General features: G+C 38.4%; 1 protein-coding gene across 1 annotated transcript; it reads left to right on the top strand.

The window, feature by feature from the left end:
* The first annotated feature begins 15,583 nt into the window (after positions 1–15,583).
* Positions 15,584–35,595, top strand: LOC127646840 (protein O-linked-mannose beta-1,2-N-acetylglucosaminyltransferase 1-like). Its single transcript, XM_052130748.1, has 22 exons — positions 15,584–15,728; positions 16,073–16,249; positions 16,401–16,503; positions 16,740–16,855; positions 19,277–19,342; positions 19,490–19,603; positions 19,685–19,802; positions 19,944–20,042; positions 20,276–20,403; positions 26,997–27,067; positions 27,303–27,378; positions 27,492–27,575; positions 27,904–27,945; positions 28,036–28,094; positions 28,318–28,390; positions 28,635–28,763; positions 29,229–29,354; positions 29,512–29,576; positions 29,692–29,736; positions 29,845–29,980; positions 30,395–30,504; positions 33,917–35,595. Exons 2-22 carry the CDS (start codon positions 16,130–16,132, stop codon positions 33,996–33,998), a joined length of 1,962 nt encoding a protein of 653 aa, XP_051986708.1. The 5' UTR covers positions 15,584–15,728; positions 16,073–16,129; the 3' UTR covers positions 33,999–35,595.
* The last annotated feature ends 21,770 nt before the right edge of the window (positions 35,596–57,365 follow it).

Below are 57,365 nucleotides of genomic sequence, written 5' to 3'. Positions count from 1 at the left end.
GTTTACGACAGCAACCATGACATTCCCCTTCTGTCACTCACTCGACGTTGTGTAGACTGAAGTGACACAAGGGGTCCATAGAAAAGCACCACGCACAGACCGTGTTACGTGACTGTCGAAACAGGTGCACAGCAGGCTTTTGCGTGCTAGAGGCACCTGTGCCGGCTGCACGTCACCCTCCCCAACACCCCCAACTCTTTTTTTGTTTGTTTTGTTTTTGCATACAAACCTTAGGTTTCCCGCACCCCTAAGGGGGGAAAAAAGGTGTTACATGCCTAGCATGGGAGCAAGCCCAGCAGCCGTGGCCTTTTCTCTCACTGTGTCTCTCACATAGAACGTAAAGCTTAAGTCGGGGAAGGCGGTCTTTCCCCGGGGGTAGCAGGAGATAGCATGTCAGGAGCAGGAGGATGTCCCGAGGCTAGTTAGAAGACTTGAAGCCCTTACCCTGCTCTGTGCACCCAGCAGGGGGCGGATTTAGAGACTGAGGAAGAGGCCTAAAGGGGCCTCTTCAGAAATCGTCAGCGCTGGCGTGCCAGGGCTGTAGGCGAGGCCGGAGTGAAGGTAGCTGTCCGGTCTGCAAATTTCCTATTCTTTCAGGAGGGAAAGACCCTGCGGAGGCCATGCGCTGCCCAGTTTTAGGGGGAGGTACTGCTTGGCAAATACACCACGAGGGTTGTGAAGCCGGACGTGGGATATGGCGCGGTGGTAGGTCCAGCCTAATGGTGGGGACTCTACAAGCATGGCGGCCAGGGCAGCGGGGCTGCCAGGGGGAAACATGGGTCCGCTGACAAGGGGGACCGTACCGCAGAAAATACATCACGGGGAGTAATCCATGAAGAGGGAACTATGCCCGTGGAGCCCGACCCCAGTACAGAGCATTGGAGACTCGTAGTGGGTCTGGCCGTGAATTGCTCTACTGAATTTGTGGGCCAGTGGGCTAGGGAAGAGAAACATCCAGGCAGCGACGCTCAGTGGCTGACCTGGGACAGAAGGCACACTGGATCAACTTGGTGAAGGGCGCAAGGTGCAAGCGGAACAACCGGTCGGTTGTGCCGCGTTACGTGTTCTACTGGCTTGTACCTGACATAACACGGGACGAGACCGACTCAACCCTCAGATTGTAAAACCTGGCAAAGGTATTGGGTGTTGCCCAGCCCCGCTGCTCTGCAGATGTCTGCTAGGGAGGTGCCATGGCTCAGTGCCAACGAGTACTTCTAGTAGAGTGTGCTCAAACCCGCAAGGGGGCGTGCATGGCCTGGGTGTGATAGGCTAAGGCAATAGCATCAACGACCCAGTGGGCTAACCTCTGTTTGGAGACGGCGTTCCCTTTCCACCGTCCGCCAAAGCAGACAAAGAGCTGCTCTGAACATCTAAAGCTCTGATTGCGGTCCAAATAGGTACGCAAAGCACGCACCGGACACAACAACGAAAGGGCTGGGTTTGCCTCATCCCAGGCAGCGCTTGGAGGTTCATGACCTGGTCCCTGAAAGGAACCTTGGAATAAGGAGCGACGCGGGGGGGGCGCTGAAGTGGCATTCACCTTCAGGAAGGAGAGCCGCGACCGCAATGTTGCCATGGTCATGTTATCGCAGTGAGAACATGAACCATCCACGAACGCCGCCTCAGTGTGATCGTTACCCAGGCACACGAGGCAGCATCTGTATCCGTCGTTCTTGGAGAGAAACCGACCGCATCCAGGAACAACACGGGCGGAAAGGCATCTTGAAAAAGATGCGTCCTGAAAAGGACGTTCAACGCCGCTGTGTATTGCTCTTTTGTGAGTGGAAAACTCAGACTCTTTTAGAGGAAATACAACTCTTTTAGGAAGAGACACTCTTTTAAACAGAAATCGCTGTCGAAGTGTGAACTGCACAGAGTGCAGAGAGAGAGACGCCAGCTGGAAATGCGCAGTGCGGATCCAACAGCAATGCTTCTCGCTGGTAGAGGTGAGTGGAACAGGAGTGAATCTCAGCTGCTTGCTGCACAACCATTCGGCTCCAAAGAAAAATTCTTTATACCTGTATGTCCGGGGAGGGGCATGCAAATTCTGTCTGTCAACTTGACATTGGCCTTTTCTCATGTTCAGAGGTACGATTCGGCATCCTAGGAAGACCCCTTGTGTCACTTCATTCGACACAACGTCGAGTGGGTGACAGAGGGGGAACAGTTGAAAAAGAAGGTGAATACTGCTGATGTGAATGTTTATTGTTATTGTTATTACAGCAATGTCCATAGCAATGAGTTTGAGTTTTCCTGACAGATTGGATTTGTTTCTGTTTTGGATTTCTTTTACGTTTTGCCTGGACCTAGTTAAAGAGACTTGGAGTTTCACTTAAAAAGCTATCTTGACTGTCTCTATCTGTCTCCTCCTTATACCTCAATAAATTCAATTTTTTTTTATGTTTTCCTCTAAAGAGGGACTGGAGCAAGACAAACTGGCAGCAAATAAGGATGTCTGTGTCAAGTGAGTTTACCATCTGCCACTCGTGTATAAAATGGAAGTTACTGTATTGACTTGTCCCTGTTAGAGGTCCTTTTCCTTTTAAAACAAAACATGCCAAGTAAACCAGACAAGTATGGCATAAACATGTCCATCTATGTCAGGTCCTTCAGTGCCTGGAACTTGTACATTAGAAACACAGCTGGTGGAGGGACAGAAAAAAAAATGAGGACATGCAGTTCTTGAGATGACAGCTCCAGGGACACAATATTACAAGAGACAACAACAAGAGATTTTTTTTCCAGGGACTATTTTTACTCCCAGTCCAGCCCTGCGGTGACATGTAATTGAATGGAATGCATTGAGGTTGGAAGTGGAAAATTAATTGCTATATGAATATTTGACCATTCACACATGTACACATGCATCTGTTCATGCTGTTTTTCTTCTGTGTTCCTATGTAAATATGTGCTACAATTATATAGTTGACCATTGCGCTACATATCGCTGTTTTTTTTGTTTTTTTTTGTGTCAAAAAGTTATTTTGTCAAGTCAAAAATAATTTACCATGTTTAAAACGTGTCTCGAGACACCAGTGTTCTGCTCTTTTTTTATTAAGTGCAAGAACATGTTAATTAGGCTAGATGTGTTTTGTTTCATTTTGTTACCCATCCTATCCTTTAAAAATTGTTCATAACATGAGCCTCTCACCATTATTAGCCACTGTGCTTACAAGCCGTGATGTGAAATTCCATAATGTGGGTGAAATTATGACAACAGTGAGAATCCTTTGGACAAAAAAGCTCAGAATGTTTGTTGACTTCATGTAGTAAAACAACTTGACAAAGGCAAAAAGTGTTGCAAAAATTATTTTGGTTCATGAAACAGCAACAAATTCACCCAAATCTGTGAGCATGTCATTTTATTGACTTTCCAATAGAGAGTGATATGTGAGACATAAAAGTACCATGGATATGTAAAAAAAAAATTCTGATAAATATACAGTTATTTGACCACTCACTGCCATGATTGACCACTCAGAATCAAGTAGTCCTGTAAGTAATAATATATGTTAATCCAATTACAGGCATTTACAAACCACTTAAATTATAAACAGTTCAAGGTTAAAAAAAACTGAATAAGGTCACATTTTTGCAAATACATTTCATTAAATCACAAGGTCAAATTTCAGTCATTGAATGCAAATAATCATAAACATGTTCAAATAAAGGGTGAACTGTAAAAAATAATAATACAAATAATCAGTTGACCAAAAAATGTGCTTCATATGTTAACATTTTATGCAATTCAATGTATTATGACTAAATTAAACTGTCAACAAATATCTCAGAATAGTGGCTATACTGGTGGTCTATTAAAATATAGAGGTTAGTTTGAGTTTCAGGTCTGAGGTAAAGCTTAAAGGTGCTTTAAGCGATATTAGCCATTTTACTTCCATGAGACTGAGCTGTTGAATTAGCCATGACCCTCTTTCCAAAACCATGCATTCAAAGATACCAAATTAGCTTTATTGAGGCCAACATTATCCAGAAACTTTGTTAAAAACAACAGCAGCAAAATAGTGCCTTCAACTGACAACTGCTATGAACAACATGACATAAAAATGGCATTATGCCTCAATATTACGCTGCAATTATAATACTACGAGTACACGCAAAATTATTGACAGGTCGAAAGTGTCGGAGTCTGTGGTCCGCGGACACATTTTTGTTCGCTGTTTACAAAGTCTAGAACTGTCACAGAGACCGGTGAGATATCTCATGACACTTATTTCAGTAATATCTTTCAGGGAGTAGAAACATTTTTTGCATATGTTTCCATGAAAGAATCACTTACAGCACCTTTAAGATCAAGCTGAAGATAAACACTCCTATATGCTATTAATACGTCAGCCTCTTACGTAATTTACCAGTCATATTTCCTGTTGCTCACTTTATGTAGCACGGTGGCTGTTTTCTGACACCATGAATATGTCATGAATTGTAACTGATATCATCTAAACTTTCAGAAGAATGCTCAGCTGCCAGGATGTTGGTGCTTGTCCAGAAGATTGGCCATTTCCATCCATGGAAGATCCCACTGGATTTTAGTCACATCCTGCTTGGTTTTAGGCATTTCCTGTTGGACACTTTCCATTCTAGATGTCCCAATTGGGCAGACATTCAATTTCTCCCTGAAAACCATGAGTAAACTTTGTAGCTGTTTGATACAGTGATTGATAACAGAAAAGTAGTTGATGGAATAACATGTTTAATAACATGCACTGCTGAACATTCAGTAAGCTATTGCATCAAATTATACAAATTAATTAAAATCTTTATACAGTCCCAGCTAGGGTTGCCAATTTTAGTTTTTATATATATTTTTTGTACTTTTTAAGTTTTTATTTTTGACTAGTTACCAAAAAAAAATGTTAAACAGTAGTCCCTACAACCAAAATTGTGAAAAGCAAACATCACACATAAAAGTTTGCTAGTAGTAGTTACCATCTCTTGATTTTCCTTGTCCTTCCACATTTCCAAGTGTATCGTCAGTGTAACATAGCAAAACGCCATGTTAGAGTTCTCACACAGCTCATGCAATGGTGTCTGCATTTTACAATGCCGTTTTAGTGCCATGTTAACATAAACAACAATCTAAGATTTCTTATTGCTGCTGCCTCTGTGGCATATTCCTATGAAAATAAACATGCATTTTTTCAAATAATTTCTAATTTATTCATGCAATTTTACTCATTTTCTAACGACTTTATTTTTTAAAACATCACAACTTTAATCTCATATTGCTTTGACTTAATCTCATAATATTAGCCTAAGACTTAAAGGAATAGTTCACCCAAAAATTTTAATATACTGAAAATTTACTTGCCAGAGCTTCAATCAATCATGATCATGTATATGCAATCACTGAAAAGTTAGTATTTTTCCCATCATGCATTTTCTTTGGGGTTTCTGAAGGTTGAAGCATCCAGGATACACACATCAAATTACCATTTTGAACAATACACTTATACAAATACAAATCTACAGCAAAGACAATAAAACTTTTGTACAATGCTCGTGATGCATGACCTTACCAACGAGCTTACGTCATCCCTCTCATGAGCGCATGTCACAGAGATGTACGGAAGCAAACATTTGTAGTTAAAAAGTATATTAGTAATGTTTTGTTTCTAAAAATAATTGTTTGGGTTCAGAAGAACTTTATTTGTCAAATGGATTCATGTGGATTATTTTGATGCACCCTAAATATGCATTTTGGACAGTCCAAAAAAATCAAGTACATTCACTTGTGTTGTTTAAAGGAGGAGGCCTGAAAAATCCTAAAAATCTTAAATTCTGTTTTGATGAAGAAAGAAAGGGTAAGTAAATTATCTGAAAATTTTCATTTTTGGGTGAGCTATTCCTTTAAACCTCTTAATGCTCAGAATGCTATGATTTCACTTAAGTAATTTTGACTTAATTCTCAAAATATAGAACTATAATCTTATACTATTTCAACTTTATTCTCGAAACATTAGGAAGACACATTCTTGTAAAAGGCCTATTATGAGATATTCACAAAACGTTACAACTTTGTTTTTGTAATGTTGTTACTTTATTCTCAAGATATTAACTTTTATTTTTAACATGGCACTAAAATGTCATCGTAGCAATTCACATTAACCTCTACTTTTCCATTCTATTCCTTAATTCTTAACATTGGTTCCCTTTACAAAAAGCTTCACTAGGATGCTGCGCTGAAAAGAGCTTAGGGAACAATCCTAGTTGTGACCGAGCTGTGAATATGTGTGTAACACGTCAATGAACATTGACCGGAATAAATAGCCTTGGCTGATGAAATCATTAGATGCACCTGTAGCCAGGCTATAAATTAATGCATCACCAGTGTCGTCAGATCCTCTTTTTTCAGAGCGATTCTGTGTGTGTGTGTGTGTGTGTGTGTGTGTGTGTGTGTGTGTGTGTTTCACAAGCCTGTCGAAACTTTCTTTCCTCTGCTAGGAGTTAGAATTTGGTTAGGCAGTGCGCAGTGAACCTTTTCTCCTTTCTCTGCTTTCCAGAAAATATGATATATATATATATATATTTATATATATACACACGATGCGTGTTCCCCTGTTCTTGCTCTGAGGACACGCATCAGTTTTGCTCTGTTTGTTTGGGGGAGGAGCACGCTGCTTCGCGCTCGCCTCGCTTGCTTCCGGGAGTCAGCACCCACGTTAGGTTCGTGGGGCTCTCGCATGGATTTGGCTGAGGAGCAAGAGACGGGTTTGTCCCTTTCTCTCGCTCTCTCCCCAAACCCAGCTGGTCCTTCCCATGATCTCGAAGCACGTTCCGGCGCCTCTTCGGTTCATGAGGGGACCTCAAATCTCTACCCGCCTCCGAGCTTTCCATCAGCGATAAAAAATCAGCGGAGGAATTGCTCGATGTAGTTACTCGTGCGGTGGCCAGACTCCAGTTGGACTGGCCACGCCAAAAAGAGTCCCCCAAACCCTCCAAGTTAGGGGATAGATTTTTATCTAGTAATCTGGGGAAGGGAACGCCTCATCAGTCCCTTCCCTTCTTTGAAAACCTCCATGAAGAGCTTTCTCGCTCATGGAGGAACCCCTATTCTTCCCGTGTTCAAGTACCCTTGACGTCATTATATTCGACCATCGTGGGTGCTGAGGCATTGGGATATTCAGTGATACAGCCGGACGCTCGCGGACTATCTCTCGCCGGGCTCTGCATCGTCACTCAAAAAGGCCTCTCTCCCCTCAAAGCCTTGTAGAACAACCTCCACTTTAGTGGGAAGGGCTTGGTGCTGCTCTGCACACTATGGCTGTATTACAGGTGTACCAGGCTGACCTGCTGGATGACCTGAGTGTGGGTGCCACGCTCGACGAGCGAGCTTTTTCTGAGCTTCGCCGAGTCACAGAGCTTTCTCTCCGCGCGACCAAGCAAACAGCCCGTGCTATTGGCCGGTCTATGTCTGCCTTGGTCACCGCGGAGAGGCACCTTTGGCTCAAACTTTCGGGCATCAAGGACAAAGTTTTCCTCCTTGATGCCCCGGTTTCGCCCACTGGCCTATTCAGAGACGCCATGACCATGGTTATCTCCAGGTTACAGGAGGCAAAAAGCCATGAGGAAGCCTTGGGGCAGTTCCTCCCTCGACGCACTCAGGGGGCGGGTCCTTTGGCTCAAAAGCAAAGTGTGGCGAGTGGTGCTCCTCCTCCCAGGGATTGGGGACAGTCTCGTCGCCCGCGGCAGCCCCCGAAGCAAGACCTCAGGACCATACTTTCTAAAAAGAGAAAACCCTGATGGTCTTGCGCCTAGATTTAGGGGTAGCTCCCCTCGGGACGGGGCGCATGCTCCACTTCACCCCTCCCGGTACCCCTCGCGAAGCCTCTCCATTCCCGCCACCTCTTGGTGTTTCCGGTGGCAGAGGCTCCCATCAACAGAGGTTCTTGGTGTTTTCGCTGCTCCCTGCATTTATTCAGGACACAGAACACTCCACACCCCCTCAACAGGAAGTGTTAAAAATGTAATACCCATCTCTTCTGCCAGATATATAGTTTTTTTGTGGGTCTTTAGGACAGTAGGAAAGGGGGACAGAATTTAATTCACTCGCCGCCTTCCGTGTTTCAACGCCGTGGTTCTCACTACCGTAAACCGGATTTGTTATATCTACTGTAAAAATCAAAAACAAAAAAAATACAAATCTCCTGGTTAAAGGGGCCATAGAACGTGTTCCCCTTCCAGAGAGAGAGTTAGGTTATTACACCAAGTACTTCCTGGTTCCCATGGAGGGTGAGGGGTGGCGTCTGGCTTAGATCTTATAGCTCGAACTGCCCAGTCTGGGTGTTCAAGTCCTAGATGCTGCCTATCAAGAAGATTGTGTCTCAAGCCCAACGTCTCGTTTGGCTGGTCACCATCAATGTTATGACGCACTTCTTTACTTTTTCATTTAGAAGTTCTGCCACAACACAGGAAGTTCCTGAGGTTCACTTTCGGCAGTGAAGTCTTCCAGTATCGGGTTCTTCCATTCGGCCTAGCCCTTTTTACCCGCACATTCAAAAATGCATGATGCAGCGCCGGCTCCTTTGCGACTCCAGGGTATCCGCATTCTGCATTACATAGAGGACTGGCTGACCTTTGCGTAGTTCCAGGAACTGGCAGTTCAGCACAGGGATATCATCTTAGCTCATCTGGTTTCTCTGGGGTTTAGGCTCAATTCCAAGAAAAGCATCCTCTCTCCCACTCAGAACACTGTTTATCGGGGCATCGTATGGAGTTCGGTAACAATGCGGGCACAACTGTCTCCCACTAGAATTGAGTCCATTCAGAACACCCTGAGCAAAGTCAGGCTAGGTCAAGGTGCACTGTTATCAGTATCAATGATTTCTAGGTCTCAGGGTGACTGTGTCCTCGGTGATCCCTCTGGACTTTCTGCTCATGAGACCATTTTTTTTGTGGCTCAAAGCCAGGGGATTTCTTCCAAGGGCCAAATCCCCTAGGCTAATAAGGGTTACGTGCCGCGGGCTTTGTTCCCTTTCTATGTGGTTTAGACCCCGGTTTTTTACCTTGGGTCCCACTCTAGGTGCGTCTTGTCGTCGCAGGCTGCTAACGACAGACGCCTCCCTGACAGGCTGGGTAGCGGCCTTAAGTGGTCGTCCAGCTTAAGGGGAATAGGAGGGTCGTCAGCTCTGTTGTCACAGTCACTGTCTCGAGTTGATGGCTGTATTTTTGGCCCTGAAATACTTCCTCCTGAGGCTGCCATGTCTTGGTGTGGGTGAGCAATACAGCGGTAGCCTCTTACATACAACATCAGGGAGATCCACGTTCTTGTCAGCTGTATTTCTGATGCTTTGGATTCTCCTTGGAGTCCAGGGCAGCTCCTGTTACTCAGGGCAGCTTATATCCCTGGATGCCCGTATGTGGGAGCAGATTTACTGTCCAGGCAAACAATACCAGTGGAATAAATCTGGGTGAGATTTTTCAGGGCAGAAGATAACCTCTTCGCCTCTATGCGCAATATTTCCTCGACTTCTCCCTGAGTCACCCAGCCCCCTTGGGTCTGGACGTAATGACACATACATGACCCGAAATGTGTCTGTATGCGTTTTTTCTTGATGTTGATGTTATATGTTGATACTTGGCCAAAGTTTGCCAGAAAGGGTCTTGCCTCCTACTGGTAGCGCCATGCTGGCCAAACAGGGTATGGTTCTCTGAACTAAATTCTCCCCTCAACGGCTCGCCTCGGACGATTCCGAACAGGAAGGACCTTCTTTTTCAGGCACAGGGGACTGTATTTCATCCCCGGCCCGAAGTGTGGAACCTTTTTCATGCTTGGCCCCTGTTGGGTACCAACTGAGGTACACAGGGCTTTCTCCTGAGGTTATCAAGGACAGTTTAAGTGCTAGGGCTCCCTCCACTTGGAACTGATCTGGGTAGATTTTACAGGTGGTCACCTCCTGGCAGACTATGTCACTTTGAGTGGTATTAAGGCTCACTCTACCAGAGGGCTCACCTCCTCTAAAGCCTTGGCTAGAGGTCTCCCTCTGCAGCAAGTGTGTGATGCGGCAGGTTATCCCCTCCGCACACATTCATTAAATTTTTATATTTTGTAGGTTTTCGCCACTCTGGGCTCTTATGTCCTTGAGTCGACATCTCAAACTCATGTCTGAGGCCTCTCACGCTCTTGTGAACACACTACACAACCGGAAGGGGTCCGGACAGCCACAGTGTGGCGGCGTGGGTATTCTCGTTCCCTAAGCGCTTTTCAGCACAGCATCCTAGTGAAGCTTTTTGTAAAGGGAATGTCTTGGGTTACGTATGTAACCCTTGTTCCCTGAAAAAAGCAGAACGAGATGCTGTGCTTCTTTGCCGCACTGGGATGCCCCAGGACTGCTCTTCAAAAAGAAGTATCTGACGACACACTGGTGACGCATCCATTTATAGCCTGGCTACAGGTGCATCTAATGATTTCATCAGCCGAGGTTATAAATTCCGGTCAATGTTCATTGACGTGTTACACACATATTCACAGCTCGGTCACAACTAGGATTGTTCCCTAAGCGCTTTTCAGCGCAGCATCTCGTTCCGCTTTTTTCAAGGTACAAGGTTTACATACGTAACCTGAGACGAATTAGTGAAACTGATTAAAATGCAATAAATACTGAAGCATTCTCAAAGTAAGGTGTAGGATGCACAAAACTAAATTGTGTACACATTTAAATATATAGAAATTCTAGGGGAGTGCAGCGAAGGCATTATCTGTATCTGTGTTTGTTTCTGTTGCTTTGGCTACTGTAAAGTGAACAATGGAAAGGAGGAGGCGAGAACCGAAAGCTTCAATGTAAATAATAGTTTAATGATAAACTTAAAAGACAACATAAACACACATGACGGACATGTCCGTAAACGATCTCTCTCTCCCGCACGATCCCCTGCAGTTGACCTTTATCCCTCTCAGGAGGCTTGATTAGCTTAATATGGGACCGGGTGTGCAGAATCAAGACCCGGCCCCGCCCCGCCCTCCGCCCTGCCACAGCTACATTTTCTGTATCTGTATTTGGATATAACTGAATGTGGGCATGGCTTAAACAGGAAGTGCTTTAAAACTAGTTGAAAGACAAATTTAAAATGTTAAACTAGGTGTGTTCAACTTCATGAAGTGCTGCAGACTTGAAGCAGTGCATGTCAGTTAAAAAACATTTCTGAATTGAGACTGTGCCACCGTGACCTTTGCCATCAAAATACCCGTGGAGTCAGAAGCGTGGCCGAACGCCGTGCTGTGTAGAGTGAAGCAGGGGAGATGTGTGGTGAATGATATCCACCTGTGCTTAACACCTGTCTTGTGTTTCAGTGAGGAGTGATTGGGGCTTTTAAGGAGAGGAGACAGTGGCAGTCAAGCGAGAGAGCCCAGCTGAGAAGCTGATGTGTGTTGGCCGCTGACATTTTTCAACTTGGATTTATTTATCTGAAGCTACACTGTTGTGCATTTAAGCGAACGGGATTTGTTATTAATAAAATGTGACATTCCTTAGTTGGAATCGCCGTCTCCCACTTCCTCATTTCTTGAACCTCATTACAGTACTGCTAAAGTGATTCGAGACCAGCCGTCTGGCTCAGCTGGTGCAGTTGCTTCAAAGTGGCTGAACAAGCTCTGAATGATTACACAGGTTATTCTCGACGTGTGTTTCAAGTATTTGTTCCATTCATTTCTTTCATAGACTTTAAATAACACCATTCATAAAATAATTCTAAGCCATGAACCAAACCAACAAGCTCTGAGGTGAATCACAACATTAAAACGTTGTTGTTTTGAAGCAAAAAGGTATTTGAAAATTGTAAGAAAAGACAAAGTCTGTATACTTACCGTCTTTCACGAGAGTATGAACTACAATCCCATGAAGCACTACGAATGATGTAATCTAATAAAAAACTATGGAAATATATAAAACTATTGATTTTAGGTTGTTGATTATAAATCTAGAAAATGTTCTGATGTATGCAAATATATATTTAGTTTGAGGGTGTAGTAAGGCTGACTTGATTACGTCATTCACAATGCATCATGGAAGTAGGCGCTTGCTGCTTGAGTTGTTTGGGGGGCTTTGTTGTCCGGACCGCTGATTGGTGGATCTGTCTGTGCTGGACCATGGGTATTGTATTGTAGTATTCCACTATTATCCACGATTTTTAAACAATGAAGTTGAAATAACACAGACTGGTGGCTTTAACAAAGGCCATTGAGGAACAGCTTCAGAGTTCATGATAGGTCTTTAAAGGTTTATAAGTTATCATTGAAAAACCATTTGTATATGGACAAAATTAACAGGATTTAATTATTCAGGTAAATCATTCAGAAGTGTATGAGTACGGGTATTGAATGATAAGTGAACCAAATTAAATCACAGGTATTATATCTGAATCTCATACCTTTTTGTGAGTCAACTCTGGAGTTCAGATACAAGTTTATATAACAAATATATTGAAATGGAAATACATACAGTAATTAACAATGAAATTCAGATTTTGTACCTCTAGCTGAAAGCCAGTTCTCTGAACTATACAAACTTGAAATGGTGAAAGCACATTTGTAAAACCCTCATCTGCTTTGGGTTAATTCTCAGTTGTCATTTTAGTGCCATTCAGTGACAGGACATTGACAGCATTTTTGTAGAGTAGAGTCTGGCTGAGCTTATACAACCAGGATTTGCGTTGCAGAGTTACTGTCTCTCCTTTCATCACTAGGTGAACTGGGCTCAAGAGGATCACCTCACCATCTGGGAAGAGAGAGAGGAACATGAAATAAAGCCCAGACAATTCTCCCGACTTTCCAACTAATGATAATAAACCCCTCCTAAAAAAGGCCAGCCTTGCCAACATGCAATATTTTATATTCAATAATACACTTCATAATATATAGATGTGCGTGTGATAAAAAATGTATAAGTGTGTGCTTAAATATATTTTAAAAGTCGCACTTATATGGGAATATGTAAGTTAAATAAATATACACAAATTTGAGGAAATATGTCCTGTACACTCCAAAAAAGTTTTAGACTATTTTCAAGATTTATCCATTTCAATTGAATAAAAAATTTATCTTTAATCTTTAACTAAATAAAATGTATAAATCTTAAAAATTACAAGTTTTATTAATTACATTTTCTTCAAGACTATTAAATTCAATTAGATGGAAATTTGTTATTCAATTTAAATGGATACATCTTAAAAATAGGCTAAAATATTTTTTTGAGTGTAATATATATCCATATGTATTAATTATATATATACAATTCTACAATTGTAGATTTTGTCCAAAAGTTTGAAATACTATGAGGAAAGCAAATATGTAAATAATTAGGGACCTTTTGTAGGCATATTGGGAATATATTTTTGAGACATTTAATTCTATATGTAAACCCATGCACTAACTAATGAAAGAGGAATGATTTGAGTGTTTCAATAAAGCTATTACATGTAAAAATGTAGTACAGTTTTTGTCTTGTTAGTGCTATATATATATTTTTATCAATATATAGCCATACCTGGTTCATGCATATCATGCATAATATTGAAAAATATAAGCACTACATTCTATATATGCATGTATTATTTAATATATCACATTATATTTTCCAATATATTGCCATATATTTTTGTTTCGTAAGGGTGGTCTCTGGTAATGCTGGTTAACCAAGGAAGTCAGCATTCACACAAACCAAACCGAACTCTAACATCAAACTAACTTGGGTCTGGAGCAAAAGCTTTAGTGTGGAAGCACCCTAAATGTACCAGTGTGATTTAAATCTATATTATCGGCACTTATATTCTTACAGCTCACAGTGATATTGATGACTTTGCTTCGCTAGTCACCAGTAGGACTCTCACACCAGTACAGCCCAATGTTGTTACTATCGATGCCAATAAAACAACATTCTTCAGGCCTTTTTGTAGATTCTGTACCATTTAACTGCAAACAGCCAGACTTCACTTCAGCTAATTGAAGCCTTTTCAGCATCCAGCCTGTTGAATTACCGTCATTAACTGAGCAATGAAGAGAGAACTGTTCACCCCTAAAGTGATTTCTGCTGTCAGGCCAGACCATCAGAGAAGCAGGGGGCACCTCTGGGTGAGAGGACAGAAGGTTGGAGGAGGGGGAGATGAAAAAATTAATTATTCGTGATTTAATACCATTGAGGTACATATCATATCATATCATAACATATCAGGAGAAATACAGAGGTAATAACATTTTAGTAAGATTTATTAATAAGATTAGCATGAAATGTTTTAATCAGCTGACGAGGTGGAGGTTCCATCCATCTTCCATGTCAGATAAATGAGCTCTCTTTGGTAGGACAGTTCTTTGACACTCTGGAGGATGTGGAATAACATTACCCAAAAGGCAAGAATGAGAAACAAACAGGATCTTCGAAGTACTGTTTCATACCTTTACTGGCTCCATGCGCAATAAATTATGAAAACAGCACTGAAAGTTTACATAATGCAAAAACAAAAAGTAATATGTTAAAACCATTCTGATAAAGAAAAAAATAATTCCCTTGAATAAACATTTGGAGTTACAATCCTCAACAACACATAATTTCAAAATTAGCCACTTACATGTTTTGCCTAAATGAGTATTGTGGAATTTGCTTAAGAAAGGGTTTTGCCTATCAGAAACATGAAGTGGCATAATAATAATAATGTAGACTAGTGGGTCATATTTTAGAGCTGATTCATGGTCTGTAAATAATTTTATGTTTAAATTAGTTTGAAATCTAAAAATACAGCAATACCATGGTCTCATATTTTCCTTTAGTGAAAGAGCTTTTCAAGAAAAAAGAATGACAGAGAGTCAGCAACATGACAACCAAGTCAGCAACAGCAACAACAACAAAAACGATGCATTTATTTACCCCCCACCCTTCCACTTCCTGATAAACTGATAAATTAGTTTGCATGCACTTTGTGGACTGGGAATTGAACTTTGCTTCTTTGCACAGTAACCAGTGGATATAAAAAGAAATGCATCTGTGTGTTTTTGGATTAAAATTACAACCTAAATCAACCAAAGAATTGAGATTAACTGAGAAATAATGAACAAACGAAAGTGAACATTAGGCCTAACTGGTGATTTAGTCCATAGATATTTGTCACACCATCATATAGTCATCACCTATTGAGAACTCAGTGAACCTATAAATTACCATTTCTGTGAATTTAGAATTTTGTAATTCCAATCTTGCAAAATGACATAATATAGCTGCTAAATGAGTGTTAAAGCCATGTTACTAACGACACTTCTAACTAGTGTAAAACTCCATGATTGTCCAAAGTCAACATAATTTACAGCATTTGTATCATGCTGACATATTCTTCAAAATGAGTAACCTTTTCAGATTTTCTAACTAGTTTCTAATAGCAAACAACATAAAAAAAACTGTAAGATTTATTACTTGCCCTCTGTATGAAACACAACTTAATAGTGTATGAAACAAAATAAAATGCCCTGTTTTTTTATTATTAGTTATTATTATGTATTTATTTATTTTAATCGTGTGTGTGAGTGTGTTGTACAAACCAATTCTACAAAAGAATGTGGGCCTTTTATTTTGAAAAGCGAACCAGAAGGGCCTCTCATGTTATCTAGCTTCAGAACACTTTACCTACATGTGGCCAAATGTTACTATACCCGTTTATAAACGAAATTACAGTTATATTTTCAGGCGCGTCTGGACGTCGCTTCCTAGGCGACATAACATGCTGCTAAGGTAAACAGTCCATAGCATCTGTTTCGCGTTACAGTCAACTCGAATGTCCGTGTCAACAGATATTGCTCTTGAATTTCAAAAGTAATACGTAGACAGTTAACGTTAAGATTACAGCCTCCATGGGTTTGCTGTAGTCACTGTTTTAGAGTTAAATACTCATGTGACTAACTCGTGCACGTGCTTTTATTATTGTTCACTTGTGCAATTTAGTATTGTTTTTGTTGCCTGACCCCATACATTTGTATTTACCCTACATGTAAGACGTGCCCCCTGCATCACATTTTGAAATTGCAAGATTTTCCCATCAGTTATAACAACTGCTATGATTGTACTGTGTTGTGTAGATGAAAAAGACGTGATCGGAGGTGTTGAAATCAGGAGCAGTGGACAGGACTGCAGGTATGGACACCTGGACACCCAATCCAAGAGCCAAGCCCTTCATCCCCCGCCATCAGCGCAGCCTCTACCTTACCTGGAAATACAGACTCACCAACAAAAGAGCAGTACGGCGAATCTGCCAGGTCAGCACATTATAAGATTAGACATGAACCCTTCCATTGGGCGGTTGCTTTTTCACCTTGCAATTTAAGTTGTATCATAAAACCTAAAAATCAGTCATGAAGGTAGTCCATTGCAGTTAACTGTTTTTGACTGGTGTTGTTCATTTTGCAGGTCAGTGCTGTCCTGTTTCTTCTGATCACAGTGATTGTGAATATCAAACTAATTCTTGATACAAGGAGAGTTGCGATTGAAGAGGATGCTGCTCAAGATTACGGTAATGTGGATCACACGATACATGAATGTTCAATTCACATTCCACCTTGTGTGGAATAATTTTACCACTAGCAATTCAAATAACTGCAGGATGTTCATGATGCTATATCGGAATCTTTTTTTTTTTGTTAGATTGTACATATAAATTAATGAGCTTTCAAAGGTTTCTTTGGATTTTTAACATGTTTTGATGCGTTTCTTACATGAGGTTTTTGCTTTCATTGAACGACTTTTCAGATGATGCCATGCCCAACATGGAAACCCCACGCAGGCCAGCCAGTGGGAGGAAGGTTTTGGATATTGAGGTGTATTCGAGTCGCTCTAAGGTGTACGTTGCAGTGGACGGCACAACCGTAAGTGATTCTGAGTCTCAAACTTCAGTTATATTTTAGCCATTTTTGCTACAAAGTTCCCAGGCAATGTGTAAAAGTCAGAGATCACATTTAAAATCAGGGATCTCATGTAAACCTGTAAATAGAAGAGAAACTGTTTGATTTTGGAAAATGTAAAACAAAGAAAAGTTCTGACACAAAATGAAAAAAAAAAATGTTTTTTGTAAGATGCTGCACAATGTTTTGGTCAATTATCCAATGTAAACAAATCTGTCACATTGGCAATGTTAAATATTTTGTACAAGAGGTCAGATTTGTTTCGCTTCCATTGAATACTCTTCCATTAAAGGTTTTGCGCAAACTTTTGCCTTGCATGTGTGTGTGGTGTTATTAAATAAAAATGACATGATAAATACTAAGAAATTCCCAAATTCATGCTGACCTAAATCATTAAGTTTTGCAAAAAAATAAAAAAAAACGTTTTGCTGATAAAATGATTTGTAATAAGAAAAAAATATTAAATAAGAAAAATACAAAATAGGAACTTTTTCATTAGTGGTTTCATACCTTATGCAGTACTGTGCAGAAGTCTTTGGCACATTAGATGTTTCACCAAAAATATGTCTTAAGATGGTTATTTATATCTTCAGCTTTAGTGTGTCAATAGGAAATATACATTTTAGACTCCTAAACATTCCTTTTGCAAATAGAAAAACAGGGAGCCCTGAAACAGATGACATGGCCTCCACAGATTTCCCCACTGAACATCAAGTCAGTCTGGGATTACATGAAGAGACAGAAGCATAATAACAAACTCAGCAAAAAAAATGAAACGTTCCTATTTTCAGGACACTATTTTAAAGATAATTTTGTAAAAATCCAAATATCTTTACAGATCTTTATTGTAAACAGTTTAAACTATGTTTTCCATGCTTGATTTAATGAACCATAAATAATGAATGAACATGCACCTGTGGAACAGTCGTTAAGACACTAACAGCTTACAGATGGTAGGCAATTAAGGTCACAGTTATACAAACTTAGGACACTAAAGAAATCTTTCTACTGACTCTGAAAAACACCAAAAGAGAGATGCCCAAGGTCCCGGCTCATCTGGATGTACGTGCCTTGTGAAACAATACCTGCACCGGATCGGCACATCCAACCTGCGGGACAGGTACAGAATGGCAACAACAAATAGGCTGAGAGAGGCTGAACCGAGGGCTTGTAAGCCTGTTGTAAGGCAGGTCCTTACCAGACATCACCAGCAACAACGTCGCCTATGTGCACAAATCCACCATCACTGGACCAGAGAGGACTGGCAAAAAGTGCTCTTCACTGACGAATCGCAGTTTTGTCTCACCAGGGGTGATGGTCAGACTTGCGTTTATCATCAAAAGCATGAGCGTTACACCGAGGCCTGCACTCTGGAGCGGGATCAATTCGAAAATGGAGGGTCCGTCATGGTCTGGGGTGGTGTGTGTCAGCATCATCGGACTGAGTTGTTGTCATTGCAGGCAAATTCAACGCTTATGCATTACAGGGAAGACATCCTCCTCCCTCATGTTGTACCCTTCCTGCAGGCTCACCCTAACATGACTCTCCAGCATGACAATGCCACCAGCCATATTGCTTGTTCTGTGCGTGATTTTCTGCAAGACAGGATTGTCAGCTTTCTGCCACGGCCAGCGAAGAGCCCTGATCTCAATCCCATTGAGTACGTCTGTGACCTATTGAATCAGAGGGTGGGGGCTAGGCCCATTCCACCCAGAAATGTCTGGGAATTTGCAAGTGCCTTGGTGGAAGAGTGGGGTAACATCTCACAGCAAGAACTTGGTAATATGGTGCAGTCCATGAGGAGGAGATGCACTGCAGTATTTTATGCAACTGGTGGCCACACCAGATACTGACTGTTACTTTTGATTTTGACACCCCTTTTGTTCAGGGACACATTATTCAATATCTGTTAGTCACATGTCTGAGAAACTTGTTTAGTTTATGTCTTAGTTGTTGAATCTTTGTTCATACAAATATTTACACATGTTAAATTTGCTGAAAATAAAAGCAGTTGAAAGTGAGAGGGCGTTTCTTTTTTTAGGCTGAGTTTATAAAAGAACAGCTGCAAATTCTCCAAGAAACTTGGAACATCCTATCTGTGTTCAGGTGTACCAAGGAGAATTGATGTTGTTTTGAAGGCAAAGTTGGTCACTCCAAATATTCATTTTGTTTTGTTTCATGTTTACTGGACATTGTATGATATTAATTGATAAATTAAAACTATTTATTGCATTATTTTGTAAGAAATCCTTACTATTTAAGTGCCTAAAAATATTTCTTCTGAAAATAGTTTATGGACTGATCTGTATGAACATGTTTACTTGTTCATACAGGGTTACTTGTAGATTGCATGAAAGTGGAATGATATTTGATGTATTTTTGCAGGTGCTGGAGGATGAGATGAGGGAGCAGGGTAGAGGCATACATGTTATTGCTCTTAATCAGGCTACTGTAAGCACAATTCATCAATATTAAACATTTATACATCATGATCTATCCTCTTTGACTATTATGGACTCTTTCGGATGTTCACTACATCACATTTCCAATTATTTAGTCGGTTGTATGAGAACACTTGCCTATAATCTCTTCCTTCAGGGTCATGTGATGGCCAAAAGAGTGTTTGACACTTATTCTCCTCATGAGGATGAAGCCATGATCCTATTCCTCAACATGGTCACACGTGGTAGAATCCTCATCTTCACTATTAAGGTTATAGAATTACCTCTTCATTCCAACCTTGTAGTTTTGGGTGTTTGTCACTGGAAGTGAGCTGCTTATTGATCTTATTAGGATGAGGGGACTTTCCACTTGAAGGATGCTGCAAAGAACCTTTTGAAAGGTTTAGGTAGTCAGGTGGCTGTCACGTTAAGCTGGAGGGTCATGTGGACTCTGGTAGTGATAAAGGGAGGTGAGACAACCCCTCTTTTGTCATTTACTCTTATACATGCACAAGTTTGAAATAACACACATGTCATTGTCTATTGCATAATTATTGTTCAGTTGTAACATGATTTGCATTTAATGGAAAGTTTACTATTTATTTGTTCAGGTCAAGTGTATGGGGAAAAGCACTCTAAGTCTCCTGCTCTCTCTACATGGGGTGACCCTGTGCTGCTAAAGACAGAGGTTCAGCTCACTGCTTCTGAAGGTATTTCTGCCTCTTTTATCGATGTAGAACTCTAAAATTGTCTGGTTTTACAGCAATTTATGTCATGGACAGTTGGTGAGGAGTGTTCTTGCAATTTAATGTCACATTCTTAAAGTATTTCTATTTTTTGAAGAGCACTCCCTACAGTGAGGATTTGAAAATATGAAACTGCCTGCTACACATTCTCAAAGTCAGTCTGATTACAGCTTGACTGTTTTTTTTTTTCTTCTTAGAGGCAGAGTGCCATTGGGCAGACACAGAGCTGAACCGCAGGAGGAAACTCTTCTGTAGTAAAGTGGAAGGTTATGGGAGCATTTGTAGCTGCAAAGATCCAGCAACTATAGAGTTCAATCCTGACCCAGTAAGACACATATCCTTTTTAAGGGGTCATGAAATGCTTTTTTTTTTATATAGATTTATTATTTTCCATGAGGTCCATTGATAATGTTTGTAAAGTTTTTTTGCACCATCATAATTTAGTAATATATTTACATTTTTCACCCAGTCTCTGGCCCTCTTTCTGAAACGCTTGATTTGGCCAAAAACTTCGACATAAACCCCTACTGTTTGGCTAACATTGTGCAGCGCCTCAAATACAGCCATACATTATAAACTCATTTGGAAAAGAAAGCAAGCTCCGCAATATTATAAAACAAAATTTTAAGGTTTGCACACAACACGCATCCAACACATTGTATCTGAAAATATTAAACTGTTCATCTCAAGCACAACTGTTAAAGTCATAGTTCACCCAAAAATTTTAATTCTCTCATTTACTCACCCTCATGCCTGGGTACAAAGTGGGACCCTTTGTGGTGGGGGCTAGTGTGAATAACCCTTGAGCCTCCCATACTTGTGTCACAATTGTTTATATACATTTATTTTGTTTTGTCTCTACTGCATTTGAGTTTTACCATCTTCGTATACCATCACTGTCTAACAGACCCTGATTTTTTAAGTCCTAGCATCCCTCTGCTACTCGAAAATATGACAAAAGAGGGCAAATGTTTTGCCATGAGGAAGAGATCCTGCCTACTGAGAAATGTGGTTTGCTGCGGCTTCCATTATATCAACACTTGTGTTTTGGCTCCTACTACACCTAGATGGGAGATTGGAAAGGCCCGATTCCAATCAACTGGCTGGTCAAGACTTGCCCTGGATATACGACATGATAGATTAACATCAGCTATCCCCAGAATGCATTGGCTAAGGGTCAGTCAAGTAGATGGAACATCTCTCGTTCTTTGTGCTTGTGTATACCATCCCTATATCCCTGTGCATAATCTGTAGGATTTTCATGGCTCTGTGCATCCCCTTGTTGGACTCCAAGGTGGTTGGGGAGTAGAAATGATAAAGTATAGTACACTAAACATGGCCACCAAGCACACATCCAAAAATGACTTTTAGACCTGGACATGGACTGTACTTCTGAGAATGTGCTTTTACATCAAAAATGTCTAATTATTGAATCTGCATCATCGGATATGCCAATCACAAAGATATCTCCTTTTGCTTTTCACAAGGGTATTACAGGAATGGCTGGTACTGGTAAGTAGGTGAAGATACTATCTGGTCAGATTCTGGTGGAATGTTGTAAGAAGGCTAATTTGGAAAACCTCCTTCGTGCCTTCTGGATTTCATTTAAAGGCTGCATCTGAAATCAAAGTTAGCTGTTTTGTTGCCTCGCTGCCTTATCATTCAGTGACTCAACAGCGTTTGGTTATGAAGGTACCTCCAGGAACTGGCTTCGGACAGGCTACTGAGGCATCATAACTTCACATCATTGCTAGGAGACCAGCAACTGATTTGCGCCATCTGATGTCCACTAAAGGTAACACGTCTACTTCATTCATCCAACCGAAACACAAAGGTCTAATAATCTAGAACAAAATCAAGAGAGTTTTGGTCATAACCAAATTTATATTTATTTACTACAATACTACTTTCTCGCTAGAAATGGAATCAAAAGTTGGAAAAAGTGAATCAAGGTGTACATTTATACACAAATTGACTATCGGCTGCCTCTTCGGACGCTTTTCTTTAAGCTCAACTGCCGTGGATTCGGGAGCACAGGATTATGATATTTAATAGGCAGCGAAGTATACATCTATACTGCCTTCGAAAATTCATCAGATGAAGGTATCTCGATAGACAGGATTTGACGCAAACTTTGGATTCAGACATGCCTTGATCCGTTCCTACCTCTGTATACGGAGTTCCTTGGTTGAGCATTCCAATTTATGCCATTAATTTTAATAGATATGGCCCATCTCTGCTAAACAATCTGACTTAAATCTCAAGGAGTGAGATATATGAAAAGAATAACAATCAAAAGAGAAGATTGAATTGTTAAATCTGTTACTTACATAATTACCTTTTAATAAACCTCATCCTCCAGATAGAATCACAATCAGGTATATGAGTGTTCTAGTGGAGTTATTTATATCAAATCACTGAGTTGCTTTAACTTTTAAAAGTATGGACATGGATCAAACCACTTTTGTGTGAGAATTAGTGTGTCTGCAGTAATTGTAGAGAGGAGGATCATGATAAAGAAAGCTGCCAGAAGCCACCCAAATGGTTCAGTTGTGCATGGCTTCATCCAAAGAATGCTTGAAGTGGATTAAAGAGAACAAATCCAGAAAACAAGCTGTACAATAAAACTCCGCTACAATGAAGCACGCTAATTGGTCCGTGGTTCCCTCTTTCATTGTAAATAAAACCTTTGCCTCTGTGGTAAAAAAAAAAAACCTTATGGTTCAGTGGATTGCCAGACAGATTTGACCTGGCTGCAAAAGGATAAATCCCAAGCTGTCTGTAGCAGTAAAGGTATACCTCCTCCAAGATCAAACTACTTCAACCCATATCAAAACCAACTAGAACTTCCACAAAGAGAATCAAATAATTAACAAGAACTCTAAAAAAGCAGGTGGTTCACAATCAAAAGTATCACAAGATGAGAATGCAAATACAAAAGCTATCAAAGATGTCAAAATGAAAGAGAGTGGCCATCACAGTAGCGTTCACCAAAAGGCAGAACTAGGGGTAATATCTATTCTTCTAACTTAAATATGGATCACACCATCATTCAATGGAACTTCCGTGGGCTCAGAGCCAACTTTGCAGAATAGCAGTGATTAGCTGCAATTATTAATCTACTTGCTTTTTGTCTACAAGAGACACAGTTGTCAGCTGATACTACCTTTTCTTTTAAAAACTTTACCATTTTAAATTGTTTTGGTCCCAACAATAGACATGCTTCCTGTGGAACAGCTATTTTAATGAGAAATTATGTGATGCAGATACATCATACTAAATAGTAATTTACAATAACAGCAGTACATCTAACCCTCCAGAGGACTGTCACAGTATGCGCCATATACATTCCACCGGATATGATTACAAAGCATCAAGATCTGGACAACCTTGTGGAGCAGCTTCCTTCATACTTCTGGGGATTTTAACAGCCATAATACCTTGTGGGTTAGTAATCAGTGTAATACAAAATGCAAGAACATTAAGGAATTAATCAACAACCATGCCCTGTGCCTTTTTAAATGATGGATCTCAAACCTGTTTACACCCTAGACATGGTACCTATTCAGCAATTGACCTCACCATCTGCTAGCCTGAGCTACTGCTAGATCTCTCTTGGAAAGTGTGGAATGACCTCCGTGGAAGTGACCATTTTCCACTAATCTTGACCTAAAAATGAAGAAGTATCAAGCATACAGAGATGGCAACTTAAAGCCAACTGGTACCATTTTCAAACCTTATGCTATGAAAGATTCAATAAATTTCTTGAGGATGATCCAGACCCCATTAAAATTTTTACCAGCATTTTAATCTCCATAGCAAACGATACCATTCCAAAAACTTTACCATATACAAAATGCAAACAATTTCCATGGTTAAAAGATAACTGCAAAAAGGCTATAAAAGAGAGAAAGAAAGCTGAAAGAAGATACTACAGAAGTCCAACAATGGAAAACCTCATTAAAGTAAAAATTAATAGATCACTAGCACGTAGAGTAATTAATGAGGCGAAGAAATAAAGTTGGAGACAATTTCTGTCCAATTTGATAAAGAAAAAGGTTTGGAATCTTATTTGCAGAACAAAGGGCAAGAACAGTGGACCTCAAAATCAACATTTTAAACATCAAGACTTCAAGAAAAAGAAATTGCAAATATCCTAGGCAAAACTTTTGAAAAGAACTGCTTCCCTGCATTTCAAACAATTTAGGCACTGGAAGAAAGGAAAGATGTTCATCCAACAATATGGAGCCTTACAACCAACCTTTCACTTTCACATGATACTGCAACTGGACCAGACAACCGGATTGACACTCAACAAGACGTTAATTGCATCTTAAAACACTGAACTGGAACATAATAACATGAGGACACACAGCTCTGTTGGGCCGCTGGGCACCAGGCACGCACACTCACAGCCCGGCCACACCCTCCTCATTACAAGATGTTTCCATCATTCACGCCTATATAAACAGACGGAACGAAGTCTGGAGTTCATGTGTTGGGTGCATATGTGATCAGTCACTAAAAAAGTGGAATAAGGATCCTCAATCAGAGTTACATTTTTGCAGAAGAGGCCAATGTTATTATTCTAGCATTGGATCACGTTAAGGTTCAAAATCATGCCTTCAAGTTCTTGCATCACTCAACAATGACCACCCAGCCCATGTAAAGATTTTAACCAAATTGTCAGCTCTGGAGGAACATCATTTTAATTATTTACATTTGCTGGGTACCTGGCCGTTGTGGAATACGAGGAAATTAATCAGCAGACTCGGCTGCTAAAGAAGCACTTTCTACAGATCTTCTCCATTTCACCCTCAGATCTGTAATCTACCATTATCTCTTACATCAACAAATGGCAAACTGAATGGGATTAATGCATTACAAACAAACTGCATGAAATCAACACTGCAGTGGGCAAAAGGCCCATATTTAATTTCAGTAATCACTGGGATCAGTTCATTTACACCCATAGCCGAATAGGACATTCCAGACCCACACATGTTCTTGATATCAGACAAGGATCCACCATTATGCACCGCATGCTAGAATCCACTATCCTTGAAACATATTTTATTGGATAGTGCTGGATTGATTTGATCAACCCTGAATCAGTTTTAGATTTCTTATTGAAAACACTTTTTAAAAATCATATTTATTTATTTATTTATATATTTTTTTTATATATATTTCACTTGTTTTCATCATGAAAATAGCCTTGGAAGCTGGCATGGTGTAAAATCACTAAATAACTAACTAACCCTCAAGCCATCCCAGATGTGTGACTTTTTTCTTCAACAGAATACATAGAAGAATATCTCCACTCAGTAGAACCTTAAAATGCAAGTGGATTGTGATTAAACCTTTGAATCTCCAAAAAGAACAAACAGTCAGCATAAACGTCATTCGTAAGACTCCACTGGTTTGAGTCTTTCTAAAGCGAAACGATCGCTTTTGCTGCTTCTCGCATTCACGAGAAGGTGGAGTTCACGCAGTCTTGTGACGTAATCGCGTTAGCATGTTATGGATATAATCTCTTGTTTTTCTCTCAGTTGAGACATCCAGGATGAGCACACAAACACCCCATTGTGAGTAAACAAACAGATAAAACCAACAAAGCTTCTGTACAGCGTTTCTCCTCCATTGTAAACAGCGCTGCTCTTCCGGGTGTGTTGCACGTGCATCTGTTCCCATGTGAACATGCCAATGAGATTACGTCACACGTGCATACTGCTGCTGTCCGAAAGTTATGATTCCTAGTTAAAAAGTTCTTAAATATATATATTTTTTTCACAGCAAATGCAATATTTTTTGCTTTAGAAGACTTAGATTCATTTAACCAGTGGAGTCGTATGGATGTTTATGTTGACTGTGTGTTCTTTTTGGAGATTCAAAGGTGTAATCACCACCTACTTGCATTTTAAGGAACTACTAAGCCAAGATATTTTCTAGTTTTCTTCAAATGTGTTCATCTGGGATGGCTTGAGGGTGAGTAAATGATGAGAGAATTAAATTTTTTTGGTGAACTAACCCTTTAACACTCTACACTGGAAGCGTTGTGCCGACAGTAAACGGGTGTCCCGTTCCATTTTGCACTGCATGTGCTGGCACTACTACTGCCAACAACACAAAAAAACAGTTTAGAAAGTTTGTGTCGACTTGTCCAGTGTAGACTGCATCAAGCCATAGCGTCATGTCAATAGAAGTGCCCGGTGTAGAAAGGGTGTCAGCACCGTAAACAATCAAACAGTCATGACATTTGAAGTTTTCACGAATGGAACTGTTGTGGATTTACAGTCGGGTCAAAGTGTTTTAAACTGCTCTAATATTTAATAACCGTTCCTTTGCAAAGCTTGAATCATTTTCTTTTTCATTTGAATCTGGTTCACAAGCAATCCACGCTGACATAAGCCAAAAAACATCCAGTCCATGCTGAAACACACTGAAGACACTTCCACCTGATGCACATTTATATTCCAAAGCACAGTGTGAACTATATACACACACACACACACAACCAGTTTCCAGTATCATCGTCTACTGAAATGCACATTGCCGAAAACAAATCAAGACGTCCATCTAGTGCATGTTTACATATACCAACAATTAAAAATAGCATAGATGGGTGCGAGAAAGCTTAATTTTGTTAAATACATATAGAACATTGTAATGGAGGCAAGTCTCTGTCATTTCCAAATACGTGTCCTTGGTTTGTTTGGGTTTATCTACAAGTTTAAAAGTGCTGCATTACACACCAAATCTTCATTTTTAATGCTAATACGAGGACATACTCTACAAGTTAAAGTTTCCTTTTTGCCATTGTTTGTTAAACAGATGTGTGGAGTGATGTTTAGACTCTTAATTGTATTAGTTTTTTTGTTGAATCCGTGTTGTCTAAACCTTCTTTGTCCTAACTAGCTGCCTAACAACAACGTCTACAACATCCCAGTTGCAGTTATAGCTGGAAATAGACCAAACTATCTCTATAGGTTTGTAGACTTAACATTCTTTGTGTTTAGCCACACTACCAAATTCACATCGGAACTGTATTACTGGAAGTTACATTTGTATCAAGTATTCATTTATTTGTTAGTTTTTATTTGTTTGAGCCAAGTTACATGCATTGTCACACTTTAATATTTTGTGGCCAACCAAGTTGCCATGTAGGAATAACTGTTTTGAATTCTTAACTAAGCATTAGCCATGTTTGTTTGTTTTTTTTAGAATGCTGCGCTCTCTCCTTTCCTCCAATGGCATCAATCCACAGATGATCACTGTTTTTATTGATGGATACTATGAGGTGCCATATCTATATTCTTTGCTCTCTTTTCAACACATTCATATTTCTCTTCAACTGTGTGTTTTTCTGCTTGAGAGGATCTACACATATTCACAAAAATATCCTTTGCACAGGAACCCATGGATGTGGTCGAGCTCTTTGGTCTTAAAGGAGTTCAGCATACACCGATCAGCATCAAGAATGCTAGAGTGTCACAGGTATTTCGCATGAAATGATTACATAAATTATGCATTCCAAATCATGGTATGGACAGTTATGGATGTTTATTTATTTGTGTCCCTTATATAAGATTTAAAATATATTTACAGAGATTCCATAGTCATGAAAAACCTGGAAATATCAGGGAATTCAATAAGTGTGATTTCCAGACCTGGAAAATAAATTCTAAAAGCTTGAAAATACATAGAAATGTCTCTAGCTCTTTTGTATTTAATTGGCTAGAAGTTGCTCTCTGTGTATGCAATCTCTATGAAATGATAAGGACTCTCTAAATTACATAAAGAAATTCATAAAAAAATTTCACAGCACTACAAAGCCAGCTTGACTGCAACCTTCAGTCTGCATCCAGTGAGTATACCCTAACCTGCAATTCAGCTTGTGTAGAATTACACACTTAAACAGCTTACAAATGTTTATCTTTGAATAATCCCTTTTCAGTACGCAGATTTTGCCATTGTCCTGGAGGAGGATCTTGATATTTCCATAGATTTCTTCAGGTATGGATGAACCAATGAATGTGCAGAGTGTAGTACTGCAAGGTGTCCACTAGAGGCTAGCAAATTTCCACCCTATTGGTCACAGGCTAATTTACAAAAGAAAGAACATCTGTGAGCTCAAATCATCTTAATAGTGATTGAGTAACAACATTTGACAGGTAATTTTTAAATGTCTTTAAATGTGTGATATATATATATGTTTCTCTCCCTCATTTATCTCCAGCTTTCTCAGTCAGACCATCCATTTGTTACACGAGGATGACAGTCTCTATTGTATCTCAGCCTGGAATGACCAAGTGAGTGAAGAAATCTCTTTTCCTTTACATTTCTGCATAGCTTTAAGCTACACTATTATACATTTCATTTAGTCAAAGTCTCTCCTATAATTACTATGACTGGTAGTAAATTCTGCCAAATGCTGTTTCTGTTGGTATACTTTTAAGTCTACTGCAAAGTAATGGCAACCACTAGTGTACTCTCTGCCTAAATTATTAAGTCTTTGAAGGTGCATTTGACCCTGCAGCTGTGCTTTTTTTCCAGGGCTATGAGCACACAGCTGAGGACCCTTCTCTGCTCTACAGAGTGGAAAGTATGCCTGGTCTTGGCTGGGTGCTTAAAAAAAGCCTTTATAAGGATGAACTGGAACCCAAATGGCCCACTCCTGAAAAGGTCAGGCAGTTAACTTCGGCATTTAAGCCATCATTTGTCTAAATAGGAAGAATTGATAAAAAGAAACATTTACATGCAAAATCCCTCAAAGGTGAGGTCTAAGTTGGCACAATTTTCCGGGCCATTTGCATTACGGAATGCTTCTTAAAGTGAATAATCCTTCTCTTACCAAAAAAAAAGTAATGTTATCATTAAATAACTATATTTACCTGTTTTCCCATTTTAATAACTTCACTAACTTTGAAGAGTTAGTCTGGTGAATTTTACGAGTGATTAAATTGTAAACTTATTGTAGTAAATAAGGACCAGAAATACTACTTGAGTATTTAAGTGGGGCAAAGTAGTGTTTCACTTTTCAAACTAGTATGAGGAAATTATATCATTGAGTTTACACTGTTCTAGATATCAGATAAACCTCAGGAGTCTTTCCTCCTTTTATCCATCTGTTTTATTGCTATCTCTTAGCTATGGGATTGGGACATGTGGATGCGGATGCCGGAACAGAGGAAGGGCAGAGAGTGTGTCATTCCTGATGTCTCTCGCTCCTATCACTTTGGTATCATTGGCCTTAACATGAATGGTTACTTTCACGTAAGTGATGGGGTTAAAGTTACAATAATGTAAATATCTTATAAAGGTTTACTTGTATGACTTTAAGGATTCTTTTTTTCTCCACTGAGAGCTGATTCTTTAGTGTTTATTTTAACATTTCTATAACATTTAATGAACATGTAATGTTTTTAAGCAGGAAGTTTACTTTAAAAAGCACAAATTCAACACCATTCCGAACGTTCAGATGAAGAATGTAGATAGGTATGTATACTTCAAATTTTAGTTTCCCTAAAGATGGTGTAAATATTTAACCAATTTGGACTGTTTACATTTGCATCCTGCTCAAATATCATTGATATTTTCTCCTTGTTTACAGCTTGAATAAAGATGCTTATGAGATTGAAATCCAAATTCTTCTACGGTACGTTTTGTATGAAGATCACGCAGTACAAATCCATTTGCATATTTATTATTACACTTTAACATTGCAGTATTACAACAACTGAACAAATCATCTGTGTGCCTGCAGTGAGGCAGAAGTCTTGGACCACAGTAAAAACCCATGTGAAGACTCATTTATCCCGGATACTGAGGAAAAGACCTTTGTGATGTTCATCAAAATGGAGCAGGAGACAGACACAAATACTTGGACAGAACTATCAAAGGTAAGACTGGAATTCCAGAAGAAAAAACAAAATATATGTATATGGGGATGCATCTAATGTTTAGCCCCTCAGTTTGAATCTAAACAATAAGGTTGGGCTTCTAAAGGAACAAGTGATTTGAGTTTCAGAGCAGGTAAGCCAATAGTAACTGTGTTCATTGGCTCAGTGGTTGTAACTCTTTGGCTTTGTGGGCATCTGAAGTTGCAAATTGTATATCTGACTTGATATGTTTAGACAACACCCATTATGGCTTTAGACTTCTCGGGCTGAATTATGCTGTTAACAGGGCATACAAGTATATGGATAAATGGCTTGTTGTAAACAATGAGAGAGGGAATAAAAAAGTAACGAATAAATACTTTGGTGAGTGTAATAAAACTGTACTATTAAGTTATGGCCTAATCTGGTGTTTAGTGCCTGCACGTGTGGGACCTGGATGTACGAGGTTATCACAAAGGACTGTGGAGGCTCTTCAGAAAAAAGAACCATGTCCTAGTGGTAGCTGTTCCAATTTCACCCTACTCGTGAGTACACATTAACAACCCTATCAGTCTATTTAATTTCAAAGTATGGAACGAAAAATTCTTAATTTCGTTAAAAAAATACGATCTAAAATACTACACTAAAAACATTCTGTTAGCCAATTATGTAGTTTTCACATTGTAATATTTTTCACTGCAATGAATGTAAGTCTTTTAGGGAATATATATAGTACCTAAAGAAAGTCATCATACCTTTTCAAAATCCTTATCATTTATCACATTACATCCTGGAAATTTAAATAAATTCAATCTAACCTTTTCCAGCTTATTTACACATCAGAACCTTCAATGTCAAAGTGAAAGTAACAGGTAAAAGATTAATTAGTTAAATACATGGTTTAAATAATTGATCAGCCCCCTAAGATTAACCATTACAGACTTGCTCAGGTGCAACCAATCCCCTTTCAGATCACATACCTAGCTAATTGGCCACCACCTGAAATAAATTGTAGTGGTATTTATTTCTTCAAAATAAAACTGCGTGTTTCATGAGGATTTCATTACTAGTACTGCGTGGTAATGAATTCATCATAGTTGGAAAGGTGTTTTCAAAAGAGCTCTGGGATAAAATTGTGGAAAGACACTGGTTAGGAGAATGGGACAAAAAGATTTATTGGCTTTATCTGTCCCTTTTAATACGTTCAGAACATATAGAAGTGAAAAGCACATGGCAAAACTAAATCCTTGCCTAGATGGGGCCATCCCTCCATTTGGATGACCATGCCAGGAGGATATTGATCAGGGAAGCTATCAAGAGGTTAAAGGCAACTTTGAAAGATTTGCATGCTCTTTAGGCTGAGATTGATCAGTCTGTGCATGAGACGACAGTCTGCTAAGCTTTACACAAATCTGACCTGTATGACAGGGTGGCAAGAAGGAACTTGAAGAATTGTGATGCCATGTGCCAAAAGGTTTTATGATCAGATGAGACAATTAACATTTTTGGACTGAACTCCAAAATGTATGTTTGGAGAACCAAACGCATCACACCACCCAAAACATACCATACCATACCTACTGTAAAGCATGGTTGTGGCAACATTATGTTGTGGTAGTGTTTCTCTTAAGTAAGGTCAGGATTGAAGGGAAAATGGATGCTGCCATGTACATCCAAATTCTTGAGGAAAATATAAGGGCCTCTGCTTGAGCACTGAAGATGGGCAGGTGCTTCATCTTTCAGCACAACAATGACCCTAAACACACTGCCAAAAAACAAAACAAAAAACAACACTGTGGCTTAAGGATAGGAAGGTCAAAAACTTTGAGTGGCCAAGTCAGAGCCCTGACCTAAATCCAATAGAAAACCTATGGATGGATTGAAGAGAGCAGTCCATAGCCACTCACTCCACAATTTGACTGAACTCTAACAATTCTGCGAGGAAGAACGGGCAAATATACCCCAATCTAGGTGCATGGAGTTAGTAGAGACATATCCAAACAGACTGGTGGCTGTCATTAAAGCAAAAGGTACCTCTACAAAGTATTAGATCAAAGGTTTTGATCACTCTTCAAACACTGTTGCCCTAGTTTTTCATCTGTTATACATTTTTGGAACTGTTGCCTTTTTTCTTTTTTCCCATTGAAGGCAAAATTTGGTAAAAATATGTTTTAATGGTTTTGATTTCAGGATGTAAGACAAAAAAAGGCACTGTTTCAAAGGGCTATGATGATTTTCTATAGGCACTGTACATACTAGCTTTATTGTTCAGGTGTGAATATTATTTTTTTTTTTGAAGTTTGATCAGGTTAGTCAGATGACACTTTTAGTCCCTAAAGGCTAATTTATTCTTACTGGGTGAACAGACTTTGCTTAGTTCGCCTACAAATGATGACAATATGCAGTGACGTTATTGCTCTGCTAATGTGTTCTTTGGTGATCTCTCCTGTTCCCATTCATCTCTGAAGTGCTAGACCTATGATAACTTGAGTGGCCGAAGAGCTTTGTTGATTGGTTAAGACTAATCGTTGGTGTGGCTTTGACTAGGGGTGTGCAATATTGACAAAATTATATCTCAATATTTTCTGGATTTTGCTGATAACGATAAAGAGATGATATTTTGCATCCTTCAAAAAAAAAACTTTGTTGAAGGCTTATAATGTACTAGTTACCTCTTACAACATATTAATAGCATAACATGATAATATTGATTGTTGATGTTATTAATCGAAACAATATATTGAAGGAAAAGAGATCTCTATTATTTTAAACTGAATCGTTCAAGTAAGAACAATACAAAACCCTGCTTTGATGAAAGGTTAACTGTGCAGCATAAAAGCAAGAAGCAAAAATATGACATTGTAATAAGTCAACAAATGCAAACTTATTTCAAACACTGCACAAGAAAAAAAACAATTATTGCATTTGTAAACAAATTACACCCTTTTGTAAATTTTTGCATAAAGTCAAAGATGAAAAAAAAAAAGCCCAGGCAGTGTGTAAGTCTTCAAAAGTTGTTTAAAACCATCTCTCTCAACCCCTTGAATTGGCCCGTCTTTTGCGATGTAATTGGTGACAGCGTTTGTTATATCTTGCCCTCTGTTGCTTTTTTTGTCGTAAGGAACTTTTTTGTTAAATGATTCGGCCAAAGTTTTGTGTGTGTGTGTTTTTGCTTTTACCCTGTCAGCTGTAGGAATGTTGTGTGCAGTTGACTCGCAATGCTTTTCATATTCCTCATATTCAGTGCGGTGGGTAGTTTGAAGATGGTGCAACTGGTTGGTCGTCGAGCTGCTTTTGACTGTAACTGGTTTTTGGCACAGTTTGCGGATTGCCGTCTTTTGACTAGCATCTAACCTTTCAAAACCAAACCACTTCCGTGCTGTTGATGACGAACAACATCTAGCAATTTAATAAGCGTCGGTTGCTTGTTGGTTATTGATGTTTGATTATCTTCTCCTCTTGCCGTTTCTTCACTAATTTTTAACTTCTGTCATACACACCACAATCTTATGTGCAACATCACAATCTGAATGCGCAGGTAATTTGCCAGAGAGTTGACAGCCTTCCGTGATGTCACCCTCAACAAACTAATTTTAAATCTATGTTATGTGTAGTAGTACAAACGCCAGCTTCATTCACCTAGGTTGCTTTAAAAAAAAGTTTGGCTTTTTTCATAGTATACATCAGGCTTAATATTAACAGATTCTCATTTTGATTTATATCATGGCTTTGACTGGCCCATTGAAGGGCTTGACCTTTTGACATAATTGGTCTTGTGTGTTAGTAAGGCGGCAGTTCTTGTAAATTCAGTTTTTATTTTTTAATTAGAATTAACTTCATATAAAAACATAAAGTATATTTTGTTGTCTCCATTGAGAGCCAGTTTCTGCATATTATGCTTGTGTGTTTTTGTGTCTTGAGTGCACTGTGTGTAACCTGAAATATTTCCCCCACCAGTGTTAAGAAGCCCAATAATGTCACTCCCATTCACCTGGAACCTGCACCTAAAGAAGAGGGACCTCCTGTGGAACAGATTTAGAACAGTCTTAATCCCACCCAAGGGCCTTATCTAACCACTTACAGACAAGGCCTGCATCAGGCTGATACTGGGCCTTATTTTACTGTTCAGGCTGTTGAACAGTGACTGTTGGCAAGACAACAAACTGGGTGAGCTATACAAACTCTTGGCTTAACCGTCCTGTGCTCGTAGACTTTTGATCTACAGGCTCTTTTAAACTAGAATGATATGAGTGTGAATTTCTTAAAATCGTGTGTAACAGAACCTTCTCATGTTGTTGGTACAGTATGTGTTGTGCATTGGAAGCTGTTCCTGAGGTCCTGAAATTTCATATGTGTTAATGCTGGGAGGTTTGTCATTTGAAATGAACTGATAGATGTTTTAAAGAATTACTGGTACCATAATAAAAGCCAGTGCTGGTTTGAGTTACTGAATGTGACAGATTACATAAAATCAGGATGTTGCAAAAAAAAGGGATTTAGAGAGTATGGTTGAATAAAGCTACTTTTTTTTTTTTTTTAAACACTACTGAGTGCTTTAGGCAGTCCTGCACATAAGTTGTAACTTATGACTATTTATTTTGTCAATATCAAGATTACTGACTGTTTAATTTTCCTTAACAAAATTACTTTTACACAAGAACAAAAGGCTGCATAAAGAAACCACAGGCCTGAATTTGTTTACAAATATAACTATGTACAGACATATTTTTATGCACTCATTGGGAGCTCATTGGTGACAGAACATACAAGCAGTATTCCCAAACTACACATAATTACTTTAAAGCAATATTTCACCCAAAAATGAAAAATCTGTCAGGATTGACAATAACTAAATTTTTACTCCCATTAACCAAAACTGTTTTACTTCTGAAGAAAAGGTGACATTCTGCCTAAGATCTCGGTTTGTGTTTCACATAAGTGAGTCATATACTGTATGTTTGACATGAGAGTGAGTAAAAGTAAGACAGAATTTTCATTTTTGGGTGCACTATCCCAAATGAGCAGCACACTGACTACCTTTAAATGTTTAAAATCAAACAAGAAATAATATACATAGTAATAATTTAAAAGGCTGCAATGAATGAGCTTAAAGAATCCCCTTTCCCAGAGGACCTGAGGTGATTCATACTGCTTGGGTGATAAAATCTATGTGTCTACACAGCCACTATAGAACCTTAGGAACTGCGGGAGGATTAACACTTGAAATAAATGCAACCTCAGTTGCATCATAGATCTTTCTTTTGTTAACATGTTGCTGTATGTGAGGATTATTGTGAATTATTGATTTATCATGCAATAATGTTCATTTGATGGAAGAGATTTCAAAATGGAGTGGGTTTGTTTGTTATTTTGAAGTTTCTGTGGTCAGTACAACACTGATATTTCTACAAAATTGTATTTGTGGTGTCAAAACATATTAATTGTATCTGGAACATGTGCAATACCAGACATATGTATCATCTCAAAATATAATTGTACTCATAAGATACAGATGTTCTAATGTGTTAATCAAATTCTACAACAGGCTTCTTGCATTAGTTTTGTATATCAAAGTAGTTTTTGTTTCTTTTTCAAAATGGTTTGTTTTTATATAAAATAAAATGTCCTAAAATCTTTTCTATTTTTTTTTCTTTTCTAGTGTTTTTAGTTTTAAATCCATGTGATCCAACCCATTTTATGTTGCAATGTAGTAATTTGTTTCTTGTTAACATTTCCAAAAAGCTTAGCAAGGTATGCTTCTAAAATGTTTTGAAGTAAGCTCTGATATCTATTGCAGTGTTATCTGAGTGGTAAATTAATAATTATACTGTTCCGTTAACTAAAATGTAGTGTTATATGGACTACAGTCTTACCTTTTGAAATGGATATACTGGATCTTGCCTATAGAAATGGTCTTATTAGGGTCAATAGCCCTTTTGTAAGGGTGTGATATATATATTTTTTTGTTTAGGGTTTCTTTACAATAAGTAGCCTTATTGTAAAGAAGTTTGAATATTGGACGTTTACCAGATAAATGAGTATATCAAACATTTCATGTACTTTAGGTAAATATGTAATGCTATTTTATGATCATATTTCAATGATCATATTGATCATTGCAATTTTTGTATTTCTGGTTAGATAAGCAGACAGCACAACAGGCAAATTACGTGGAAAGGGAATTCTTACAAAGGAAATGGTGTGCCTATTGAAATCCATGCAAAAAAACATTATTGTGTAGCTGATTTCCTGGATAAATGTGACTCAGCTATGTGTGCTGAGGTTTGATGAATGTGGGGATGATTTCATAATAATGTGGACTGCCAGATAGACTGTTATTTTGTAGAGTGACTGAAACGTGCAGTTCATGAACTTAAAATAATTGTACATAAATTGAATGTAATATTAATTCAATATGATCTATACGCTGATGAAATTCTTGGGGTAGAAGGTGTTTGCTTTTCACACAAAAGTAGAGTATATGTAAAAGCTATTTAAATAAGTTTATACCTATATTTTATCTCGCTTAAAAGAGCAAATTATATGTTGCAGATTGATCGAGCACATGAAAACTTAAGTGGGTTAGGGAAAGGTTTTGGTTTAGGTGAAAATTATTTGACACATTCCTAACATACTCAAAAACTAGCATTTTCCAGTCTCTCAGTCCCAATTTCTTTTATTAATTTGTATTAATAATATTTTTTAAACTACATGTATAACAGAGAATATATAGGTACAAAACAAATATTCTTCTCTGTATTAACTTAATTCCTCATTCAAAATGTGCAAAAATAATTTGATGCTATCATGCAAGGTGATTTAAGATGTAAACATTTTAATTTCATTACATATGTTATAGGCATATTCAGACAGTAGATATGGACCATTTTAAGCAGTGTTCTAAGTAGCTATTTCACTAGTCTCCACAAATCTGTGAGGTATTATTATTATTGGAAGTGTGAAATGTTATTTTTTCTGCATTTTCTTGTTTACTTGATACAACAAAGTATCAAGTAACAATAAAGATATATGGACACCCAAATTGCTGCCAACTAGGAAAAAGAGAGAGAAACATGCTTTCTAGGTGGGGGCAAATGATGTACCAATGTGCCTGACAGGTACAAGGAATCAAATGCATTCTCAAGTAAACTTACCAACATGAATACACAAGTGTGGTGATGTGGGCATAGCCAAGTGACATCTGTGGAGAGCGAGGCCGGGAGAGGAAGAACGGTAAGGATTGACACCTGTGAGAAATTATCCCTAAAAGCTGTTTTGTTTCAGTGAGAGCTGGAGGTGGATAAAAAGGGTGTCCAGACTGCAGGAGTATAGAGAAAGAGAGATGCACGATGCTGACGAAGTATTATTCTGTTTGGGCTGAAAAGCCATTCATTTATATGTTGCACTGAAATAGTATTGTAAATAAAAGACTTGCACTGGATTGTTCACCCGGCTCTCGCTTCCTCCTCCTCAATCATGCAGCGCTTCTCTTGCACCGAAAGCTTCCAATTAATGTACAGCACGGGGTGCTCCTCCCCTATCTGGGACAATAAAGTCCCCGACCCTCTGTTCGACGTTACTGTCTGCAACAAAAAAAGGGAGAGAGAAGTCACAAAGTGCAGCTTTCACCCGCTTGAACAACTGCTGACACGGCTCCGTCCACTGGATCGGATCTGGTGCCCCCTTTTTATTGAGATCCGTCAGCGGCTGGTAACGGAATAATTAGGCTCAAACCTATGATAATAGCCAGCCAGCCCCAAGAACTGTCTCATCTCCTTTTTGGTCTTAGGTTTCAGGCAGGCTGCAATTGTTGCGGTTTTATCAATTTGGGGCTACACCTACCCATGACCCAAGTGGAAGCCCAGATACCGTACTTCCACCTGCCCAATTGCGCACTTCTTTGGGTTTGCTGTGAGTACTGCTCATCTCAACGAACTCAGAACAGCCCTAAGATGCTGCAGGCATCAGTGTATGCAACGTGCAGTCTGAAGATTCGGTCTTCGATTCGGTGCGGGCAGGAACTTTAGAGTTGGCATCCACTAGATCCTTTGAATCAATTAAGTGCAATGTGTGAGCTGCACACTATTGATGAATTTTTAAAACATATCTAGTTCATTTTAAGTGCATAAAACAATAGAAACATAACATCAACAAACAGTAATGAATCTGAAATCAACAGCAATGACATTGCTAGGTCAAAGCTAACAGTTTAAAACTCTTTAACCTCTTAACCCTTATTACTTAGTCCATCATCTATTCCTTAGATGAGGTGCATATCTTACTGTTGTAACGTAAAAGGAGCAAATGCTCAAAATGTTCATCTGTGAGACTTTTTCAGGGTAAGAATAAGATGGTGACATGAAAATGATCAATAAATTATTAACAATCTACTGTGGTTACCTTGTTAATAAGTAATCTATAAAAAAGTAACTGTAGTCAGATTACAAGTATTTTAAAATGTAATTAAATCCAATTACAAGTACTTTATTTTTTAATATTATTATGTATCCAGATTACATGTAATCCCTTACTACCCAGCACTGTGTATATGCACAAATGTAGTTCCATCTTCGGCCACTGGGGGCAGTATGGAAATTTGAAAGCCATAGCCTGATGAAAAACATTCTCCAACAACGCCCTTCGCCAATGTTCCTGTGATATTTTAGTCTGAAACAGACAAGTGATTAGTTCTTTTAACTGTATGGCAGGACTTCCATTCCTATATCCACCCTATCAAATACTACTATTACTCCGATTCATATGTATACGAACGATATGTACCCATCTAATAATTAAAATGTCTATGGTTAAGCCATGTTTGGTATAAAAAACTAATTATCACTTTCTATGCCTATAGGTTTTATTTAGGGGTTAAACTAAAATCATAATCATGGTTAATTTATTTTTTTCTCTATGGGAGTAAATGTTGTATTTTTTTGCACTTTCCAACTCGAAAGATATCTTGCAATTTCACCATCTTGTACTAATTATTATGACTTGTCATGAGACCGAGTAGGCTTAATTAATCAAGATGAAGGCTACAATAAAATTTTGAGAGCTGCTTAACTTCCTAAATAAATCAAGTGCACGTCTAGAACAAAAGTTCATATTTGCACACCTATCTTTTGTTATTGAAACAGCATGATGGATGTGATATGTTTACCTCAATGGCAGAGATGCCAGCAGCCACTCCTACAATGTAAGCATTCCTCTGGAGGAATAACAATTTGTTTAAAACAGCCCTGGGAAAAGAAACCAATATCAAACCAATAGGCCCAAATTCCACCAAATTACATAACCAATCCACTGTAATTAAACACCTACTACTAGCATGTATTCTATTTAAACATGACCAAACTGTTCTTGAGCCATTTTGTATGGGAATAATGTAATATAACTAATAATAATATATAATAATTTCCTACACTGGAAAATTACAGGAGAAGACCTCAGTATCTAAACAACAGGAGGAGCACCATTAAGGTAGTAGGATACAGATACATTTGTATAGTTTGTGAAGCCACAGCACTGCAACTATTAAATGCATTGGAAAGACAAAAACAGTTAAATTGTAGCATTTATTTTTAAAAATATGGCTTCAAAAAAACAAAACGCACACAACTAGCAAGCATCTGTAAAGCACTTGAAGGGTTTTCATCAGAAGGTCAACAGCGTGGCAGTCTGTTTAGTAAGCTAATTTTCACATTTATTTTCAGCCACCTCATATTGGTTTTAAGTGTGCTTTTGGCCAGGAAATTTTACCTGACATATTCATTTATTTGATCACATACAGAAAAGCCTAAGGCACAAATCAATATTTGCTGTATTTCCCCATAGCAGTTTGTATGCATGGTTACAAAACAGAGAAATGTGTGCACTGGTTAGCTATATAGCTTACTGTTTTCATGGTTGAGTTCCACAAGTCTGTGAACATTTGGTCTTGGTCTTTCCAAAACTTCTCCTGCAGTCCAGGTTCGGCCCAAGCTCTCAGCCTTCCGAATGTGCAGACAAAGACAAATATGGAATAAGGTGCACATGGGAATTCCAAAAGAAATGGAAACTTACAGGTCAAAAAAGACTTTCTAAGCACACACAAACACTTTTTACTCAAAAGCCTTTCACCATTGTGTGCAGCAGACACTCTGCCTCACTAAGCAATGACATATATCATCGTCTAAACTAAACAAAGGCTCTAGGCAGTAAACTCATTGTTCTGTGATGCATTGTTTGTTGATCCCAATCGTAAGGATATTTTCACATACAAGAGACCAGGGCTAGTTGTGGGAAGTTGTTTTAAGGGCTATACCTTAGTAATTATATGGTTTTTGTCAAAAGTACTATTACACAAATATGTGTATATGTACATTACAGGCAAAGTCAACTATAATGATGGTAGATTATAACCGAAAGGTTGAACTGTGTTCTCAGCACAAAGGTATATGTAATAAATGCCATGTTGGGGCACATTGTCACATGTGTTTTAAATGTATTAATGCATTTATACAATTTATTACCAAGACAAACTTTGATGTTTGATATTTTCATTTCCTTATTAGTCTTAATATTTGGAATTTGATTAATAAACCCAGATGAGTTTTAGTCGAACAAGGACTCTGTTGCTAAGTGTGTGTGTTGGCAGAGCTAGGTTCAGTAAGAGTGGTCTTCAGCACAGCATGCCTGCAGGGATGTAGTGAAAAAACTCAATTACAAGTGCCACCTTAACTCTCACATACAGATGTGGCTTTAAATAGCACATGAAACAGAGAAACTGATCTTGTAATTTCATGTGGTATCTTGTGCCGCCAGGTGACACAGGAGATGCATGATCAGTAGGGGGCAGTCCTGTCTCATTATATGAAAAAACATTGATTTCTAATGGTTTAGTCAACCTGATAATACAAGCTAGAGGTCTGTGCCCATCGGTTATTCATGTATGACTTCGAGTTTGGGTTTGTAATTAATGAAAGCTTAAATTATAGGGCAGGCAAAGTTAAGGTATGTGAAATTAGTTAAATAGGTTTGATGCCATTAAGCCATTTACTTTGCATTAGCCTTGATTTCTGAGAACACATTTTATTCAGTACACATTCAGATATGCTTTTGGAAGTAAATGATCAGAAAATTATTGTAATTTGTACAAACGTTAATGAGAAGTCCATCAGAGGACATCAGCCGCAAAACAAATGTTACATACCGTATGTAACAGCCTATTGTACATCCAAGTAAATTTGTTATATTATCTAAATCAGATTTGCATTTCTGTAAATTGCGATACAGTTAAAAATAAGGAATCTGTTTTTCCTGCAACTGAGACAAGTAAAGAGCACCGTTTCTGAAATCTATGTCTATATGCATGTTTACAGCTCAAATTTATGCCTGCCTCTCGGACATTTCAGCCTGGTTGAAGGAATGGCACCTTCAGCTCAACCTTGCCAAGACAAAACTCCTCAAAAACCCAGCTAACCCATCTGTTGATCACAAGCTTACTATTCATCTTGTTTCAACTAACTAACACTAACCAGAACAGCTCGGAACAAGGGAGTGGTATTAGATGACCAGCTTGATTTTACAGCCCACATCTCATCAACCATCTGGTCTTGCAGATATGCACTTTATAACATCAGGTAAATTAGACCTTTTCTGTCTGAATATGTTGCACAGCTCCTGGTCCAAGCTCTGGTCATTTCAAGACTGGACTACTGTAATGCTTTTTGGCTGGCTTCCCATCTAACACAATTAAGCCACAGTGGATGGTCTTCAATCAGCCAAAAAGGGCTCATGTCACTGCACTCTTGATTTCACTTAACTGGTTACCTGAAGATGCCTGCATCAAATTCAAGGCTTTGACTCTGGCCTTCAGGACAGTCAATGGAACCGCACCCACTTCAATTCACTTCTACAGGTCTATGCTCCAGCTCGCTCTCTGCGGTCCATTAATTAGTGGTGCTTAGTGGTCCCATTACAAAGAGGCTCAACGTCTATTTCATGATCGTTCATTTTCTCTGTACCTCTGTGGTGGAATGAGCTTCCAACCTTCACACGATCTGCTGATACCATCTCAACATTCAACATCAAGCTAAAAACACATCTGTTTCGAGAGCTCTTAACCAATCTACGTTTTGAACTTGCATTTATAAATAAATAAATACAATATGAAAATATTTCACAACAAATGCAGTCTTAATTGTTGATCCCAACACTTTTTGTTTTCTTTGCTTAATAAGAAACTAAATGCATACATGTGTAAAATTTTCAAGATTGTTGCGATTCATTTGAAATCTATTGACAGCCTTAATTCATTATTATTATTAGCCTATACATGACGGATCAAATTTTCCTTCATCTTTTGACATATACTGTAAGAGGTAATTTTCCTATAAAAACATACTATAAGTTTCAGAACTGAAAACTTCCTCCTTATTAGAAAAAGAGCATTTATTTAAACCAAGTTGCAAAAACAGATTATTTGGAACTTGTGATGTCACAAGGACCAAATAGATCTACATATGACTGCCTCTTCAGCAAGACATCTAAGCCTATTTTTCGTCATTGCACCCTTGGCCCCGCCCACTGGTGCTCATTCAGTCAGACAGGTGAAAAGGAGATAGATGGGCCTGACATGGGAGATTCCTCCAAAGAGGAATTTATACAGGACACATTCATTTGCATATATGGATTTAAATGTTTTTCTACATAAACATGCACTAGACAAATAGCTTTGACCGTTATCATACATCTCACGCCACATTTAAAAGATGCGATGTCAAGTTCTAACTCTAAAATGGAGACCACCATTGTGTTTCATTCAGCTGTGCTGTCATGCTGTTGTGCTGTTTTGAAGACTTACTGAATTTAAGAGCAGTACAGGCACAACTTTTAAAAATGCATCGCATTCTGCTGCTGCCACTGACTGGGAGAAACAAATGCAGTCCTGTGTGTAAACAAACATGGAAGCTGTGATATTTAAAGTCCAGCATCTCTGCTTTGGCCCTTTTAAGCCAGTTGAAGTACCCAATATCACCATGGACTGTAATATTAGTATATTCAGAATATACTTGTGATTGAATGCTTGTGAACCAGTCACAGGAACTGTTATTGCTTATTGGACTGCAAACAGAAAGTAAACAATTTCATTCATGAATATTTCATATGTCATGACTGTTTGATAGTTTATGGTGTTGCGTGAGTGAATAATTTAATATATTCTGATGAAATGTGTTGGATGTTAGTTATATGTTAATCCTGAAATGTAGTTTTATAAATCTTATGGTCTTTTGGAGTTTGTTCATTTTCTTCAGTCTGCATTTGAAATATGACTCTATTACAAGGGCTGCACAATGTTAGCCAATCACAACAGTGGGCATTTACATTGAAGTCTTTAAGGGCCAGACAGCTCAAAACCGAGCGTTTCGGACAGAGGGTCAGAGACAGGGTGGAAAATTATTATATATGGCTAAATTGTGACCTATACTAACATTATAAGTATACCTCAGGAAAGATAATACAATTATTTAAAAAAGAGTATGTCATGACCTCTTTAATATTAATAAATCAATTGTAAAATTAATATTCAATTTAAATATTAATAATATTTGTAATTAATAATACATATTTTACATTACTGTTACTTTGTGTTGTTACTGTGAGTATGTAAGTCACTAAAAGCATCTGTTTAATAAATAAATGTAAATGTTTGAAAACATTACAATAACTTGTGAATAGGGATGATTGGAGCACTTTTAAGCATATCAGACATACCTGTACAGCAAGACAAAAGAATGAATAGTGCTAAGAATAGTGAATAGTGAAGAGGGGAAGCAACACAGATCAGTAGAGTTATTACATGCAGGCTAATCCATCAATGTCTGCAGGAATTCCCTCACAATCTAGACAGGACAAATTGTTCTAAAGCGAGAGAGGAATTGGTCATTTAAGATCTGAGACCAGTGTGTACTAAACTGAACAAAAAATTACTGTTTTTTCATGCTAATTATAATCTTTAATTTTAACAGTAACAATTTTATTGTCAAATGCCAACACTTCATCATACCAAATTGGCTAACACAATAAACAGCTATGACCCACTAAACAGTCAAATGTAATTTCCGAAATGATTTGGCTTATTCCGTACCTATTTTACATATTAATGTAAATATGTAATACTATTCAAATTCCCATTGTGTGATTGTAAAGCCTATTTCTTATCAAAACTACAACGGGGCATCTGTGCATATAGACTTGCACATGAATTATTAAAACACAAATTTCTCCTGTCATGATAATAAATAAATGAATGGACATATATGTGATAGTGGCAAACAGAACATTAAATGGGTATGTGCATGCTTAATATTCCCCCGAACGATTTCAGACGATCTATAATTTACAAGAATGTCCTGCGCTCTTCCTTCCTGGTGTCTCCCCAGTAACCACCCTGGCTTGTTGATGAAGTACTGCATTTCATCCAGATAGCTATATAAATTATGCTTCATGAACAAACTGATTCTCTGCTTGCATAAATGCCTTGAAGACCATTTTAAATCTCAGTGGAGCAGAACCACAATTACCAAGCACCTCATATATATATATATATATATATATATATATATATATATATATATGTATCTATATATATATAGTGTCATATATATGTGCATATATATATATATATATGGGTTTCAGAATTTAATATATATTTGAAATGAGCTAAATTCAGGCATTCATACCTCCTTATTACATACATTCATACAGTATGCATTAAATAGACTGCTGCCTGTTAAACTGAATATTTTCTTTTTATTTGGCCTAAAAGGCCTTTGCGTTTATAATTAAATGGCATTATTTTCTTAATCTGCCCTCTATAAGTCATTTAAAGTTATTGTAATTATTATACATTTTACTAAATGGGAGAAGCTCTGTATGTAAATAGCCTGTTTTGAATACAAACTACCTAAACGTCAATATTGTAGAGCAATAAATTGCTCAAAGTGAGAGTGCTTGCATCATGCCTGAGGCAATCTGGGAGCTATTAAGTGGTTGAATGCTGGAGCCATTGCACACCCCTCTAATTTAATGATGGCCAGAGTATGATGTGAATTTACATGCAACTAAAACGTGTAGATAGAAAGACTGGAGTGGGGTAGCTGCTTGAATAAGTTTTACAATTATAAGAAGACATTTGCTCTTTCTGAGCTCTGCAGCACCCCAGCATTCTGAGCAAAATCATAACTATGCCAATCACTATGCAGAAGTGATTAAGTTGGAGTAAGTTGGGATGAGAATGGTAATAAGAAGTGAAGGGTGCCAAATATTGGATGAAGAATCCCCCATCAACTGTCTCCCATATCCCTTTAGCAGTCAGACACAGCCCTCCCCACACTGCCAAAATGTTTTCCAGTTTTTAGGTAAACAATAAATATAATTGCATTTCAAAATGAAAGTGATTACAAATGTTTAGTTAATAAATGCTCAGTTTTTTTTCTTAATGAATACTATAGTACATAAAACATTTGATCTATTTATTTATAAAAGGAGTGAAAGTATTTATTGGTTCGTGAGTGCTTTGAGCACTGTGATATCCAGGTAATGTTTTACCCATTTCAGAGTTAAAAACAATGAAAAGCTAATCTTAATCTTGTATTTGGTCTCCTGAATGGACTTTTATTTTCTGAAATAAAAAAATATTTAGAATAATATAAACCATGATTCTGTATTTGTTTCAAACAGAAACAATTATATACAAATGCAATCTTTTTTTCAGTCAAATACATACACTTACTGAGAACTTCATTAGGGACACCTGTACACCAACTTATTTATGTGACTATATAATCAGCCAATCATGTGGCAGCAATGCAATGCATGAAATCAAGCAGATAGGGGTCAGGAGCTTCAGTTAAAGTTCACATCAACCATCATAATGGGGATTTTTTTTTTTTAAATCTAAGTTATTTCGACTTAGGCATGATTGTTGGTGTCAGATGGGCTAGTTTCGGTATTTCTGTAACTGCTTATCACCTGGTTTTAGTTTTAGAGTTTACAAACATCCAGTGAGCTTCAGTTCTGTGAACGGAAACACCTTGTTGTTCATGAGAGAGGTGAATGGAGAATGGCCAGACTCGTTTGAGCTGACAGAAAGGCTACAGTAACTCAGAGAGTGAGCAGAATAACTTCTCAGAAAGCCCAACACGTTAAACCTTGAGGCGGATAGGCTACAACAGCAGAAGACCACATTGGGCACTTTATTAGGACCATAGTGTTCTAATAAAGTGCTCAGTGAATGTATAGTGACATATTCTGATGAAGTGCTACTATAAAAGCTTGTTTTCAGTGTGAAAAACAAGCCTATATCAATGTTTGAATTGTGCTGTACATATAGGGTCTTTTTTGACCTGAACACAATAGTTAATAAAAACGTGAGAGAGGGTTTTGCATATGAACAGTATCAAGTATCTCAAGTACGACAGCAGTGTTGAAATTTAACCTAGATTTACAACCCCTTGTACCTTTCAAAATAACTGTAATCTGTTACTAAGTGACTTAATACAGATAGCACACATACTGTAGTTCAGGAAACATCATAATACCACAAGTCCAAGTTATATTATTAGCTCTAACTCACTCAAAAGCATTATGACTAGAAGAATGTATCAGTCATGTGATTCCATTCCCTTATCTTTTAGCACTTTCCCATTACCTTATTCTCTCTCCCTTGAGTTGTACGATAAGAGGCCCTGCATGGATTTTCCATTATTGCCTGAGTGTATCTGAGTTTTGTGTGCTCTGACTTAGAGGTAGGTCATTCATCAATGGCAATGGCTCAATAGGAAACAAAAAGATCCTTATAATGGCCACAAGTCTGCAAAAGTCCACAAGTCTCAACTGGTCATTTATGTTATTTTAAAGACTCTCCACAGACAATAGGGCTTGTAGCATGGATCTCATGGTGTAGTGATGGACACACGTTACCATTATCATTGTGTGTCTTCTGGTCTTTCAAGAGCTAGATACATCTACATGGATGGCTTGTTTATGTTTGCATGGCTCTGCCTTTACCTTGTTTTCTTGAAAGTCTGATATTGAAAGTGCAGAATGATACACTGGCGGCCAAAAGTTTGGAACAATGTACAGATTCTGCTGTTTTGGAAGGAAATTGGTACTTTAATTCATCATAATACATAAAAAAAACAGCACTATCGCTATTTGAATTTTTTTTTAATCAAATATAGACAGGTCCCATTTCAGCCATCACTCCAACACATTATCCTTCAGTAATCATGCTAAATGTCTAATTTGGTAATAGAAAATAACTTGCCATTATATCAAACACAGTTGAAAGCTATTTGGTTCACTATTTGTGTTTGTTTTTGAGTTGCCACAGCCTGCAATAGCATGCATGTCTTAAGGACAATATTTATCAAAATTGGCAAAAAAAAAAAAAAAAAAAGACATTTTTTTTCTCAAGAAACATGTCAGTCAATCATTGATTTGAGAAATAAAGGCTATACAATGCTTGAAATTGCCAAAAAAACTGAAGATTTCAAACAAAGTGAACACTAAAGTCTTCAAAGACAAAGGACAACTGGCTCTAACAAGGACAGAAAGAGATGTAAGGTCAGATGTACATCTAAACAAGAGGATAAGTACATCAGAGTCTCTAGTTTGAGAAATAGACACCTCACATGTACTTAGCTGACAGCTTCATTAACTCAACACAAGTTTCAGGTACAACAGTTAAGAGAAGACTCAGGGGTGCAGGCCTTATGGGAAGAATTGCAAAGAAAAAGATTAGAGTGGGCAAAGAAACACAGACATTGGTCAACAGATTATTGGAAAAGAGTGTTATGGATCTTAACCCAATTGAGCTTTTGTAGGATCATCTAGATTGTAAGGTGCGTGAAAGGCGCTTGACAAGACACATCTACATCAAGTGCTTCAGGAAGCATGGGGTGAAATGTCACCTAAGTATCTAAGTATCTGGACAAACTGACAGCTAGAATGCCAAGGATCTGTAAAGCTGTCATTGCTGCACATAGAGCAGAATGAGAACACTTTGAAGTAGATTAAGAAGTTCTGATAAAAAATTCAAATCGTAATAGTAATTTTTAATGATAATAATGTCCTGACTATATATTGTGATCAGTTGAATGCCACTTTTGTGAATAAAAGTACCAATTTCTTTCCATAAGAGCATAATCTGTATGTTATTCCAAACTTTTGTCCTCCAGTGTATGAAACCAGTCATATATAGTTTAAAAATTAGCTCCCTTTCAATCCGCGAGTTGGAATTTGAACTGAATTTGACAGATGTTGGATGTTGAATTTAAATTTGAATTGTATTGACAGAAGTAGGAATTAACTGAATTGCAATTCATAGAAATACAGCATAATCACACAAACGTTTCACGAGAAAACATACAGTATATACTTCCTTCATTCATTTGTACTATTTATGCCTATTTATTTATTCCTTATATGTAGAAAAGCTTTTTGTATGATTGTTTCTTAATGAAGTTCGTCTCGGTTTACTTAATTGTAACCCCTGTTCCGTGATAAAAGCAGAACGAGATGCTGCGCTGATTTAGCGCTTTGGGAACGTCTTTAGGAGTGACCAGCTGTGAATATGTGTGCAACACATCAATGAAATTGACCAGAATGTATAGCCTCTGCTGGTGACATCATAGGATGCACCTGTAGGAGGGCTATTAATACATGCGTCACAGGTGCATCATCAGCCATTTTGTCTGAAGAGCTGTCCGGGGCATCCTCAGTGTGGCAATGAAGCATCTCGTTCTGCTTTTATCAGGGAACAGAGGTTGCAGTTATGTAACCCGAGACGTTCCCTATCAAAAAGCTACACTTTGATTCTGCGCTGATTTAGTGCTTTGGGAATGAGAATACCCACGCCGCCGCACTGTGGATGTTCGGACCCCTTACGGTTGTGTAGTTGTGCTTACAACTCTGTCTGAGGTCTCAGACATGAGCTTGAGATCGCAATGCTCGCACCCACCCCGCTCCAACGCAAGAGCAGCATGCTCTTCCCCAAAACAAACAAAGCAAAACTGATGCGTGTCCCTCTCGGCCATAGAGCGTACACAAAGGAACATGCATCGTTTCTTTTTTTAAAGAAAGAAGAGAATGGAGAAAAAGGTTCACTGCGCACTGCCCAACCAATTCTAACTCCTAACAGAGGAAAGAAAGTTTTGACAGGCTTGTGAGACACACACACACAGAATGCTCTGAAAAAAATAGATCTGACGAAACGCTGGTGACGCATCTATTTATAGCCTGGCCACAGGTGCATCCAATGATCTCACCAGCCGAGGCTATAAATTCCGGTCAATGTTCATTGACGTGTTACACACATATTCACAGCTGGTCACAATGTAGGATTGTTCCCAAAGTGCTTTTCTCAGCGCAGCATCCTAGTGAAGCTTTTTGTAAAGGGAACTTCTGGCTAGAGTCTTTTTCTACCATTCCCTCAGTGAAATCTGCTGGTGGTGAAAAATGTACCTTGGCCATTGATAGTAATAATGCTTTTAAAGAATTCTATCTTGATCTCTATAGTTCCACATCTTCGTCTACTGATGAAGATATTAGAAATTTTGTGAAACCATTTGAACTTCCTAAACTGACGTCTGAGCATAAAAAATTATCTTGATTCTGAGATAACCTTGGAGGAGCTTGGCAAGGTAATTAAGGCCTTGCCTACAGGCAAGGCTCTGGGGACAAATGGCTTTGCTGCTGAATTTTTTAAATCTTATTCTACAGAACAGGCTCCACTTTTGCTAGAAGTTTAAATGGAATCTTTAAAGAATAGAAAGCTTCCGCCAACCATTACATAAGCCCGGATCAGTCTGATTCTTAAAAAGGACAGAGATCCAAGCGAGTGTAAGAGTTACCGTCCAATTTCCCTGATCCAGCTAGCTTCAAATATTGTAAAAAATTTACACCCTGGCAGGGTGACCCTATACAGGGTGGACATTATTGTCCTGTCTTTCCCTGGAACCATTAGCAGCCACGATAAGAAAGGTGGATGATTATCCAGGGGTGGTGGCGGGAGGTGTGGCTCATCAGCTTTTGCTTTACACAGATTATATTTTATTATTCATCTCCGACCCCACTAGATCTATGCCTTGCCTCACATAATTATTAATTCCTTTTCTAAATTCTCAGGATACAGAGTTAATTGGTCTAAATCTGAAGCTTTGGCTCTGACAGCATACTGCCTGGTAACAGCTTTTTAACTGGGCGCCTTCCAGTTGCCCAAACAGGGCATTAAGTATTTAGGTATTTTATTCCCAGTAAATCTGTGTAATTTATTTAGTTAATTTTGGCCCTTTAAAAGGTATTCGAGTGATGTGGGCAGGTGGGCTTCATTACATTTATCTATGATTGGGAAGGTTAATGGTATTAAAATGAATTGTATTCCAAAATTTAACTACCTGCTACAATCTCTCCCTACAGATGTCCCCCTCTCTTATTTCAAGCAATTTGAAAGTATAGCAAAGTCCTTAATTTGGAATGTAAATGTCCCATATTACATTTCAGTAAGTTGCATAGGCCCATTGACAAAGGTGGGCTAGGCCTACCCAAGATTGTGTTTTATTATTATGCATTCGGGCTCAAACATTTGGCTCATTGGTCGCTACCACCTGAGAGAGCCCCTCCCTGGTTTTGTATTGAATAGGAAGGTCTTTCCCCTATTCGCCATTGCAAAGCCTTTCTATCAAACTAATCGGAGAAGTTAGGTTACACCCCGTTATCTCGCATTTGCTTTGGTTAGTGCTGAGTTTTAAATCAGATATTTATTTAAATGTAGCCTCGAGCATATGGCTGAACCCAAAATTAGGAAAAAAGTCCCCTTTCTTCTGGACAGATTGGATTGAGAGGGAGGTTAATACGCTTGGTGACCGATATGAGAGTGTTGAGATCCTTTGAAAATATGGTTCAAAATTTTGGGATTCCCAGATCTCAGTTCTTTAGGTATTTACAGCTGCACCACCTGTTCTGTACTATTTTTGGGAGTAGCATGCACCCCCCTATATCAGCAGATACTCTCGGAGTGGTGATTACTGCTTTTGGAAAAGGTCATGAGGCATCAGTGTATTACTTCCTGCAATTTCAGAATCTGGGGGACAGAGCTTAAAATTCTCTCATGAGGTTATGGGAGAAAGATTTAAACTTGGTATTAGAGGAGGGAGTGCATCTTATGCAATTTAAGATTTTACATTGATTCTATTGGACCCCCTCTAGATTGCACAGGCTTGGTCTGAAACACCCACCTGCTGGCGATGATCAGAAGATGGGGACACAACCCACCTTTTTTGGTGGTGTGTTAAGATCCAAGAATTTTGGTTGATGATTCAGAGTTTTACGTATTGGGCACTCAAATTTAATTTAGCCCCAGACTCTGTAATTTAGGCGATGGGCGGTCATTAAGATTTTGGGTCCTAGCCAGTGTCTTGATCGGCTGACAGATTGTTCTAAGGGGATGGAAGTCGGCTGGAGTGCCCTCATTTCAAGAGTGGTGCACAGAGATGGGGTGGGTGGTGTCATTCGAGGAAATGTAATGTAGAAGGCTGGGAATAATTTTGTTTTTTATATTTATTTGTTAGGAAATGGGGCAGCTATTTGGCCTTCTTGGAAGGCTCTGGGGGAGGGGCAGTGGAGAGAGAATTATAGTTTTAAATGTGCGTGATTATTATATATATATATATATATATATATATATATATATATATATATATATATATATATATATATATATATATTTTTTTTTTTTTTTTTTTTTTTTTTTGGTGTATACACATATGTGACCACAGGGATGTTTGTTGAGGGTCATGGTGGGGTTGGAGATTGGGAGGGGTAATAGTTGGGTTTAATGTTGATTCTGTGAATGTATGTTTTTCTTTTCTTTGTCAATTTTGTAAATCAATAAAAACTGTGTGATGTTACACTACCATTGTTCTTAAATCACAATGTCAGACTGACTGATAGACAGACTTATTTGTTTATGTTGAGCTCTAACAAAAAGCACATTAGCAAGAGAAAACCCATGACAAAGTCCCTCCCTCTTTCATAATTTGCTAATTTTTTTTGCTTTTAATTGGAATGGAATAATTTTTTTGCAGACAACCTTAACCTCATATTCTGTAGTAACCTATGAAATGCCAGTTCTGTGCTCTACAGGGTCATGACCCAAAGACAGATCATGATAAAATAAATTATAGATCAGAAAAAGCCTTTTTCAAACAGAAACTAACAATATACCTAGTGCCCCAGCCACCAAGCGTCCAACTGTGTACCTATAATTTCAAACACTTGCAGGCATATGCATTCAAACAAAGTGGCAATATCAGTGGACTATGAACAATAATGAGTTGAAAATTCTTGCATGTGAGCAAGTGTGGCTGCCTTAGCCACATTCACACTTAATGTGATAATCAAGACTTCGCCATGAAAAAATCTATCAAATGGATTCTCCTGTTATCAGTTTGCATTAGTTAAATTTATGTGTGTTCTGTGTATGTGTGCACATGTGAAAAGAGGAGGGAATAAATTATTTGATGCACATTTAGAGGCAGGCTGAATCTATTTCATTTTTTACCGCCCCACATCAAAGTCGCGGTCAATTAATAAATAAATGCAATTATTCCTCTAAACACTCCTCTCCTTGCTCTAAAATGCATACATTTAATGGGAAAAAACATACTTACAAAGATAAGCAAGTTGAACACAACCATCATAACAAATGTGAAGCAGTCCATTTTAATCTGTAATAAAGCAATAATGTTAAAACATCTCTGCATATATTTTATTATTTTCTAACACGCATACACACACTTATACACACATAATGCGTTTCCCTTTCACTAAAATCCATTCAAATGAAATTAGATTATGTATTTTTTTTTTGCCTTTAAAGAAACCCACCTGTTTTTTGAGCCATAGTGCTGTAATAGAGGTAAAGTCGTTAAGCGAGAGATAGACAGAACACAAGAGAGGGAGGATGAGAGAGTTGCAAAAGAGAGAAAAGAAGAGGGATGTGTACAGGTGAGATGGGTGTGGTTAGGGAATAACATAGCTGGTCAGAGTTGTTAGAATGGTTTGTGTGTCATCTGAATGGCACTGCCCTGCAGTCAGAGCAGTTTCAGCAGTGGATTACCATCATGATGTCACATCATTCAAAATGTACATGATCTATTACATGGAAAAAGCACTACTTAAAGTAATTTGAAATGTACTCATGACACTAATCCATAAATTAAGTGCTTAATTCTTTAGGACTTTAATGGTTAACTTATGAAAAATAATGTCCTCTTTCTCTAGCATCCCAAGGTCAAAGAGAGTCTAAAGAGATAAGACCAAGGAGATGTAGGAAAAAGTCAATACTGCTTTAATGGTGATAGGTCAATTTTACTACCTTTTAGCTGCTTATGTACATGTCCCGTACTTTCCTTTGTGTTCTTTTCTGTGGTTTCCTTTGTTCTTTTCTACCAAAGCACATATTCCTGCCAATAGAGGGCAGTGTTGTAGTGTTACGGCTCAACTGAGCTCTGAAGCCCACACTGGTTCACCATTGTGGTATCTTTAGTTACTTGGAGATGATTGATGGTTTCTCAGTGGAGGGAAATGTCTTTCTTTGTCCAGATTCTCCATACCAATAACAAAACAAATACATAATAAAATAACCTCAATAAATGATTTTGAAGATCAAGTTTTGTCCTACAGCTTTCTTGGGTTAAAGAACTGGACCAGCCTTTTACTTTTTAGGTATATACACTATACAGCTTTGTAATGAAGAGATAACTTTTTTCTTGTAAGGTAGCACTGGATATAAGTGCACTAGTGCATTATTAATTACTATCATTCATTGCTGTATCTCCTTCGTCTTGATCCTTATCTCTGAGGAATACTTTATTGAGAAGTACTTGAATGTTTCTTATTGTGTCCTGTAGGTCCTATAGAATATTTTTCTGTAAACCCAGCTCTCTCTTTCTTCATTTATTTCTTTCTTTCTCTCTCAGTCTTCCGTTTCTACCATGTAGTCTTCCTTTCTTCATGACCAGAATTATCTGACATTCCTCACATATCTAAGACTGGGACCCTGCAGACAAGAAAGTCCCATGAATTAAAGAAAAAAAAAATCATAGATTGCCTGGTGCAACCTTGCCAGTGTTAAACACATATCAGCACCAGCCCTCTGTGCAATTTCACTTTAATGGTGCTATTTGTAAGTTATGACAATCTCTGCAATCCCATCATTAACCCACCCGGTCCTTAATCTCACCAAGAAGAGCACGTCAGGCATCTTTAGGATTTAAAGCAGTTAAAACCTCCACAAAATTTCTTGCATTTGGTGGGGGAAAAAAATACGAGATGGACACTTTTTCATCATAACCAAGGCAAGCGATAGGAGAATCATTTGTATCGGCAGGTGATGCATGGTTGGTTTCTTTATGTTGCTCCAATGCCCCAGAGGGGCATGCCATCATTAAGAACCTCCTCCCAGGACAGGACACCTTGTCATTGGCTGGCCGATGGTACAACCTCCGACCCTGCAAAACAAGCAGCTCTGCTCTAATTTGGAAGTATGTGAACACCACAAAAGAGAGTCATCAATATACAAATTTCAGCACCATTTTAATATATCAGAATAAAAGCTAACATCAAGGAAGTGAGTTATTACATCATTAACAAAGAAAATACTATAGCACAATGAAACCTTTGTTGAAGTTACCATTGGAACAAACCAAACTTGGATAGTGTAGGGCTCACAGTTTAGGAGCGGGTTTGGTTATTAGCAATAATTAATAATTATCATAGATAATCACTAATTATTAAAATCAATAGAACTTTGATTAGAATCAATGTTAGCTTTTTTAATCCTTTAAATCAACAATCATCAAATTTAATAGAATATTAATTATTATCAAAGATAATAATTAATTATTAAAATGAATTAAACATTGATTAGACTTAACACTAGCTTATTGATCCTTCAAATTCAACAATCATCAAAGATAATTGTCAATTATCAAAATCAATAGAATATTAATTAGGATTAATGTCGACGTGGCACAACCCTGGAATCAGGGACTAATTCTCACTAATTCTGTTCTCTTAGGAAAATTGATGTCCATAGATCATCAAGATTCAAAAGGAAAAAATGAAGGTTTGAATTTGAGCACTGGCATCCCCTGCCAGCCTCTGACACATGTGTATACAAAACAAACCAAAACACTTCTCTTTTAATTATAACAAAGTTTATTGAAAATATAATATCAATTAATAATCAATACAATGCAGTCAATAAACTTCCGACATTCAACTACAAACTAAATAGTGACGTGATTAGATATGGTAACCAAAATAAGCCTATAACACATGAGAGGACGGTATATGTGTGTGTGTGTGTGTGTGTGTGTGTGTGTGTGTGTGTGTGTGTGTGTGTGTGTGTGTGTGTGTGTGTGTGCGTGCACAAAATGGCGGATGTGACTCTCATGGAGAGTACGTCTTGTGAGATTTCCGGCCAGAGATTATGGTCGCGAATGTGGGTGGAAAGAAGCCGGTTAATGGCGTCTGCCCTTGTGTAGCGTGTCTTCGCTTGTACGACGTGTGTGTGTGTGTGTGTGGTTAGTATGACAGAGAGAGATAGAGAGAGAAAGTGGCGGCGCCGAAGACGGTTTCGCGATCATGGGAGAGAAGGCAACTACTAGTTTATCACTCAGAGACGCAGTGAACGGCTCACGGTGAACGCGTAACCCGTCCCGCAGCCTTTGGTTCTTTAATGGATAAACACAGTGTGCCAGTCTCATCAACGATGGGGTAAATACACAACAGTCCGACGTGGCTGGATTACAACACAGAAAACTCTATTTGTGATAACAGTATGTTACATTAATACCTTGAGTATTATTAGCAAAAATGAGCGGACTCGGCGGTCCGTAAACTGTACAAACAATAAACTTGATCCACAAGAATAACATACCTAAATATCCTATCTCTGCCCAGACGTTAACCTCTTACTTGGATTGCGTGGGGACGCATGTAGAACGTGTGTTCCTCCGTCGTTTTACTCCGACTCGGTTCCTCGAGGCTCAGGAGATAACGGGAGGCCATTTCCTCGCTCTGTTGGCGGGCGGTACGGCTGCTGATTCTCGGCGGGCTGGCAGAGAAATCAGCGATGTCAACTTGATTGAAGAGGGAAGGGGATTCTTCTTTCTTCACTTCTGCAGGCAAACGGATGAAGATTGCTTGGCGGTCTGCTTCGGATCCGTTACAGTGTTCGGTGGAACATAGAGTAATCCCAACTCTTCCAGCGAGATAGAGATTGTATGGCCGCAGTTTCAAGTTGCACATTACTTCCTTGTGCAACGAGAAAACACCTGAGAGCAGCGATGAGTTACGTCTACATACAACACGCAAAGTCACTGGAAGCAAGGTATAGCCGATTTTCGAAGTATTTCTATTCATGATGACATCATAGTTGAGGTGCGTTCTGTTGAGTGCCTCATCCAATAAGAGTTGAGAGTTCGATCCTTTGGAATTTCAGTTGTAAAGTGAGCAAGGCTTCTTGGGATTTGTAGTCGGTTTTGTACTCCCTTTGTTTGATTTTGGCGCAGTTTTTATCAGCAAGATTTATGACTTTGTTTTTGTGGGCCTCAGTCAGGCTTTACGACTCTGTTAGGCCTGCCATTGTCTTGTATCTGAATACATGAGGCCCAACAATAGTCATAGGGAAAGACAATTCAGGTATTCCTTTCCTACTTTGTTAAGACCACAAGAGAGCCTTTCCTGACAGCAGTCCATATAATCACTTTGTAAACACAGCCTGTAATTCCCCATCTGAGAATTTCCTTTTCATCATAGTGAGGGATTACAAAATGTGTGTAGCAGCAAACATACTGTAGGCAGCAGTGACTGTACCTAAACACAGAGACTCCCCAGTGACCTCTATTGTCTCCCCTAATATTAATTTATCACAAGAAGCCATAAGCAAATGCATAATAATTTAAGCTGGTCCATCATGCCATAGGAAACTAAGCCTATAAATCAGACCAAGGAGGAGTGCCTAAAACAGTTTATGGAGAGATAGAGAGAGGAGAGAGAGAGATAGATAGAGAGAGAGAGAGAGAGAGAGAGAGAGAGAGATAGGCATTGTCTTATTCCTTTGTTCTGAACATTGTTCGTGGTACTGTGTGGATTTTAATACACAGTGAGTATAATTACAGAGGACATGGTATTATTTACACAAATAATTACAAAAAATATTTTAACTTATCAAATGTGTTTAATATGCAGAGACTATTAAGTAAGCCATTGGTAAGTAAGCCAGTAAGCCATTGGTAAGTAAGCCAGTCCAACATAGCAACATTGGTTTTCCCGACCAATGGAAGATGTG

This window comes from Xyrauchen texanus, chromosome 7, assembly GCF_025860055.1.
Source record: "Xyrauchen texanus isolate HMW12.3.18 chromosome 7, RBS_HiC_50CHRs, whole genome shotgun sequence".
NCBI classification, from domain to species: Eukaryota; Metazoa; Chordata; class Actinopteri; order Cypriniformes; family Catostomidae; genus Xyrauchen; species Xyrauchen texanus.
The sequence above is the reverse complement of the archived record's forward strand: the minus strand, read 5'-3'. Positions and strand labels throughout refer to the sequence as shown.

What these genes read in the sequence shown, in the direction of transcription:
- LOC127646840 (XM_052130748.1), top strand. Translation starts at nt 16,130, where the DNA reads ATGGACACCTGGACACCCAATCCAAGAGCCAAGCCCTTCATCCCCCGC. An exon ending in CAGATGAAGAATGTAGATAG is followed by an intron (nt 29,577 to 29,691) that starts GTATGTATACTT and finishes CCTTGTTTACAG; the next exon opens with CTTGAATAAAGATGCTTATG. An exon ending in GTTCCAATTTCACCCTACTC is followed by an intron (nt 30,505 to 33,916) that starts GTGAGTACACAT and finishes TTCCCCCACCAG; the next exon opens with TGTTAAGAAGCCCAATAATG.